Genomic DNA, 71,137 nt, shown 5'->3' on the forward strand with positions numbered 1-71,137 from the left:
TGGTTTTTCTCAGAAAATGTCCATGTCAAGATTAAGGCACAAGATTATTAAAGATGAGTTTTTAAGACAAGGAAGATTCTTGTTTCCCTAGCTGCACATGTGAAGTTGATCCTTGAATTTATACTACGCATATACACGTACGACATTTTAAATTGAATTTCTTCCATATGAAGTGAAAGATATTATATATAATCGACCAACTTTGAATGGTAACTGAAATCTTATGCATGTCTATCAAGATGAAGAGACAATACTTCAAAATCATTTTATTTGATTCTTAACCTAGAACATTTCAAAACAGGGGTTTAATCAGTTCAAGGTAAATTTACATTCTATCATTATTAAACCAAGACTAGCTCCATCATATAACAAGAAAAAAAACAGTTAACAGGTACATGCAGTATGCAATATGTACACAAAATTGATGCTCAAAGCCTACTCTATATTAGTCCGTGCTTCATCTCCTTTCTTCCTGCTGAAAACTAATGACCCAATCTGAATAAGAATTGCTAAAGCAATGTACTTAAGTGCCTCGAGAAGTAGCAAGGATTAACAAGACTAAAAACTGTAAGAACTAAACCCATTTCATCGATTACTAAAGAGAACACAACCCAACCTAATAAGATTCTTTTCAATCTTTTTCGAATCCTGACCTATATTATATTTAGTGTCTCCCAACCTAATAAGATTCAGGGGCGGAGCCACTTAGGGGCCCGTGGGGGCGCAGGCCCCCACGGCTCCGAGATAAAAATGTATTTAAGTGTGAGAATCACAGGGTCGGATTTAGGTCAATAATACAAGTGATTGTCAAAGTATGACACAAAGTCGTAGTTGGCTCGGTGGTTGAGTCTCTCCCAGCCATACCACACGTCATGGGTTCGAAACCCACTGGAGGAGTATTATTTTTAGGTGTTTCATTGTGAGACCTTTTAAGGGTGCCTGTTTTAGTGTTTAAGGCGCCTCTCTCAAGTTTGTCTTGAAGGAGGCGCCATTAATACTTATAAGGGGGCTTTCTAAAATTTTCAATTTATTTTGCCAATCTAATTGGTACCTCAAATTTTCTTTTTAACTCCTACTTTTTTTTAATCAAATTTCTTTTGTTCCAATTTCTTTGTAAATTCATCCAACTTCAGATAGAGTTATTTGCATCGCCATATTACCCTTGGGTCCTATTAATTCTTCATTTTTATGTATATATCTAAACATTATTTAATTTAACTGCAAGTGTTATTTATTTATGTTTAGATTTTAGTCAAAACATGTTACAGTTAGTTGTAGCCTAATTAGTTGATAGTATTGCTATGACATATAGAAGTCATTGGTTTGAAAAACATATGATTTTTTTTGCAATTTAGACTTATAACTAATTTCGGTAGAGGTTAGTAATGAAGTTCTGCAATTCGTCATTAGTGACGGTATTCCTTTTTTTACTGTTTAACAGTGCCCCCACAAAGAAAAGTTTCTGGCTTCGCCACTGATAAGATTCTTCTTCTTCTATCTCTCCCAATAAAACATCAAATTCATATACTCATCTCTCACCAAACTGAAAACAAACACCATTATCATTATCAATGACAATTGATTCAGGAGGATCAAGTATTGTTGGTGAGACTCTCTCTCCCCCCTCTCTCTCTCTACTGCCTTAACTTCATTCATCTTTATCCCATCTCAAGTTCAAATCTGATAATGGGTTCTATTAGTTCAACTACCATAAAATGGAATATGTCAGATGAAGTAAATAAACTTAACAACCTACAACTCTAATAATCTATTTATCTTCATCTTTTTCACCATCACAACTACTATCACCAAAATCATATAAAGATGATTAAGACCATCCTAGAGACCTGAAAGTTCGTCTATTTTATCAAAGACTGATACGGAGGTGTCCGACTACTGCACCAAAGATCTGTAAACGAAAATTGGTACTACTTAAGTGTTAACTAAATTTGTACTGACTACTGCACCAAAGTTCAGTTAACGAAAATTGGTACTACTAAAATGTTATGCTAACACAGGGAATATGTTATCATAATTCATACAGTCTATATTTTACTCAACCGAAAAAACCGGAAAGTGCAAGAATTCATTCAAAAAGTAACGCCTCCTCTTGACAACCCTCATTCATTCAAAAAGTACCAACAAACTCTCACCAACTACAAGAATTCATCATTATTCTAACAAGTGATTAACATATCAATGTAAAATAGGGAAACCCTTACCATAGAAGAAGTGAAGGAGAAGCCTGGTATGCAAGAATCCCACAACTCCAATCTGACAAACAGTACCCAAAAACCAACACAAAATGAACGTTAATTACAGATAGATGATAACCCCAAAAGTTAACCATAACAAAATGAAAACCCTAACTAATGATTGTTCTAAATCAAGATAAGTACTGAACATAGATTATACAATGAAACCAAACAAGCTACTGTCAAATTGCAACTAATTTGGCACCACAAAATTCACTCATAAAAAAGTGATAAATTGGAAGTTAAATCATTTAGGGTAGCAACAATTATTTCGTTCAAGCTGAAGTCGTCTAGGGATTCTAGATGTACTGCCTTCAGACCTAGTAATATCGATTCCAATACACCTAATTATCGATTTGGAGAAGAAGAAGTAGTCGATTAGGGCTTTTTCCTCTTTACAAAGAGAGAGGGAGCGAGAGAGTTAAATATAGGGTTTCATAACTTAAATATAGGGCTTCATAAGTTTAGATCGAGATGACTACAAATTGCAAATGAGTCTTTGTAAAGAGGGGTTTTGGGTTGAAGAAATATGGATCTAGAATAGTAAAGCTTTAGATTACCCAAACTAAACTTAAAACCCTTAATTAAATTGATACTCTAAATCCAAATATGAACAAGTATGAGTAAAATTAAATTGATAAACTCAAATCCAGTTTCAATATGCAAAAATCCAGCTTAAATCATGGATATGTAGAGAGATGTATACCTGTGAAGTTGAGGCGCGGTGGCTGTGAGCTTCCGCCACTAAACAGACTACTTGAAAAGTTGAAGATAGAGAAAGAGAGAGAAGGCGGGAGATAAAATAAAACAACAATCGAACAAATCTTCTCCTCAACAAGAAGAACAAATCTTGTTGTTTAGTTTTACTTTTTATTCTCCTCAACCAAGACTCCAAGAGAGAAAGAGAAGAAAAAATCGAACAGAGAGAAGAAGAGGCGTTTTTTTTTCTTTTTCTTTTTAAGGGATATTATCGACGAGAAGAATAAAGGTCGTCGGCCAGGGTCAACCAGGGTCAACCACTATCTACTTCTACCGACGAAAATAAAGAAAACCGTCGGCCAGGGTCAACCACTATCGACGCGGACGAAAATTCCGTCGGGATAAGATTTCGCGGGAAGAAAAAAATATGTGCGCCAAATTACCACCGACGGGTTATAGAAAACCGTCGAGCCAAATTTTGGCGGAAATTTTTTTATTTTGAGCGCCAATATAGTCCACGAAAAAATAAATATCCCGCCAAATATATGCCGACGAAAACGAAGTGCGTCGGCAAGCTAAAAAATACGGACTTTCCCTGGGACGACCTATGCCGACGTCAGTTAGTAAAACCCGTCGGCGGAAGTCCAATACGACCGACGACTCTTCCTAAAACCGTCGGTGACTATTTTATCGCGACACATTTACATTTGTCCGTCGGTAAAGGCCGTCGGCAATATTCGCGATTTTTGTAGTGTCACTAACAAATGCAGGAAATCTACTAAGGAACAAAAATGGAGACCTCCATCGACACCATATTTAAAGTTGAATGTTGACGCCTCGTTTACAAAAGCTACAGAACCGGCTGGAATAGGATGTATTATCAGAGATGAAGAGTCGAAATTCATTATAGCAGCAGCAAATTCGATGCGATGCCAAAACGCGGAAGAATGTGAAGGATTAGCTATCCTATCAAGTATGCAATGGGCATTACAATTAAAGATTACTCATGCTCATATAGAAAGCGATAACCAAGCACTTATCAAATTCATCAATGGTCATAATATTGGTCTACACTGGCAATCTTTAGAGATGATACAACAAATTCAATCCCTTATAAACAATTTCGATGGAATCATGTTCACCTATGTCTCAAGGGATTGCAATGCTCCAGCTGATGCGATTGCGAAATGGGGAAGAAGAAATGGAGAAAGGAAAGAATGGAATTCTGTACCTTCTTTTGTGTCGGCTTTAATTTAGGTGTTTTGTGTGTTTGTAGTACTCTTGTCTGTGTCGGCATTACCTTAGCCGTTTTGTGTGATTGTAGTACTTTTTTCGTCTTTAATGCAATGTTCTCTCATCAAAAAAAAAAAGGTAACTAATGTGGTTGAAATAGCGGGTCATATATATGATGGGCCTTGTTTATGAGAATATATAAGTTGGGTATCCAAACCAGATTAATGAAATACATGGCCAGTTTAAATAGTGACACATGTCCACCAAAAACCCTTTACACCCTCACGTCCCCATCTACTATCCCACTTTAAAACCATTTCTTTATCCCATTCTATTAAGGGTCCATGAGTTTTAGGCCCAAAATAAAGTTCAAAATGGGTTTAGGGTCCAGTCTTCCCAGCAAAAGGATTTTAGTCCTTCACCATTTTGGACCCTAATACCCCATTTTATATAAAACAAATTCCATCCGTATCCCACAACAATTCCGGCTCATTTTCGAAGACCAACCGGATTAGATATTTCACAGCAGCAAATTAGCGTGATTTGGGGTTTAAAATTAATAAGGTAATGTATATAACACTTTCTCTCCCTTACTTTCAGATTTAGAAACAGTATATCTTTTGCTCTCTTCTAAAGAATCCTAACGACGAAACTCTAGAAACCGAAGAGCCATAACCCCTGTAATCAAGCGTTCTTTCTCCTTTAACCGTCTCAAACAAAGCTTCAGGTGAAAAGAAAACAGCTTCATTAAATCGTCAGATCTCTTTGAAGCGTCTCATTCTAAAACCATCATCACTTTTATGTGAAAACTATTTATATTTCATCTTGCATGCTTATTTTTCGTTGTAATGAAGTTTTTCGGTATTTTGGTAAGATTTTAAAGTTATTTCAGGTTTATTTGCGGTTTTGGGGGTTTAGGGTTTATATTGGTCCACCGATTATGTGTTATTTGAAATAAAATACGAGTTATGTCTGATGAATAATACTTTTATGGTTTTGTATGTAGGATTTCTGATTTGATTTTACACATCATGTTTGTTAAATGATGTATAATCTATAATCCGTTGTAATTGAATGGTACCGAAATCTTCATCTAGTTCAGAAAATTTAAAGTCAAAATGATGAAATTAAACAGAGGTTCAATCAATCAAAATCTTAAAACTAACACTAATGAAAATAAACAAAATACATGGATATAGTGAAAACGTAATCGAAGATAATGAAAGTAACCGCGGATTTAACCATGTTGAGCTCTTTGGATGATGAATCTTAGATAGAGAAAATTTAAAATAATGAAATCATGAAGATGTTTAAAGATGAAGCCGATTAAAAAGTTAACACGAAGTTGATGAAACTGATTACAATGAAAATCATGAGATTATGATGAAGAACAATAAACAAAAAGATAAATCTTAAGATTTAACCATTACAAGCAGTTGGTGTTCTTCTAATGAAAACGAACCTGACGATTTGATGATGGACTTCCAACTATGGATAAAGGATGGTGGTTTCAGTTGATGAAATAGATTGGAAGAAGATTAAAAGCTTCAGAAATGGAGAAGGAATAATAGTTTCTAACGTTATGAAGAAGGCTTCCGGTTTTAGAGAGAGAAAATAAAGGGTTTCTGTTATTGTGAGGAGATTGAAAGAGAAATGGGAGATATAAAGGAAATAGAATTTTGGGGATTCATTTTCAAAATAGGGTATTGTCTTATATATAAAGGTTATTATGGGTATTATGATTATATATGAAACCTAGAGATTTGTGTTTTCTATAGAGATGGAACCATTTGGACTAGATTTCCATTTAAATTAATATTTTGGCTTAATGTTCTATATTAGTGTTAGGGCGGAGTAATAGTGGGTTTAGGTGTAGGTTTTTGGACTACAAACCCAAAATTTCTTCTTTTAAACCCACAGACCAGAGAGAACAAAGAGGTTGAAAATGGATTTTGGTCGTGAGCTGCTTGGTTTGGTGGTTCGACTTCTTTGCTCGATTTTTTGTACTCAGTTATCCAAATTCAATGAAATTTCTTCTAGGTAATCCTATTCGACTCGTTCTACATATTGATCAGTTTAGAATTTTCTATTTCGTCTGAATTTGTTGGTTATTTGATAGTTATATCTATAACTGTATAGTTGGGTCTAATTTCTCTTGGTTTCATAATTTGAAGTGGTTATTCTTTAGTTTCTCCGAATGCTTTATGTTCAGGATCATGTTTAGAATATTATGGACTATTTTAGAGTATCCATATATAGACAAGATGTTGTCGAATTATTTTTTAGGTCAACTTCATATTTGGACTAGTTTTGGGAATAAATTGGAATAGAGATGGTTACCCGAACTTTTCATATTTCACATGAATGGGCAGTTTGAGTTATAGATTCATGATTGGATTTGTCATATGATTTGTCAGTTTATGAAGACTCTGAAATGTAAATTAGAGGTTATAGGAAGTTGGTTGTGGGTTTGTATGCATTTCAGGTATTTGGTGGAATGTTTCAGTGAACTCTATAGTGTCAATAGGACATTCTTAGTATAGTTTCATTCATTTTATGCATTCTTGCTCCGCAAGAGGACTCTTGACAATTATGTAACTGTCAAATGACTATTTCGCCCTTTTATATTTCAGTAGTACTAGTGTACTACTTACTATAGAGAGCTCAAGGAGAGGTGGAGCTTAGTCAGGAGCACCATTGGACGCGCAAGAAGATTCAGGATCCTATGAATCTTACTTGGAGAACGGGTATTCCCCATTTCGCCACTTTATATATTTATTTATTATTATTTTTAGAGTTAATTCCTATTTAGCCCCCTACTTTGTGACCAGCTTCCTTTATGACCCCCTTATTTTCTGTAAATTCAAATTTGGCCCCCTATTTTCATGTAAATGCCATTACTACCCCTCCCATTAATACATTTTCAAAATAAATTTAATTAGTAAATATCTCTCTCCATCTCACTTCCACCTCACATCCCTCTCCACCACACATGTCTCTCCACCTCATCTCTCTCTCCACCTCACCTCTTTTTTCTTCGACGAAGGTCGCCGACCGGCAAATTTTTCGGCCGGCGACCTTCAAACATTTAAAAATGTTTTTTTTAACTCTCCTCTTTCTCTCTCTAAAAAAACCCTCCCTTCTCTCTCTAAGGTCTGGTTTCGAAATGACAATCGAGGCAGCAATCAGCATAACCTAAAAATTAAGTCAATCTCTATATAGTTGAAACTTCTGCTCTAGGCAATAATCACAGCAAGTTGTATCATTAAGCTACTAGGGCAATTCAAACTGTGGATTTAAGAGGAAGGAACATCCCAATTACCATCAAGTTATACAATCAGCTATTAAGACTCTCAGATTTATTACTACCCATTATCATTTCCTTGAAGTTCATTTCATCCTAATATCTCAAATGGAGATTCACTAATCATATTTAAAGGAAATCAATTCGAACACCCAAAACAGGAATTTTTTTGAAACCCCTAACCTTGAAGACCAGTTTCCTGAGCTTCACATACAATTAATTCCTTGCCGACGAATTACTGAATGATTCTTGAATCCAACTGATGATGTTAAAGTGCGCTTTGGAGATTGAATCTTCAACCCTTTGAATCTAGGAAAAGAACTGGTACTTTTTCTGCTACCGTAAGAAGCAGAAATCGAAGACTATGATATGATTGGTGCAGAAGAATTTGTTAAAAGGAGAGAAGAGCTAGGAACAGTGATTGATTCGATTAAAGCAGCCATATTTCTTAATCTGAACGAAAATTGGATGTGTAGAGAGTGAGAGCTGAGAAGGATTTGTGTTAGAAGATTTTGGTGAGAGACAATAGAAACCCTAATTATTGGATTTAGGAGAGAGAGGGATAATGGAACCCCTAGCAGATAGAAAAGAGATCTGATTGGTATTTGGTTGTTTTTTTCCTTGAATATTTAGAGAGAGAAGGGGGATTTTTTATTTTAGAGAGAGAAAGAGGAGAGTTAAAAAAAAAACTTTTTTTAATGTTTGAAGGTCGTCGGCCGGAAAATTTTCCGGCCGGCGACCTTCGTCGGAGAAGAAAGAGGTGGGTGGAGAAAGAGATGAGGTGGAGAGACATATGTGGTGGAGAGGGATGTGAGGTGGAAGTGAGGTAGAGAGAGATATTTACTAATTAAAATTATTTTGAAAGTATATTAATGAGAGGGGTAGTTATGGCATTTACATTAAAATAGGGGGCCAAATTTGAATTTACAGAAAATAGGGGGCCATAAAGGAAGCTGGTCACAAAGTAGGGGGCCAAATAGGAATTAACTCTTATTTTTATCATTCTCTAGTTCAAATTATGGCATGATATGATATGACCTGAATGTCTGTGGTGTGCTCTCTGTTATGGATGTTTATCTTTTAAAAAAAATTGGTTTTTCTGAAAAATAATCACATGGTGGCAGAATCACTTGAGTTGCGTGATCTTGTTTGTGAATTGTTTACACGTGGTGGCGGATTCGCATAAGCTACTTGTATAACGTGGTGGCGGAATCGCTTAAGCTACTTGTATAACATGGTGGCAGAATTGCTTGAGCTGTATTACGTGTAATGGTTGTTTTCCGACGGACATTGGTTGATCCCCTTGTTTATTTTTATGTTATGGATTAGCCACGAATTATGTCAAGGGTTACACTCGGTGCGTGCTCAGCCGTTTGATAACGACCATTCCAGTTTACCCAGAATGGGGTCAGGAGAGGATGGGAGTTGGGGTATTCCGACCCTTAGAGTGATTAGGGGATCGACCCAATGTCATGCTTGTTTATTTATTCTGTTAAGCCACTAGTGTTTGGTTTGAATTCTATGATTGATACTTACAATGTTTTTACCGGAATGAAAGAGGGTGTTTACCCGAGTTTTCTTAATAAGAAAATACTTAATCCCTGAAAGTGGACACTTGTAAAAGCTTGGCTTTAAACAGGGTTTACCCTACCTTGAGACACAAGAACGCTCTTCTCCTCTGGCTGATGGGACCTGTTAGGAGGGTTCTGTTCTTGTAGATTTGGGAGCCACTTAGATCATTTAATATTATTATAGGTTCACACATATGTTTGAAATTTTCTTCGAATGGTTAATGAATTACCTTGCGAGGAAGCGTCAAATCTGGTCGGAGATAGGACGTGCCTTAAGACGAGATATTTGTATCGCCGTGAGTATATGGCTTAGCTACACGACGATGCTCTTATAGTTGTTTGAGTAAGTCATGACATATTCTAAGTGTATCACTGTTTGGGTGGGATTTACTATTCGATGCGTATTGAGATCACAAGCCAGCTCGATGGGCGATGATGACGAAGGGAGATTTACGGAAGCTCTTACCGGGGTATTACGTGGATCCATGTGTACATTGGAGTAGCCAACTGTTCGATAAGGCGCCGCCTACCTACATACTAACAAAGGCCGACTGGTTCTTCCCAGCCGAATAATAGGTGACCCCGAGTCCCCGACTAAGGGCGTATTCAGTCGTGATCTTGGTAAGCTATAAGAATTATCTCTCTATATTGCGTTGCTTCATGTGCATAATGATATCTCTGTGTATATAATATCACTATAACTATTGATATATTAAACTGTTGATGTGTATGGTGCGGGTAGGGTCTCTAGGTCCTACTGAGCTGACCTTCGGGTTATATCATTCCTATTTGTTTTTGTTCAGTTGCAGTATTGGTGACCCGGTGCGACACAGTTTACTTCGTTGACTCACATTATGTAAGAATATAGTTTCTATTATATTTTCAACTTACGATTTTATCACGGCGTTAATATTATATATGTATCATCTAGAATAGTTAGGATTGTTCTCTCACTTGTTTGTGATTGTACACATGTAAATAGTATGCACACTATCACTTTAAATTTGATGTTATTGATATGTTGGAGTTTATGAAAACATGTATGAATGTATGAAAGATTTTTGAGGTTTGATGTGACAATTTATAGAGGAGACTCTGTCCAAATTCAGTCTCTTCTATGAATTGTTCATATACATGAATTCACTTTTCTATTAACTAAAAGTTGTCAAAATATTACGGGTAATAGTACGTAAAGTTTAAAATAATATGGGTAATTAGCAATAAGGTTATTTTCTAATTTTATAGTTCCCAAAATACCCTCCGTTATATTAAACGTTGCTCAAAATGAATGTATGGATTAACAACCGATCGATTAGCGTTTTCATGGCTGAATTGAGGATAGTTTGTTGTCTTCCACCTTCCCCACCAATCAATTCCAAATCTAAATGTTTAGCCAAATCTCCATTTATCACATCCCCACGATCATCAGCATCAAAGATCTTTTGGCACCATGATGACTCGCAAAAAGATATCCTAACATTTTTTCTTATGCAACAATGGTAAGGAATATAATCTAGAACCCGAAACCCTAATTTTGCTTGTTCTCCTCAAGTAACAATAGCAAAAACTTGCAAGCCTTAACAAGATTACAAAAGGATTCGGTAGGATGAGTTGAAACAGAGACTATTGATCCACTAAGAACAAAGTTGAAACCCAATTACCCTCTCTTATTTTTTTAAGAACTTTGTTCAGATTTAGCTATTCGTCTCTCTACTTTCCTCTCTAGATTATATAGCAACTAGTGATCTATGAACTGTCGACATGTATGGTTAGGTGGTGGATTACTTGGTTGAAGATTTTGAATACTGAGGTTATTAATGGGGATTCATATCCTTATTTGATTATGATCATCAAGTTGTTCTTCGACCCGGTCCTTTAAAGGTTTATTTTCCAAGAAAGGAGGTGACCGAGTTTTGTAAATGGATTCACATAGATTTTTTTATTTTGAGCAGTTGAGGAGTAAGAAAGAAGGGGATAATTGGGGAGAAAACTTTGGAAGTCACACAGATTCAAGGTCGTATGGTCCTCAATAAGTGTGTATGTATCAATTTATGAGTCGATTTTGTTTTTAAGTACATCCATCACTCTCCATTTGGGAAATATGGGTCGGTTTTGCTCATGCTATCTCATGGTAAAGTTAATGGTAAAGTTCATGGAACAATTGGGTTTTTGTGATTGAATGCTTCTTAGATGCAAATTGATGTTCTTGTTTCTGGTTGGGATGTTGAATCTGGGATTTCTCAAATCACATATTAAGACCAAAACAAAGATAACATATTTGATTATGATACTCTTGCTCTCGCTAAATTTAGTGTCTTTATATGAGTTTTCGGGTAATTTTTTCCTCTTTATTTTTGGGGAACACTGGATTTTTTTTAGAGACAGAACCAGAGAGAAAGAAAATCGTAGAACCAAATGAAGATGATCAAAGGTACCATCACTACTATAAGACATTCTTCTAATCTTCTTCATATTCGATTTTTCTTCTTCTTCATCTCCAAGGAAACTCTAAAACCATATCCAAAGTTTCTGGGTTTGCAAACTCAATTTGCAAAATGCATATCCAAACTGAGTTTGTAATATTGCAAATGCAGACACGGTTTGTAGATGAAATATTGCAAACTCGGTTTCCGAAAACAATATTGCAAACTCGGTTGCAAACTCTGTTTCCAGTAAAAAAAAAAATAACTTCTTTCTGAGTTTTTTTTTTTTAATGAGTTTATTTTTGAAAAAAGGGTATAGAAAGTGGATCTTCTTAGAAAGCTAAAGAAAAATCCTTTCTAAATATATAAATTTCATAAAAATCAGACATCTCAACAGAAAGTTATATAGATTTAAAGTTTAAAGAAAAATAATAAATTAATTACACAAAATGATAAAAAAGCATTTCAGTCTTTGTATGTTTTCTGACCTGAATAATAATTATGAAAACTTCTGTGTTTTTTTACTTCTTTTTTTTGAGTTGAACTATTGTGTTTTTTTACTTATTTTCAATATTGTTTTGACCTATTTGTTAAAACCTCTTTCATTAATGGAGTACATCGGCAATAGTAATAACACAGTTCTATGTGTAACTACTATTGCCAATTCACTACACTACATTTACACCTCATTAGTCTAACAACTCTCTTAGATTGAAGAGAAAAAAAATTACACTATTGTTGTACCTTGTTCTGGACAATGATCATTTCGTACATAAACAAATATGTAGCCTGTATTAGACTGACATTATATATATGATTATATTGTACAAAACTAAATGTTGGTTGAAAATTAAACTCAGAACTTTTGAAATTAATTGAAGTTCTCAGAATTTCTCTCTAAAATCTCCATTTTGTTCAAAAGAGTGGACAGATAAGATCTCACAATTATATATGCTATTGGATGCCAAGAACAAAAACTATGGCAATTAAGTATCGAATAAAAATAAAAATAAAACTCTTATCTTATGTAAAACAAAAATGTAGCTAAACCCCTTAACCTTAAATATAACTATGTAAGCAAATTATTTAGCAAGAAAACACCGCATTTGCCAACTTTATTATATATTTAGGTTGTTGTGACTCACCAACTTCAATTTTCTACGCCTAAATACACCCTCTTATATTTATGCTTTTAGTAATGCAATTTCACATGATTTTAATAAAGGATCACCAATAAAGTCAGTATCCGATATGGACTCCATCCAACACTATAGACAATGATACTCCCCACCCGACCCCACCGAAGAAAGAGTGAAAGAGGACTTCACCGGCTTATATTTATGGTGTACAATGTATACTAGGATTACCTAATTTTGGTTGTTATTCTTATTCTTTTTGTTTTATAACAAATTTAGTTTAAGATTTTCACATATGGAACAAAAGTAGCATTGTTTATTGAAAGGTTATGTTTTTTCTTTTATTTTGTACAGGAGGTTATGTTCAATTATACAAATTAAGGAAGATATTGAGAAAAAACCATCAAAACCAACAATTCACTTTACTGCCCTTCGGTAAAGTCTAGATGAACTTGGTCAGACAAACGTTGCTAAAATTTAATTAGGTAAAGATACTGCAGTCTGTTTGTAATACAGAGTCTGTTCAAATATTTCAGAAGCTTCAAACAAAGTTGAAAATTGAGGTTCTACATAATCTTTGACCTCTTGCACATGCTAAACTTTAGAATGCTAAACTACAACTTAAATCCTGTTATACTGTGTTTTGAATATAATTATTATTTTGAAAGTGACATACAATATCTAAAATATAAAACCTTAATTATGGTGGTATCTAAAGTGTGCTCATGTCAGAATAATATACTAACTTGTATAAATCTATGGATTTGAGAGTATTTTTAGTTCTGCTGTAAAAGAGAAACACTGGTCCTAGACAACCCTTAAGACATATCCACCTAGAATCAAGATAAACAATTCTTCATTTAAAACCAACATATTCATTTAAATGTTTACCTTCCAAAGTTTTAACAATTTTTAGTAACCACTTGAAGATTTTAATATTTTCATATTTGTTCAGCTGTCGTTTTGTCTGATTGGCGTGGGGTATCAAATAGATCAACAGCCAATAAGTTGGGCCGTCTATTGGACAAGCGTTGGAAGATTTTGATATTCTTTTGGAGAAAGAATTCAGAATTTAATTGAATTTGTTTAGTATTTCTTTCTCTTTAACTTTTATGTAGAAAAAGCTGGTGAGATACCCCACTAAAATACACACCTACTTCTCTTCTCAAGCATTTCTTTTCTCTTACTATTTCTACTACTTGGTACTTCCATTACTGCATCAAAATCTGAAACACCCAACTCTCCTGAAAGCCAAGAACTGCTCCTTCTTTGGTATGTGATTACCCATCTCTACTTTCTCTTGATTTTTGTTGTTTTAGTTTGTTTTTCTGTTTATGCATCATACCCATGTTTGAACGAGAGAGAAATGATATTGGTTAAAGATCTGGATGTCAATAAGAGAAAAACATTTGGAGGGATCAAGAAATTTTGTCTTTTGAGCCTTTTCCTTTTTTCTAGTTTCATTTGCTTGCATTAGATCTAGCTTAAGTATATTTAATGACTTTCTTGATGTGGGTTTAGAAATCACTAGTTCTCTCTTACTATCTGTGAATCTTTGCTTCACCAAAGTTAGATTTGTAGATTGATATTATATATCTCTCTAAACTAGTAGGGTTTCCAGTTCTTCACATTTACTTTGGAAACCTTTTTCTTGGAATGTTTTTATAAAATGCATTCTGAAAGTTATTGATGTGATATAGATCTCCCTGTATCATAAAGATGTATGAGAGTTGAGTCAAAGAGAAAGAGTATTATGTTGTTGCAAATTTGTAGTTAAAGTACCTACTACCTAGGTATTGCATTTTATTGACTATTCCCTTAAGTGCATTTGAAATTTAATATTTCTGAACAGGGTAGTTGATTCTATTGGCTGTTACAAAACTTGATTGGGTGAAATTGTTTTAATAATGTTGAACTTGATACAATTTGGTTACTTGAAACCTTAAAGATTCTTTCTTGTATTCATAGAGAAAGAGAGGACAGTAAGAAGTGATAAAGAAAGCTGATTTCCTCCAAAATAGTATAAGGTAGGCTAAGCCTGTAAAATGGATGAGAACTAAATTAAAGGAAGATGATGAGGCCTTCCCTTAACCAAGTTATAATATTGTGATTAAAATGGGTCGAACTCGTTTGTTTATACAAACACAGTAGTTTTGGAGAAAGGCTTTTCGCTGAAGAACACTTTAGATTTACGTACGAGTAATGCTACGGAACAAGAAAACCCAGGCAGACTCTGGGCAGAAATTCTATGTTGCTTGCTGTGATTCGCGCTTCAGTGGATTAGAACCATCGGAAGCGCGAATCACGGCAACCCACATAGGATTTCTGCCCAAAGTCTGCATATTTATTCTTGTTCCCTAGCATTTTTCTTCACATATTGAGAAGTTTCTGTGGAATTGCAAGTGTTCACTATCTAATTAGAGTTGTTTTTCTATCTTCTTGTATGATTGGTTTCATGAGGTCTAAAATTCACTTAACTAGAAACGATGTTTAATTAAGGTAAGATTGATGGGTTATACTTTCTTTACGAAAAAAAGAGGCTGACATAATTTAAATGCAAACATTATCATCTGGTTTCGGGACTCAAGAGACTGCTTAACCTTCCAACACATTATCATTAGGTTCGTATGTAATTTTACTTAGCTATCAAAGATACATGACATATTTGTTCTTTGATGCGTAAGAAAGGGACTACTTTTAGTCTTGTATACATGGTTATTAAACTTGTTAGTTATAAGGTTTCATATGTTATCTTTTGATTCTCAAAGGATCCCATATGTATCTGTGGTTATGAAGCTACTTGTAGCGTAATGAATACAGTTTGATGTTTTTCAGTGCTTCTCTATTGGGTCACTGTCCTTGGTTGTTTTTGACTTGGATAATTAACAAACTGTATTATAATTTTTTATTTTTTTTGAATATTGACTGCAATGGTCACTACAAAGGCATTTGATACATCGATACGATGTGAATTGTGATAAGCACGATAATGAATTATATATAATTGATTTACAAGAAAGTGTACATTTATTTCATGACGTGTATTCAGATTTGTACCTTAATCCATTTTACCGTTGCTTTTCTCGATGTTAATATTTAAAGCTTTCTTGGGTTCCTCAAGTTTTTGTCAGGTTGTTCCGAGTCATCCAACATCAAGATTAAGACGAATGGGTTCAGGGCACTGGTTTAAAACAATTATTCGCCTGAAGAAATCAAAAAAGGAGAAATCTAAACAAGCAAAGGTACATATCTACCAGGATCCTTTCAAATTTTAACATGGTTCAATTGTAGGCCCTTATTGTTTGGAAATGCATGTTTCCAAAAGGAGGTTTTCGATAAAATTTATCCTTTAATCTTCTAGACTATCGAAACTTCTCATTTATTTCCTTAGTTCGGTATATAATGCAATTTGTTCACATGCATGAGTCTATTAGTTGCATTTTGAAATTTTTGGTTGTTTTCACATGTTAACTTATGAGAAATTACACTGAGTATTTATAAAGTTAAAGATAAGGATAAGCAGTTCATTAACTACTGCCTTAGTGGTGCCTTAGTGGTGTTTATATTTTACACCATTGTTACATCATAACTAGTAAATCAGATCATCTATTACATTTGCTCTATTACACCCCCCTCAAAGTCATGGTTGGATGAAGCCATGAGTTTGCTTCTTAATGTAAGAAACTGGGCAGTGGGCAAGCCTTTTGTGAGAATGTCTGCGAGCTGAAGTTGAGAAGCTGAAGTTGAGAAGGAACAAAAAAGAGTTGCAGCTGTCCACTTGAAACTAACTCCCGCAAAAAATGATGATCAATATCAATGTGCTTCGATCGTCGATGAAACACCGGGTTTTTGGCAAGACATTGTGCACTTATATTGTCAGAGTAAAGCTTAAACGGCTGAGCAGAAATACCAAGTTCACGAAGAATGTAAGACAACCAAAGAACTTCACTCATTGCATGAGACATTGCGCGATATTCAGCCTCTTAGAGACTGTTGCTTGTTTCCTCGAATTCCAAGAGATTAAATTTGGACCAAGAAAAGTACAAAACCCGGAAGTAGATCTTCTTGTGTCAGGGCAACCAGCCCAATCAGCATCTGAGAATGCAGCTAAGGAAGAAATTTGATTCATATTACCTGCTTGAATGGTGATGCCGAGCCCTAAGGTACCTCGCAAGTACCTTAAGATGCGTTTAACAGCTTTCCAATGCAAGTCAGTGGGTGATTGCATAAATTGGCATACATAGTTCACCGCAAATGTGATGTCAGGCCGAGTTATTGTCAAATACTGTAAGGCTCCAACTGTGCTCCTATAAAGTGTAACATCTTCAAAAGGTGTACCATCATGGAGAGAAAGTCGAGGACCAGAAGCTATGGGAGTATCTATCACCTTGCATTCCTTCATATTTGTCTTGTGAAGAAGATCTACGGTATACTTATTCTGAGATAAAGTGAGGACAGACCGAGAAGAAGAAAAAGAGGCCTCAATTCCTAAGAAGTAGTGAAGATCCCCAAGATCTTTCATTGCAAACATAGTTTGTAGAGAGAGTATAAGTTGATGAATGAGGGAGGAACTTGTTCCCGTGACAATAATATCATCCACATAAAGCAACAAAACAATCAAACCATGTTGAGAGTGAGAAGTAAACATTGAATTGTCTGCCTTACTTTGAGTAAACCCTTGTTGCCGAAGGAAAGAACTAAACTTATCAAACCAAGCCCTCGGTGCTTGTTTTAACCCATAAAGTGACTTATGAAGAAGACATACATGATGGGGTTTTGATTTGTCAATAAATCCAGGGGGTTGAGCCATGAAAACAGTTTCTTTAAGGTCCCCATGCAAAAAGGCATTAGATACATCAAGTTGTTTAACAATCCATCCACAAGAAACAGCAAGAGAAAGAATGGTCCGAATGGTTGCGATCTTTACAACAGGACTAAATGTTTCAAAACAGTCGAGGGTGAGATGTGCGACAGTAGTTTCCATTGTTTCTGGATTGCTTGTATCGAAAGAAACATCGATCCCCAGTGTGGCCTGGTTTCTTGCAAATCTGACAAATTTCAGGTAGTAGTTGTAGTGGATCTTGCTGTGGTTGAAGCATGGGATCTACTGGGTGAGGTTTGAAGTTTACCTGGGAGTATTGACCAATGGGTTTTTGAGTGAAAGATTGAGTTTGTTTGGGTTTGTACTGCTTGGAGTAGGTCTGTTTGTTGCCTGTTGTGTAAAAGGCTGTATTTGAATGAAGATTGACTGGTGAGACTTCATCAAGTATTTCCTGGGCCAAATGTTGTTCAAAGTTTAAAATCTTGGATTTGATTTCTGCATAGCTCATATATTCAGTTCTGTTGTTGATAAGAATGGTGAGATACTTGTAATCTTTTCCTAGACCCCGTAAAGTGTGCATTATGAGATCTTCTTCAGAGACTTTGCAGTTTATGGCAGCAAGAGCATCGGCAAGAGACTTGACTCGTTGAAGATAGACTGCAACTGGTTCATTTCCCTTCTTGATTGTTTGAAGTTGGTCCTTGAGAAGAGTTCTTTTTGCATATGACTCCTGGAAGAAAAGAGTTTCGAGTGCTTTCCAGATTGCAGCAGCGTTTGGGAGACCTAGCACTTCAGATGCAGCAGACGGAGACAGGGTTGTTTTTAAACAACTCATAACGAAGTGATCCACCTTTCTCCATGTTATGTAGTCAGGATTGAGTTGTGCGACACCATTAATGTCGACATATTTGGTAGGTTCTGGGAGTGAGCCATCAACGTAGAAGATAAGGTCTGTAGAGATGAGAATGGATTCAAATTGATCCTTCCATAGTAGATAGTTTGAAGCATCTAACTTGTGAGAGACGTAATTTGTTATGTTGGTGATGGGTGGGGATGAGAAACTTGGGCTGTGTTGTTGCAGAACTGATTGTTGTGTAGAAGAAGATTCTGCCATTGTTGCTTCAGAGGTTCTTTAAGAGAGGAAATTCAATTCAATGGAACAGGCTCTGATACCATGAAATTTTTGGTTGTTTTCACATGTTAACTTATGAGAAATTACACTGAGTATTTATAAAGTTAAAGATAAGGATAAGCAGTTCATTAACTGAACATCAGTTAATGAACTACTGCCTTAGTGGTGCCTTAGTGGTGTTTATATTTTACACCATTGTTACATCAATAACTAGTAAATCAGATCATCTATTACATTTGCTCTATTACATTTTACTTTGTGTAGTTTACAAATTTTTTTTCTTAACTTCATTAAAATAGGGATCTACTAAGAAAGAAAATGGATTCAAGTGGAGGTATAGAAATGGGAATCTAGGAGGACTGGACTTGCCGATCGAGGATATAGCAGCAATTAGAATTCAAACAGCATTTCGAGGATATATGGTATTATGGTATCTCTTTAGTGGACTAATTAGTGAAACTCATACCATTGTTAATATTCACATCCTGATGTTCCTTCATTCATTTTTTTTTTATATTTTGTTAAAAATATTGTTCGTAACTTTTATTAATGAATAATCTTATAACATTTATCAGGCAAGAAAAACTTTACGGCAAATGAAGAAAGTAGTAAAATTCAAGGCCCTGATACAAGGTCATACTGTTAGAAAGCAAGCATCAACAACGTTGAATTATCTTCACTCATGGAGTAAACTTCAGAGTGAGATCAGAGCCCGGCGAGTCCACATGGTTACTGAAGGCCGTTTAAGGCAAAAGAAATTAGAAAATCAATTGAAACTTGATGCAAAGCTTCATGAGCTCGAGGTATGAAAATAGAGTTAGTCTGCTGGCTCTATTTGCATGAATATCTTTTAAAAAAAGTTGAACATTGTAAATCGGTTTATTTCTACTGTTGAATGTATAACTCCTTTATACTTCGTTACAGGAGGAATGGTGTGGAGGTCCAGACACTATGGAAGAAGTTCTTGCTAGGATCCAACAGAGGGAAGAAGCCGCGGTGAAACGTGAAAGGGCAATGGCATATGCATTTTCTCATCAGGTATATATAGTAATTTTTTTGTCAGTTCCCATTGTGACTGATATGATACGAAAGGCAGAAAAAAGACGTCGAGCTAGAGTATATCGATTGCTTAAACGAGAAAATTAGTATCGAACGAGTGTTCATCATTTCATCAACATTTTTGATGATCCGGGTTCAATGTTGTACCCATGATAGTAAATGAATTGCCATTGGATAGAAAGTTATCCGCTATAGAATAGTCATAGGCTCTCATATCAATCTGAATATCTGAAGACTTCACTGAATTGGTGTTCTTGTACCCAACTGAAGTAACCCGCAGAAAACAAGATTTCAAACGTAATCATAAACATGTATGACTAATTGTACCGGAGATTATCGTGTGAATTTTATCATTTGCAATTTTGCAGTGGAGAGCCAACTCTAATCCGAATCAGGGACGTATTGCCTACGAAGCTGCTTGGGGTTGGAGCTGGGTTGAACGTTGGATTGCTGCTCGGCCATGGGAAAGTAGAGTTCCTTCAAAGTCCATTACCCCAAAGAAAGTGCATGCCAAGCAAGTGAGTAAGATAGCAAAAAACAGTAACCCAGTAGCTAAAAAACTATCCTTCTCTGTTAAACCCTCTGGGCCTAATGGAAAGGGTAATATGATGGTTAAAAAACAGTCTACCGCATACACGGAAAAACCAGCAGTAAGCTTCTCTCCTTCCAAAATTCAAAAAACAAGCACCAAAGAACTCGTAAAGATTGGAAACTTGTCTCCCTCAAAGACCGAACGAACAAACATGAAAGATGAGAAAGGGGTAGAATCGTAGTGGAAAAAATTTATATATGGATAAGTAATGCTTCTTTGTTATATTGAATCCTCGTAATTTGCAGAAGTGTGATAGTGTCATTTCACTGGTATTTTCATTTTATACAGAGAAGAATTGTTTGAAGTTGATGACAAGTCGGTTATGTGAGACTAGTTTTTTAACATAATGTAAATAGAAATGCAAAATCTTTTTTGTGTGATCACTTCTACTGTCTTCGGGTTTCTTGCAGCTGATCTTTGAATGTTTTTTAATCTGCATTTCAATGTCGAAACAGAAACTTCGTCACCAATATTACTCTATTTTAACCAGTTCTCTGTCTTCGGGTTTCTTGCAGCAACTGTAATACAGAACACAAATTATGTAACAGTACATAAATATGGTATATGTTAGAAAATTTAGTAATACCACAAATTAATATAGGGATTGTAGAGACTTGAAACGTGTATTTAAATACACTTTCCAATATTTGCTCCCTCTCCACTTGAGATTACTTATAGGTTATGAGCAAATTGCCTCCCAAGATATGACAAGCCTTATGTAAATCTGCACAAAGTAATATGTGAGGATTTACTTAAGCGGCACAAGAACAATCAAGATTTGGCTTAGAGTTTATTATAGAATATAAAGATATTTCTGATTTTCTAAGTGAAGTGTTCTCTTGTTAATTCTCTTATTTATAAAGAATGAAACAACTTTTATGAAAGTTTGCAACCCTTCATAAAAGTAGTTAAAGTTGTAGAGATACATCTTCTTAATTTGAAATAAAACTTATAATTCAAATACAAAAACTAGTAGACATAAATTTAAAATTCAAATGTTATTTTCAAAATAAAGTATATTCAAATTAAATTAACTTTACATAATAAATTGTTCATTTTTTCCAACAATCCCCCACTTGAACAATTTTATTAGAAACCTACTTAGCCAAATATATTTAGGTAGTATTAATGCATAAAATATGGTATCTTTCGATTTGAACCATACCTTAGTGTAAGTGCACAAAGTTCTATCGAAATCTCAGGTAGCTTGTAACTTTGAACCAGTTATTCCTAATGATAAAACCGGTTACACCACACACACAACACATTTGTTCTTTTGCTCCACACAATTCTCGCTTAGCACTTTTATGGTCATGTGCTTCTTGATTTCATGAACTATCCTTAGACAAACTCTAATCTAATGAGAGACGGCACCACCTCTAAGTTCACATAGTTGAAGTTCTTTCAGTATCTTTGCTACTTTAGAGATACTTGTCATTATCGACTGAACTTCATTAAGAGTATTACACTCAAACTCACTTCGTAGCAACCAACACTTTTCATCTTTAATGGGGTTATATATAAATTAAAGTGTTGAACTAGTCACTTATCAATAACTTGTTGTTACCCATTGAACCTAAGACTAGTTATTTCCTAGTTGGGTTGCCATCATTGGTGACTTTTAATTTAAGAGTTTCAACCCCATCCCACTAGATGTTGATTTTACCATATCTCTTGGTAGAGGTTTGGTAAAAGGATCCGCTAGATTTTGATTTGATCTCACAAATGTAACCGAAATAATTCCATCTTGAATTAATTGTTTTACATACTCGTGTCGTAGACTAATATGTCTAGACTTGCCACTATATACTCCACTATATGCACGTGCTAATGTGGCTTGACTATCACAAAATATTGAAACGGGTGGAACTTGTTTTTTGATGAACGGAATCTCAATGAGTAGGTCTCTTAACCACTCAGCTTCTTTTCCCGTTGCCGCTAATGCTATGAATTCGGATTCCATAGTAGAATGAGTTATACAAGTTTGTTTCTTGGACAAGTTTGTTTCTTGGATCCCCAAGAAATTGCTCCACCACCAAAAGTAAATATCGAACCCGTGGTTGATTTTTTATCATCTCCACTAGATATCCAACTTGCATCTGAATATCCTTCCAAAATTTTGAATATTGTAAGTTTAAATCTTTAGTCTTTTTAAGATAACCTAAAACTCTTTTGATTGCTTTCCAATGTGCAATACTTGCAGGGCCGGCCCTGACTTTTAGGTGGCCCGAAGCGAAATCTAAAAATTAGGCCCCTTGCATTATCCGTAAATTCAATATTTACCTTAGGCCCTCACGAAACTACATCGACCCCGAGATCATCCTACAAATTCTACGTAGAAATTAAACATTTTTTTCTTCATTCAAAAACTCATACATAATATACTTTTTACCAATTTAATCTTGGTTGGAATCATGACAATGGTTAGTTAACAAATATGGGTGCAGTTTTTTGTGATGTTAAAATTGGGCCAGAAGATATTAGGAAGATTTTATCTTTGGTATTCGACACCACTTTTTTTAGGCATCACAGTCTTTTTTATTCCCCTAGAGTGACTTCTTAAAACATTGAGTTTGAGATCTCATATTAGATTAGAAGGAGATTTCTCCCAATAAAGATGGTCATTTAGATTTATCTAGGATAAAATAAAATTTATCGAACTTATTTTGTTAACTATATTACGTATAAAAACAGTTTTATGTTTTACATTATCAGAAAGAACTAGAAGACAAGAAAAAAAATTCCCATGCGACAAATTTTTCGACCTCCACGGATGAAATGAATATGATTTGCTTGTAAACAGGTGTTGTATTTGGAAGAGTTTTGTTTGACAACTCTCATTGACGTAACTTAAACAGGATAGTGATGGAAACCATCCAAAAATAATATTTAAATCAATTGTACTTTACAATTAACATATCTCGAAAAAAAAACAACAACAATATATAAGGAATACTAGTGAATAAATTTAGTGAAGTCAATTAAGAAAAAGGAAAAATGTAAAGCTACATATGTTCTAAACGTGTGCATTTTGTATTGATTTCAAATAATAACTAATATTTAATATTGTAAATAGATAACAACTTCACTAATAAGCACATACTACTAAAAATGTAGAGAGATGAACCTCGGTAAAAAATAGAGTAATGAAATTAAAGAGTAGTGAGAAGTTAAAGTGGAGATGAAACATGAAGAGCAAGGACTACCTGTTACTAGACATGTGTCAAAACTCAAGAGGTTAGAGTTAATTTGTTGAAAATGTTGTATAATTTGGTGGGGCCCATTTATTGAAAATGAACAAAAAGAAGTTACACGGTCAACACATCTTGAATGTTGGCGCTCACATGCTAGTTACGGGTTGGGCCAGGTTTAAAACATGGGTTTTCTTAAAACATTTAGTTTGTAGAAAATTTTACAGACGCCCACAAAGATGTGGCCCCCAAAATTTGGTGGCCCAAAGCGAGGCATTGCTCGCTTTGGGTCAGGGCCGACTCTGAATACTTGGGTGTCTTGTATATCTACTTAATTTACTTACTGCATATGCTATATCCAGTCTTGTGCATTGTGTCGCATACATAAGACTTCCGATAACAGTTGCATACTCAAGTTGAGCAACCGCTCTTTCACTATTTTGAATTAATTTGATACTGGGATCAAATGGGGTATTAGTCTCTTTTATATTAAGATGCCTAAATTTGTTAAGTACTTTTTCAATATAATGAGATTAACATAAAGAATAACCCCCACTATTTTCCTTAATTTTTATACCCAAAATAGTGTCAACTTCTCCAAGATCTTTCATTTTAAAGTAGAAGACAAAAATGTCTTAGTTTCTAGAATGCCTTCTAGTTTATTATCTAGAATGCCTTCTAGTTTATTACAAATTAGTAACATATCATCCACATACAAACAAATAATAATTGTATATCTATCACAAGTTTTGAAATACAAACATTTATCTGCACTATTATGTTTTTTTTTTTGATGAAAAAGCACTATTATGTTTAAAACCATTTAAAGTAATAACACTATCAAATTTATTATGCCATTGTTTAGGAGCTTGTTTTAAACCGTATAAGGATTTTTCAAGTTTGCATACTTTATTTTCATTTCCTTGAAGAATAAATCCTTCTGGTTGTTCCATATAGACCTCCTCATTAAGGTCTCCATTTAAGAATGCGGTTTTTACGTCCATTTGATGCACATGAAGGTTATGAATAGATGCAATAGCAAACATTAATCTAATAGAAGTAATTCTAGCTACGGGTGCATATGTGTCAAAATAATCTATTCCTTCTTTTTGTCGAAAACCCTTGGCTACTAATCTAGCCTTAAATGTTTGAAGTGTACCATTGGTATGGTATTTCTTTTTAAATACCCATTTAGAACCAATTGCCTTTGAACCGGGTGGTAGATCAACTAATTTCCAAGTATGGTTTGACATAATTGAATCCATCTCATCATTAATAGCTTCCTTCAAAAATGCCGAATCTCTAGAGGCCATTGCTTCTTTAAAAGATTTAGGACCATCTCCAATTTTTAAATTGATTTGACTCACATTAATCACATTTTCTCTATTTCCTTCAACTAAATTGAAAGAAATTCTTTGAGAGTCATATTGATCCAAACCTAAATCTTTTTCTTTTCTTATTCTTTGACTTTTTCGAGGTTCATGCGGAAGTTCATGAATTTTCGAAGATATCTCATTTTGAGACTTATTTTGATGAATATCTATTTGAGAATTATTATCACTAGATAACAAGATCTCAAAAAATTCTACTACTCTTGATTCAATTACAACATTGGACTCTAAATCCAAGAGTATAGGCCTTGCTATTTTTGTGAATATCCAATAAACATACACTTTATGGCCCTAGCCCCCAACTTAGTCCTTTTAGGATTAGTAGTTCTATAATAGGCAAGACACCCCCCACACTTTAAAATAGTTAATGTTTGGTTTTCTTCCTCTCCAAATTTCATATGGAGATATTTTATTTTTCTTTGAAGGAATTCTATTTAAAATATGGCAAGCCGATAAAATTGCTTCCCCCCATAATGTAAATGATGACTTAGCATTTAATAACATAGCATTTACCATTTCAACAAAAGTACGATTTTTTTCTTTCGGCTAAGCCATTTTGCTGAGGCGTAAAAGGTGTCGTGCGTTGATGTATAATTCCATGTGTCTCACAAAATTTATCAAAATCATCACTAAAATATTCACCGCCTCTATCACTCCTAATTATCTTAATTTTATTTTCTAATTGATTTTCTACTTCGGTCTTGTAAACTTTGAAAGCATCAAAAGCATCAGTTTTATTTTTTAGCAAGTAAACATAAGTATACCTAGAACAATCATCTATAAAAGTAACAAAGTATCGTTTGCCTCCTCTAGTTAAAATTCCATTTAATTCACAAATGTCGGTATGTATTAAGTCTAAAATGTTTGAAGTTCTAGTAACACTTTGAAATGGTTTCTTCACCATTTTAGACTTTATACATACTTCAAATTTATTCAAGTTGTTAGTATCACATAATAATAAACCACATTTAACCATTCTTTTAACAGTACTTACACCAATATGTGCTAATCTATTATGCCATAAATTAAAAGAATCATGCATATAAGTAGAAGATATAATATTATTATTAATTTTTTTTCCATAGTACAAAGTTTCACCATTCCATCACAAGAATAACCTTTCCCAACAAATACACTATTTTTAGACAAAATTAATTTGCCCGATTCATACACCGACTTTATTCCAAGTTTTCCCAATAAGTCACCACTTACTAGGTTTCTATTCATATCAGGAACATGAAGTACATTTGATAAAGTAATTTTCTTTCCCGATGTGAATACAAGTTTAACATTACCTTTACCAAGTACTTTAGAACGCACTTCATTTCCCATTTGAATTTCTTGACCATCATTTATTGAATCATAGGTTTTGAATATTGATCTATCATATGATACATGAACCGTGGCACATGTATCATACCACCATCCTGGAACTTTTCCATGAATCGCATTGATTTCGCTTAAAACCGCAACAATCTCTTTATTTATTGCATTTGCCTCTTGCATTTGTTCCTTACGAAATTTACAATCTCGAGCATAATGTCCCACTTTTCCACATACAAAACAACCTTTAGGTTTCTTCATGGCTTGGAAAGTCTTTTTAAATTTTCCTTGAACCTTCTTCGGACCCGAAAATTTTTCTTTATACTTCTTGAATGATTTGATTTTTTCACCATGTTGGCTTTAGATATGCCAATATCATTCTCCACCTTGTTGTCTCTTGACCTTGATTCTTCTTCTATCCGAAGATGTTTTTGGATTTCCTCAAATGTAAAATCTTCGGTTTTGTGAAGAATCTTATTCCTATAGTTTTTCCAACTTGGTGGTAATTTTGCTATAATTGCACTAACTTGAAAAGACTCAGGAATGTCAATTTTGACAACTCTCATTTTATTCACAATAATTTGTAATTCATAAATTTGGGGTAAAATAGGTTTATCATCAAACATCTTAAAATCAAAATATTTAGAAATAAGAAATTTTTTCGTACCTTCTTCTTCAGCTTTATATTTAAATTTTAGAGCATTCCAAATATCTTTGGCGTATAGAGATCATACAATCGATCAGACAAAGCATTTAAAATATGACCTCTACAAATAAGTTCATCTTCTTCTCTCTTCTTTCTTTCATCCTTTAATTCATTAATATCTTCTTCGCGTGGTTCAGGAATTGATTTCAGTGTAGGATCAAGAATATAGAACACTTTCAAAAGAAATTTCAGTTTGTCTTGCCAACGAGTAAAATTAGTACCATCAAAACGATCTAATTTCACCAAATCTTGATTCATCAATTTATCGGTCTCCATCAAGATATTGCTTTAAGATTGTTAGAAAATTTAGTAATACCACAAACTAATATAGGGATTGTAGAGACTTGAAATCTGTATTTAAATACACTTTCCTTAAAGCAATATTTGCTCCCTCTCCACTTGAGATTACTTATAGGTTATGAGCAAATTGTCTCCCAAGATATGACAAGCCTTAAGTAAATCTGCACAAAGTAATATGTGAGGATTTACTTAAGGGGCACAAGAACAATCAAGATTTGGCTAAGAGTTTATTATAGAATAAAAAGATATTTCTGATTTTCTAAGTGAAGTGTTCTCTTGTTAATTCTCTTGTTTATAAAGAATGAAACAACTTTTATGAAAGTTTGCAACCTTTCATAATAGTTAAAGTTGTAGAGATAAATCTTCTTAATTTGAAATAAAACTTATAATTCAAATACAAAAACTAGTAGACATAAATTTAAAATTCAAATGTTATTTTCAAAATAAAGTATATTCAAATTAAATTAACTTTACGTAATAAATTGTTCATTTTTTCCAACAGTATATAAATTTATATAAACCACGACACATAGATATGTAGACATGTACATAGAAGCCCTTAGCAGCAAAGTTCTTCCCGACCTGGGAAGGTCCTTACAAAATACTTAAAGCATTCGCCCGAGGATGTTCTTCCTCCAGGACGCCTCGGGAAATATCTTGCCTTGACCATGGAATGTTGAACACCTCAGGATATCGTTCACCAGAAGAGGCGACGAAAGCACATAGGTACTCCATACAACTTTGATACCTTTTCAAACTAAAGAAGGTGGGAGTAACGTATGCATATTTAAGTTCTTTTAAATTTCATAAGATATCTTGCTATACTTGGAAATATGTGTGAAAGCTAGACAGCGCAGCAAGCCACACCAGATCTTGAGGTAAGCACTACTAAGCAAGCATGCATCTTGAAGTAAGCCCTGCGAAGGCAGACCCCTGAATTGAAAAAACCCTAGTGGATCTTCACCACTCAGGCGCCCAAAAACTTTAAGCTTGGATAGCCCAAGTGAATTAAGCTAAGTTAAACCTTGAACAAACAAGCAGCAAAATAACCCTTGCTTCGCATGCATCAACCCTAATAGCCCAAGCTACGACCACGTCTAAGGAGGAATCCTATTCCAAACTCAAATTAAATTAAGGAGGAGTCCTATTCGAAACTCAAATAAATTAAGGAGAAATCCCTTTCGAAACTCAAATTAAATTAAGGAGTCTTATGTGAAACTTAATTTAAATTAAGGAGGAGTTCTATTCAAAACTCAAATTAAATTAAGGAGGAGTCCTATTCGAAACTCAAATTAAATCAAGGAGGAGTCCTATGTAAAACTCTCAAATTAAATTAAGAAGAAGTCTTATGCAAAACTCAAGCCAAATTAAGGAGTCCTATGCGAAACTCAAATTAAACTAAGGAGGGGTCTTATGCGAAACTCAAATTAAATTTAAAGAAGTGTCCTATTGAAAACTCAAATCAAATTAAATTAAGGGGTTCTATGCGAAACTCAAACCAAATTAAGGAGAAGTCCTATTCGAAATTCAAGCAAGGAGAAGTCCTGTTCGAAATTCAAGCAAGGAGAAGTTTTGTTCAAAACTTAACAGATCTCGCTCAAACTGGCGTACAACGTTAGAAGCCCTGAAAACAAGCAAAGTCCTAAGCCCTTCTCGCCAGGCACCCTACATAAATATATAAGGCAAAAAGCCTCCTAAACACAAGACGAAGTCTCGTTGGCCGAGCGTCAATAAGCCATGTGTAGCAAGCCCCCCTGAATAAGCAGACCTTGGTAGCCCAACCAATGATCAAGTTATGCAAGTAAAAAACCAGCCTTGCCTTGCAGGAAATCTGACCACCCAATAACCTGTTCGTCAAGGTAACGACCAAGGCCATCAGGAATAAGGTGAAACAAAAACCACATGTTTGAAAGGAAAACTATCTTTAGACTATTCAAACAAAGCTCTAGTAGCCCAAGCTATGACCACGCATGAAATACACAATTACTAATCAAGCCCTGCTTCGTCAGGCACTGCTATATTACATGAAACTTACAGGTTAATACGAACAGAAGAACTAACACTTTCGTTTTTGCAGGAACACATGAGGGAAGTTCTTCTGCATGTTAGTTAGTTAGCTCATATATTGTAGTAGCTTAGGGCATGCATTATTATACTAACTCATTAATGTTTTCTTTTCAAGCACGAAACAATGTGCAGGGAATAGAAGGCGGGAAGAAAGGGGAAATAACGCAAAAAAATTCTATTACCAAAAGGAAAATATCCATCACTGTAGAGTTACAACGTATAAAGATTACAGAATTTACATATCAGAGGAAAAAGAAGAAGAATGAGACGATGAAAGAGCCGGTGGAGGATCGACCAGAGTAACCGAAGCCAGAACCACCAGCACCATAAGCCTACCTTTCCCCCTCTGTCGAAGAAGATACCCCATTACCTCAAAAGTGATAAGTCTTGAGTCATCCAGAACACCCCTTACCGATTGTACGAGGGGACAAACGAGACGAGCATTAAGGATAAACTCTAAGTTGTCAAGAGGGTTAGGTGACCCAAACGAAAGATCCTGATAAGTCCTTTGCCTTTTACCTTAGCTTGAAGATCCTAAACAAACAAGTTGGGACCACTAAGGGGCATGAAGAAAGGCATGCCTATGTTTCTCAAGGGAAGAGTCATGCTTACAACTACGGAAGCCGTAGCCAGAAGGATATCCAATTTTCCATGTTCGAGTAAATTTATAAAAACAATCAGTTGGGAAAGCGAAGCCACCAGACGTCATAATCAAGAGGTATAATGACAAATTATAGACAAGAAAGCACACGGAAGCGCCGCATGGAGAAACGAAAAGACACAAGTAGAACAATCAAGACAATAAAAAGAATATTCAACTACCAGAGATAAAAAAAAGTTACTGATTAAACAGTCGGGGGAACAAAATAAACAAAGAGGAGTTTATTTACGATTCAAAGAAATCTATATAGAAGAAACTACAACTCAAGGAAGTGAAATTAGTGATCCAACATGGATCTATTATAAAATAAATTGCAGAAGCAATGGGTAGAGAACTGAAAAAAATCATAAACAAATTGTTTTGATCAACCAGATCAGCCTTACTCCTCACCCATACAGGAAGGGAAAAGGAGCGGGAACAAACCAACCATGAGAGGAGAACAACGACCCGAAGAAGGTGAAAAGGGGAAAGTCCCAAGTCCATCCCAGATCAACAAGTTTCCACAATCAACCACTAACCAGATTTCATGAGAGGATCAGACGAAGCGAAAAATTTCATTACCACCTGAATCCCGTCCTTGCCGGTGAAGTGGCCTGTTGTGGCATCCTAGGTCAATACTTCCCCTTTCAACACCACCACTATGAGAAGTATGAAGAACGAATAGTATCAAGACGAAATTCAAGAAGGGTCTCGTCTCAAAATCAGAAGCCTTGAAAAAATATCAAGGAAGAAGAACAACTTAGAAAAAGTTATCTATGAAAAAAAAGCAAACAATAAGCAAGCTACTTATAAGACGGAAGATGGAGAACAAAGACCTCGACTGGCAGAAGCATTAAAGATTAAAGAATAAAGACGCCTCGAAAATTGACTATGACATAAGTGTTCTACAATGAATCGAGGCGGATTTTGACCAAGTCAAACACAACCTTAATGTGATAATAAACGACGAAGACTTTGCACTAATAAGAAAAGACGTGTGTCTCCCGACTGACAGAGAAGGTACCGTGGTCAGTTATCCAAAAGATAAATTTCAAAAAACGAGTGATCAGAAGACCAGACATGCTCGGTAAAGAAGCTCCGGAAAGCATCCCTGAAGAACACCCATGCATTGCAGCATGACAAGCGATACTGCATAAATGTCCAATTTAACGAAGGGCTATCGGGCTTCACCGACAACCCTAGTTCACTTATGTTCAAAACCTTAAAGATTTACTTATCTAAGTTACTAGAACATTATCATAATCACATGCAGATCACTCACATAAGATTATTCCGAGGAAAGACTTCTAAATTATTGCACTACTTAGCTTTTCTACTTGCAACTAAAGAGTAACGAGGCTCGTGCTGATCTAAAAATTAGTCATCATTTGACTAAGGTCGATGAGTCAAGAAAAAACTAGAAGCCCAGAGGGTGAACCCGGATCAAGTCAACAAGGAGGTTGAATCGGAAGGAGGTTTGCCACTCAAGCCCATAACTAGGGGGTCGGTACGAATGTCCTAGGTGCCTAAAGCCCTACCCTGCCTCAAATACAACCAGGTCTGCCCTAGGATTGGAGAGGATTAGGGGTTAGTAGAGTTGATACCTCAATATCAAAATATGGGGGGTAGATGAGGGGTAAAAGAGTGTTGAATGCTTACCAACTTAATCTCGATTCCCAAATCTAATCAAAGATCCTAACGGTGAGGATCTTAAGTATTTAATAAACTAGGACCTCAAGAGTCTAAAAAGGAGGAAACATCTCCTAAAGAATCTATCAACTCTGAAACATAATCTATTGACAATCCTTGAACAAGGTAACTTCTAGATATCAAAGATACAAGATAACCGTAAAAGGAAACCCTGATATCTTTGGGTTACGAAATACCAGTTTCAATCTGACATGGTGGATCGCACCCGCCTCATCCCGCCTTTCTACAGTTGGTTAAAGTAGCCTATAAAAGGTAATTAACTCGCCTCGAAAAAGGTACGCTCAAACGCTCATACGCTCTCACATTCACACAAACACATATCGAACTCCACTGTTCACTCAATTCTCAATACTTCAAATTGCAAGGGAAATCTGGCTGTATTGAGCGTCGGAGAGGTTCCTATGTTCCTTGCAGGTTTTCCCCCAGACTAAGAGGAACAAAAGTGGGATTCGACTTAGAAGTCTCATCACTCAAAGCGGGATTCAACATCACAGTCTCACTATTCTGACTGATAGTAAAAGGACAAATTTTGACATTAGCAATACCAATATTAAATAGCTTTTAAAATAAATTCCTCTCTTCACAACTCAAACTATTAGCAATATGCATGACGAAGAAGAGTTTCAGCTAACTCTTGGATATGAATTCCAGACACAACTACCAGCTTCTGAGTATCACCTTTCCCTGGTCTTCCTTTCATATTGCATGAACAGTTTCACTTTTACGTGTTACTTTTCCTTTTTCTCGGGGTGTGGATTTGGTTTTACAGCCAAATCCTTTTTCATATGTGCCCGGTACACACCATTTCTTTCACAAATTAATTGTAATATGGGATTATTGCCACCTTTTCTAAGCTCTGGCTTGCCTATCAAAATCACAAAACTATGTCTTTTCTCAATTTCCTTATCCTATTCGACTAGCTTGTCTTGAGATTCGAACAAATCTTTAGTCACAAAATTCTCACCAACATCAATACTAGCTCTTTGCCCCTCACTTGAATCTACATTAACATTTGAAATGTTAGTTTTGTGGCTATTCTCTTCGCTACAGTGATAGGAGTCTTCGTTGAAAAAAAAGGGAATATACCATCTACTTTGCCATGCCACTCTCTTTATGGGGACCTCCAAAATCTCAAGGGTTTAAAGAAAGTGGTGAAGAAATGTACTTTCATTTAAATCAAACATCTGCAAAAACTAGGAAAAAAACATTATACAGTTCAGACGGGTTGATCCGTCAATAAAGAACAACAATCGGATCGACAACTCTGAGAGCATACGGATCATACCATCCATTAGGTTCTGGAGGAGTCCATCCGTGGTTGTTTAAAGAAAACGGATTGTCCAATCCGAACATACCTAGCTTTTTAAAAAAAAATCAAATTGATGTAAATATATACCTAAACTTTTCTAGCTTCCTTCTACATGCATGATTTTTATTTTACTCTACAGATGATCTAAGCCAATACAATGGAGGATGATGTTGGTTGTGGTCGGCGAGTATCTAATGATGGTCGTTGGTGCCGGAAGATTTCGGTGGTGGTCGGTGAGATCTATGGAGATGGATGAAAGTTTAGATATCTAGGTTTTGGATGGATGAGGGATAAGAAGATAAATATGAGTTAACAAAAGCCACAAAAGGATATTTGTACCCACTTTGACCGGGTGCCATTAGGTGTTTGTGATCAAAGGAGATTTGACTGAGGTCCATCTCTTTTTTCCTGGGCGCGAATAACAATTTCTTCGGGTGCCATTAATCGGACCCATCCGACTACTAAAGGGTATGTATACCCACTCATACCTGGTGCCATTAGGTATTTGGGGTCAAATGCGATCGACTAAGGTCATTTTTCTCTCATGAACGCGAATAGCGAATCTGTCGGGTGCCATTAGTCGGACCCATCCGACTACTAATATCTATTTTTGCTCTCTCAATCCTTTTAGTGTGAGTTGTTTGTCCCCCTAGCTAATTCATTGCGATGGGTGATTTGGGGAAATAAGAAAAGTTTCCGGGTACAAAATCTAATAGGGTTAAAAGTTATAAATTTCTACCAAACACACCTTTATCTAATATCTCTTTTTTGCCTCTCTTTCTCCGAGAAAGATCAAAGAAGTAATCAAGAGTTTGTTAGAAACCTACACTCATGCCCAAATCCATGGCTTCAGGAAGAAAATGAACAGAATCAGGTAACCTTTTGTGAATAATCTCAGCAATTCTCTAGTAATCATCAGCTTCACAACCTTATATATCAAACATTCAAACCCATTATTCTTGTGTCTGGTGCCCATAGATTTCCATTAATAAGTTCTTCAGTTAATCTGCGAAAGAGATTAATCCTACAGATAAATCAAAGAGAGTGATCTCAGAGAGATTGGACAGAGATGAATAAATGATACTTGTGGTGGTCGAAAATAGCGACCCCAAAGATAGCCGGAACTTGGGGTGGAAGACGGCACGAGGCGGATGAAGAAATTGAAAATAATAGGGGTGTGTCCTGTTTGGAAGAAACAAAAATTAGAAAATTATTTTGTTTCCACCCAAAAGTTTGTACCCTGGATAATTTCTTTATTCCTCCAAATCAGCGGCCTTTATTGCGTGGCGATGGTGGAATGATCCGAAAAATTACTAGTAATGACGAGAAAACCCTCTAGAATATCATATCGGCGATAAAAGCCACTAGAATAGAAATTACGTGGAAGGAAATAAGAAACTTAAAAATGATTTGTGAGTCCTGCCTTTAAATTACAGTTACTTCGTCTTCAACCTGAACAAGGCAATTATCTCTCTTTAGATTCTAGTGTCGGCGGACAAACTACTATTTGTTTTCATTAGTCTCCTTATATGCGTGTTGTTACTATTCAATTTTGTTTCTCTTGAACCAGGTGCCAACAGACTTTTGTAGTAAAAAAAGGTTGACTTCAAATCTCTTCATGATCGTACTGATCACATTTTCATAATGTATCAATGTCTTGTAACGATTAACGTAGATCATAATCGATCCTCAAAAAAAAAAAAATTAACGCGTGCTATTAGCAGCTTCTTTATATCAAAACTATCATCTACTTATGCAACCAAATGTTGACCTTTTAATTATTTTTCTTCAATCTTTTGGTACCACCCAAAAAGTAGGTCAAATTGATCGAGTAACTATAGGGCAACCAGTTCGTGTAGATTTTCAGAAAACATGGTGTCGTGTAAACTATCCAGCACCAAGCTTACCAAAATATCATTTTAAAGGTTGCCTTTAGATTTTACTATTCATCGTTGAAGATTGATGGCGTACGGTTAGCATCGGTGAGATAAGGGAAAAAAATTCGATACGAGAAGAACCAGAAAAAGGAAGAGAGAGAAAGTGAGAAGAAGAAGAAGAGAGAGAGAAAGAGCGATTCAGATCGGTTGTTTAGTTGGTATTAGGGTTCGAAGTTTGAAGGTAAGAAACCCTAAATTTCTCGTTCTGATGATACCCTTTACTTATCGTGTTTCCTTTGTTAATATTTTCTGAGTTTCTCATTTTCACTTCATGATATGTTCTCTAGGGTTAAACTTTGATTATTCTTGCAGCTGACCACTTCAAACTACAGAATTCGAGCGATTCTTCCTGATTTTCTTTTAGGGTTTCAGCAAAAACCCTAGTCTGAAACCGATTAGTTTCTGTACTGGAAAAATTCTAGGGTTTCGTTCACTTTTTTTGTTTTGTTCGTGAAGTAGATCGAGATTTAGGGGTTCTTGAATTTTATGTATGGCTTCTGGGCCTTCGGTTGGTGAAGGTGAAGATGGATCTCGGGAGAAAAATAGATGGAATGAGAGTAAAGTTTATACCAGAAAAGGTAGCAATAAAGGCCCTAAAGCCATCCCTCCTCAACCTTCTTCTCAAACCCTAGTTACAGAGGATGGAAATTCCTCTCAGCAACAACAACCACAACAAGAGCAAAATCAACAACAACAAGAGCCACAACAACAACAAGATCCAGAGCAACATCAACAACAACAAAAGCAACAGCAACAACAACAACAACAACAACAACAACAACAAGAGAAAGAACAACAACAACAAGAACAACGGCCAGAACAACAACAACGGCCAGACCAACAACAACAAGAACAACGGCCAGAACAACAACAAGAACTAGGTTCTCGTTTGGATGCCGCTTCTGATGATTCTTCAAGCCTTAAGAGACGACAGGCCACCGCTCCAAGTGTAAGCAACAACCATGAACTACCTAACGGAAATGGCACGGCTGTAGCGGCTCCAAGTTCAGATGAGCGAATCAGAATTAGTATTTCATCGAGATCAAAACAGGAAATTCGAGAGCTTCGGCGGAAATTCACCAGTGAACTGGAACAAGTTAGAAACCTGGCTAAGAGACTGGAAGCTAAAGAGGCTCATCTCACTGGGTTCACTGGTGGTGTTGGTCGCGGTGGTTTTGGTGCTCGTAGTTTCTCTCAGATGTCAGCTAATGACACCTTAGGTAATGGTGGTGGTGCGCAGAGAGTAATTTCCGAAGCTTCAGCAAATCCTCGCCGCAATTCGAGGCCATTAAATCAACTCAGAGTATCAGTTTTTGAGAATACCCAGACTGGTGTAGGAGATGTTGTCGAGAAAGAGAAGCGAACCCCAAAAGCAAATCAGTACTATCTAAATTCGGAGTTTCTTCTTGCAAAGGACAAATTCCCACCTGCAGAGAGCAACAAAAAGTCGAAATCTAGTGGTGGTAAGAAACACCATGGAAGTGGAGATGGGAGTTATGGATTTGGAATGGATAGATATACAAATCAGGCCTTCAAGAATTGTGGTAGTTTACTCTATAGATTGATGAAACACAAGCATGGGTGGGTGTTCAATACTCCTGTGGATGTTAAAGGGCTAGGTCTCCATGATTATTACACCATTATCAAGCATCCAATGGACTTGGGTACTGTGAAATCAAGGTTGAGCAAGAATTGGTACAAGTCTCCTATGGAATTTGCAGAAGACGTCAGATTGACGTTTCGTAACGCGATGACCTATAACCCACCTGGGCAGGATGTTCATGTAATGGCTCAGAAGTTATCAGATACATTTGAAGAGAAGTGGGCAATTATACAGAACGAATATAATCTTCATTTGAGGTATGAAGTCGACTATGATATAGGTCTCCCCACCCCACAGTCAAAGAGAATGCCTTTTCCTGGTTTTCCCTCTGGCGTGGGGAGGACTCTTGAGAGATCTGAATCTATGACACTCCCCCTCCATGATCCCAAGTCAAAGGCCTCAAATAGTGCTCCCATTGCTAGGATGCCTGCTCTGAAGAAGCCCAAGGCAAAGGATCTTGATAAGCGGGAAATGACGTATGAGGAAAAGCAGAAACTTAGCACAAACCTTCAGAGTCTACCTTCGGAAAAGCTGGATAACATTGTCCAGATTATCAAAAAGAGAAATACAAATCTTAACCAACATGATGATGAGATTGAGGTTGATATTGACAGCGTTGATACTGAAACTCTATGGGAACTTGATAGATTCGTAACAAATTACAAAAAGAGTTTGAGTAAATACAAGAGAAAAGCTGAACTTGCTATTCAAGCAAGAGAAGCACGTAATAACGCCCAAAAGATGGTGAGTTGCTGAATCATGTATATTTATTCTTTCTTGTATCCCTTTTAAATAACGAAGAGTATAATTGGCTTGGTTGCATGTTACTGAATTTCTTTGGACTCTTGTAGGATCATGGCCCAACTCCTGGCGCAACCCAAGCACCAGCCCCAGTCACAGCTCCACTCGAGGCTTCAAAGGAAACTGGAACAGGTTAATAAGATGGAGAACATAAGGATTGTTAGCATTTATGTTTACTAATTCCTTATTGGCAGCAACGACTTGGTTATTTCAATACACTTGCTGAGTTTTGCTGTTCTCTTTTTACAGAGAAAAATCCATCATCACCTGTTCAAGTGGAAAAGCAGGGTGATACCGCGAGTAGATCAAGTAGTTCGAGTAGCTCTAGCAGTGACTCGGGGTCCTCTTCTAGTGGTAAGATGATTACATAATAAATTTTAGTGATAAGAGTATATGAATATCCACACAAGTAGTTAAATTGTATTCTGTTCTGAATGTTTTTGGTTAAAGGGATGTAATAGAGTTTCTATAGTTAAGTGAATCATCTATTTTTCCTGTCGGTATTGAACAGATTCTGACAGTGAAAGCTCTTCTGGATCGGAAGCTGGACCATCACCCGGGACTTGAATGGTTGATATTCAGGTAGTGTAATTAATACTTGTATGCACATGCCCGTGTATCTCTTTTCCTGATCAGTATTAACGATAATAACAATAATAACTCACTATAGCTTAGAAATTAGTTGTGCTTCGCATATGGTTTAATCAGCCAGACATCTGGGTGTTTCTCTTTATATATTTCTCTGTGGTCAACTATTTAATGATTTCTAGAGTAACCAGGTAAACCTCAAAAGTAGGTGCTTGAGGGATATCCTTGTGCATTAATAGATACTAAGTAGTATGACTGACTGACTATCACGCAGTTGAGTTGCTTTAGTATCCGAGAACTGTGTACCATATAGTTGTTATCTATATCTGAAGATTCATGGTGTAGTTCCTTCTGTTGTCTAAATTTTGCAACATTCGTTTGTATCTGGTGGGATTTGTTGTCTGAGGTATTCTATTTTCGTCCATGTTGTTTTACGGACATAGCAATGTTCTTAGTATAGAAAAACTTAAATGCTGTCAAAAGCTCAATATATTACATGTCAAGGTTAACCAACGAATGGGCAGATAGTGGTGACGACGAGCCACAATGGTGTCATTTTGGGGGTTTGGCGTTAAGATTGTGGGTGTTGGTGGTGATGGAGGTGCAAGATGTTTGGCTGGAATGGGTGCATGGTTCATGGTTGTATACTGGTGGGGAATTAGATTGGTAGTATATTTCTGGCTGTTAAACTTATTCAGGAAGAATTGACACATACGGTTAATTTGGATGTTGGAACTGTAACAAAAAAGCGTAGAAAGTATAATTAGTTATCATCTAATGAATACTCAAATTAGGATTTCCAAAAGTTCTAATAGTCATAATGACGTTTGAATATGATACTCATCCAGGTGAAGTATTTATTACACCTGTTTGGTTTCTACTCCACCATTTTTTGTAAATGGTGCTTTGTATCCATTCTAGTTAGATCAGAATATTTGATGATTTTTTCTGTTGGTGGGAGCTAGTTTCCCTACTATCCTAGGTGTTTGATAATGTCGGTTTACTTTTCAGCAGGTGTCGGTTATAAGGAGGAAGCTGATTAAGGATTTGATGATTCTAGTGATTTTTCGAATGCTCTTGATTCTGATTCAGCAGAGGAGGAAACGGCTACGTATCTCTGTGTTAGATTAGGAAAGTTCAGCTCAGCTGCGACTTTTACGGAGACTCCTAAATTCTTGCCATCTTGTAATTTTTTAGGATGTATTGATAATCTCTGTGAGGGGATATCAAAACATGGATGGATTTTACTTGTGTAGCAAATCTGTACATTATTACTAGTGCTACTCAACTCTCAATCTTAGGTTTTATATCTTTGCCAGGTTTTCTGCCCTAAGCTTGAACATTGGTATTGTGGTTCTTGTAAAAAGCAGATCAGTTTAGGTCATGTCTATGTTTCGAGCTGTGTACTTATATTTCTTTTTTGTAATGTAATGCTGAAATACATTTAAAATGCACCAGGGATAGTGATTGTTCAGGAGAATGCTAGCTGCTACCTTAAAGTTTTTGGTTGTAAAATTTGGTTTTCTTATGCAGTGTGTTATTCAGATTGACGGTAATTCAACATGAGAGACAGTTCGAGTGTGTTCTATGGAACCATTTTTGCCGATTAACAAGTTTCATGTCGAAATGACAATGTCCACGGACTTTGGGGAAAATGAATTACAACTCTCAACTCTTGGGTTAGCTATCCTATTCTCCCCAGTCTCTAGGTCGTTTTATCATCCCCAGCATGAGCTCTTTGAAACTGAATAAACACTGAAGTGGGAGTTCTGTCCCCCTTCTCCACATTGGATGGGAGCTTTAATTCTTGTGGAAGATTTTGTAGGAGATAAGAAAATGACTTTATCGGACATTTGGTGTTCTTTTGCGGGTCCATTTCGTCCTAGTAATACATTTTTTTTTTGTTGAAAGGTCGTAGTAATACACTAATACTGGATAAATGAACAAAACTCAGATAGTAAAAAGGAAAAGGGAGATTGGAAGAAGAATTCGTAAAATGTGGCCTAAACTAATGGCTGTACAGCTTCGATGCTCGACTGTTCTTCCTTTCCGCTTTATCAGACCCAATTCATCATATTCTTCTTCTTCGTCTTCTTCGACTGTGCAATATCAACCATGGTCTGGTCTTCAAAGCTGGAGAGACAGTGACCTCAACCATAACCGTGTTTGGGGTTCCAACGGCCCTCAACCTTCACAATCACCATTATCCTCTTCAACATTAATCCAGTCTGATGATGAACAAGAAGAAGAAGATCCAACTGCTTCTGCTTCATCTCTAGCTGAACTTGGAACCCTAGTTCTCTCCACTAGTGATCCTCTCACTAAATCAAAACTTTCTCACCTTGCTTACACAAGATGGCGTCGTCACAATCTCCCTCTTGGAATATCTGTTCCTCCCCATCACCCTGCTCGTCCTCCCAAACCTATCCTGGTTCGCTCTCTCCCTCTCTCTCTATATCTACATTTGTATGCCCTTTATAAGCTTTTGTTATTCATTATATTTTGATTCGACAGTTGATTAAGATGAGTATAGTTGGTGCTTACCAATTTCAAGAAAAAAAGGGTTTTTGTTATTGTTGGGTGATTCAGCGGTGAATGTGGGTTGGCTTAGGTGAGTTAATAGCTAATTGATTTTTTTTCTTCTTTTCTTGATGGAAAATTTAGGTTTCTCCCAAGGAGATTCCAGCTCCCAAAAACTCGGGTTTGCCACTTAACGCTTATATGCTTCATAATCTTGCTCATGTTGAGCTCAATGCTATTGATCTTGCATGGGATACGGTTGTTCGATTCTCTAAGTATAGTGATGTCCTTGGAGATGGTTTCTTTGCTGATTTTGCTCATGTTGCTGATGATGAGAGTCGACATTTTAGTTGGTGTTCTCAGAGACTGGCTGAGCTTGGGTTCAAGTGAGAATACAAAAATCTTTATAAATTATGTTAGACTTATCGTCAGATAAATAAATTTTCGAAACCTGTATGGATTCCTATTAACTATTACTTACTTTAATGTATATCGGTAGATATGGAGACATGCCGGCTCATAATTTGCTTTGGAGAGAGTGCGAAAAATCATCTGGAGATGTTGCAGCTCGTCTTGCAGTAATTCCTCTAGTTCAGGTGATCGTCTAGAAGTTTTTTTTCAAATCTAGAGTAATTCCCAGTTTCTTGCAGTTGCTCGTTTTCTATTCTGTTTCATGGTTGTTTATCAAATGGTTTATCTTTTAATCATACCCAGGAGGCTAGAGGGCTTGATGCGGGGCCAAGGCTTGTGAAGAAGTTGATAGGGTTTGGAGATTCCAGGACAGCAAACATTGTTGCGAAGATTGCTGACGAGGAAGTTGCTCATGTGGCAGTAGGTGTTTTCTGGTTTATGTCGGTCTGCCAAAAAATGGGCCGAGTACCTGATTCTACCTTTGTAGGTGAGAATAACTTCTTACTTGACGTGTTATGCCCTTAAGGTCATTATGATTGGTTCGATTTATATTTATTTATTTTATGATGATACTAGTTATATGCAATATTGTGGTTTAGACTTGTTAAATGAAAACAATGTGGAGCTTAAGGGACCTTTCAATTATTCAGCTCGAGATGAAGCTGGAATTCCTCGTCACTGGTAAGAAGTCGATTTTACTATTATTAGTCACTCCGTAATAACATACTATTAGAGGAACGGGCTTTCCTGAATTTTGTTTACCATCTTTATCTAGGTATGATGGGTCATCAACAGATTTGCAAGAGAAGAGTGAGAAACTTTCTGAGGTATGCCTCCTTGTAAGTTCCAAAGAAATAAATGAATCTCCTACGTTGAGTGCCTTAGCGGAAGATCGAATTTGTAACAGGTTTATGAGAGACTTGCTTGCGTCATTTCCATGGAGAAAGAGAACTCAAGTTTAAGTAATCAACAACAATGACTTGATATTTAATCTCTTTTGCCTACCTAAACGAGGTACGTTTGTATTACAATATATTTCTAGTAATCATCAAAGGGGTTACTAGGAATAACCCTTTGATGTTTTACGATCTGACCTATTTCAGATGTATAATCTTCTAGTCCTAAATTTAATCTTATGTCATATAGAGAGATTAGTGGTTCTTATTAGGTTCCTCTCTTTCATACTTCTTTAGGTGTACCGATGTTTATAGTAAATGTGTACTACGTACTACATAGTTGTTATAGCGATGCATCGCTCATATATTCCAGCTCTATATTTAAGCTCCACTGTATCAAATTATCAATTTGCAAAAATACTACTGATATATTGCCTTTATATCCTACATATCCAACATGTACCGTGTCTCGCCCTAAGCGAGATGCAAAACCCTGATATGCATTACTTACGTTTTGCCTTTTATCCATTTTATACAAACTATATTCCAGTGTTCTACCGTAGCAGAACGTTATGGTTTATGCCTTAGTCTTTACATAGTTGCAAGACATTTTGTGATCAAATCTAAATAGTCAAATAAATCACTGAAACTCTTATGAGAAAGTAAGCTTTATTTTTGGTACTTAGATATCATATTCAGACAGAACTTAATCTGTTACAAAGGAAATGCATCGAAATGAACCTTAAATATCTTTATATCTCAACAACAAACACCAATGAGTAAAACACATCTATAGAGTAGCCAATGAAGCTGCAGATGCTTCAGATCTGCTCTTTATTTCCATCCAAAAGACTTTCGAGTTTAATTGATCCTGCAAATATATACAAAAATCGCAATGAAGAAGGGGTGCTTTAGTAATCACACAGGGTTAAACTTCTTGCATCCATGAGAAACTATGATATCTAATATGTTGAAATATTAAAATGATTGAGTATGATCCATGACTTACGTGTTGCAATCGATGTTTCTGGAGATAGCATAAGGAAGGGTAACACCACACTTGGTAGGGAGTCCGGTGGCTACTTCGTCCTTTATGTTCTGATAATGAGAAGCTGCTTCTTTAGCACAGGTGCACGCTTCACGTTTGTCAGAGGTGGTGGTAGCCATTGCTTGTAGTTGCTTAACTCCAGCGCAACATCCGGGAGCAGGCTCAGCCGCACCACCGGTTAAGTATGGCATGCATGGCACTAAGGAACGGGCAACATCGGCACAACTAATAGCCTGGCTTGGCTCTACCATAAGTTGAACCATGGCTAGAACGACAATCAAAGTAGCAAACACCTTCGACATCTTTCCTCGATGAAACAAATTTAAGAACTAGTATATAACTGTCTAATAGGTATTTGTGTTATTCTATATTGCAATGCTTAATGTAGGAGATTGAAAGGAGTATATATACTAGTAAAATGTGAATGCTTTCAATTTTTTTGAACTAATTTGGGATATCATTAACACTAGTTTGTTACAAAATTTTGGCATCTGATGTTAGCTGAAATTGGAACTTAGTTACTCGAAATAGCAAACATGGATAGGGTTTGTTCATGATCTTTGTGTAGATATTGGGTGCTTTTTAGATCAGTTAGATAAAAATGAAACTGGTTTTGGTCAGTTTTGGTTCTAGTACTTGATTTGATGGAAATAAAAACCATATTTAATATAGATATAAAGTTTCAACAAAAATAAATAAATTAATATATATATATATATATATATATATATATAGTTGCAAAGATGAAGATTCAAATAGAAGTGAATATCCGTTGTTTCTGTCGATTTTATACCGTCAGAAACTCTGTTCTGCCAATTAATGGGCGAAAATAGTGGGGTAGTGTATTTATGCAAGGAAAAAGAGATGGACCAAAATAATTTGGTCTAATTGGCAAAAAGAAAAAGCCACTAGAATATGACTATATGAGTATGGCAGCTTGGGCTGAAATATTAAATGGCAGTTTAGGCCAAAATCTTTGTCACTTAGGCGGGTCACAAAATCTCTTCTTCATAATGGTAGAAATACTCTTATCTATATGAACCGGGGAAATAACCCTAGTTCTCGTTCATCCAACGATTAGTGGATTAATCCCAGTCTCATTTGCTATTTCTCTTTTTTTGCGTTCTCATCGTCGGCGTAAGACTCATTTAATTCAAAACGTTTGAAGATTGGCTTATGATATTCACATGGAAAAAAGAAGAGTTCTGATATGTAATGAAAGGAAGACGAAAGAAGAAATATGTTAATTTTGGATCGTTGGAACATGTCGACACAAATTTGTGTGAAATTTTCTGGTTAGACTTTTTATTCTTTCAAATTTGCTTTGAAATCCGAGTTTTTTTTTCGAAGCCAAGGGAACCATATCCAAGTTGGGTTTTGTTTTGATGGTTCAATAATGTTGAAGTTTGTTTTAATATTTATTTGAAGCTTCACATCTCTAGAACAGAAACGTTGGTTATGTTTTATTGTTTTGATACGTGTTTCTTCATTTATCTCTCTAAAGATCCATTTCACCATTTATTCTTTACTAGGGTATATCCCGTGTCTCAGGGCACGATAGTTCTATGCATCAAATTTGACGACTTATCATATATTATTATTGATATATTGTGGATACCCTAACTTTTTTGTATTCTGGTTATTGTTTATGATTTTTTTTTTTAAATCAGTTATTTTATTGAGAGGGAGATAGAGATTTTCAATTTCTTTTTTTTAACTCTTACAATATCTTTTGTTTCCTGTTTTGTTAAATTAGTTATTTTATTTTTAAGAGGACAAAGTTATTCTTTTTTTAAATTAGGTTATTTTATTTATAAGGACTCTGATTTAAATTTCGAGAAGGGTTTCCCTTCTGGGGTATATGTGCCGTACGGCACGTACAATATCAATCAAATTTGACGAAATTTTATTTTATTTTTATTTTTCTTAAATTAGTTATTTTATTGAAAGAGAGAGATTGCAATTTCTTTTTTTTTTTTTAATCCTTGCAATTTATTTTGTTTCTTTTTTTCTTAAATTAGTTTTTTTATTTCTAAGAAAGACACAATCTTATTGAGAGAGAGATTTCATTTTCCTTTTTTTAACCTTTGCAATTTATTTTGTTTCTTTTTTTCTTAAATTAGGTATTTTATTTCTCAAAAGAACACGATAATTTTTTTTAAATAAATTATTTTATTTCTAAGAAAGACTATATTTTAAATTTCGATGTTTGTCCCAGTCATCGTTTTCCCTTCTGTTTTATTATATAGATTTTTCTATTCTTTCTTTTTGTTGGATTGTGAGAAAGACGACTGTTGATGTCGGAAAGTTATTTCTCAGATATCTCTAGAAAATAACCTGGTTATCGTTTTGTTCTCAACTTTGAGAGCAATTTTAGAGGAGCAATATTAGAGACAAATTAGCTTCTTGTGGGAGATTCAAAAGTTACATCGGATACAATTTTTGGAGAAAAGCGAGAGGGAGTTTACACAAACGACGGGTATGATTAACATCAATTTGGTTTTATCGTTATCTCTCTTCTCTTTTCCTTTTTTAAAATTGGATCGGATTTTGCCGTTTTTTCTTGATTACTAATGAAATCATATATTTAATTTCTATGGATTTCTAACTCTTTCATTAGAGTAGAGGATGAAACCCTAAGATGAATATTTGAATATCTTTTTGGACAAGAATATTTGAACTTAAATATAATATTTGTTTTGTTATATCTTTATTTTTTTTGAGAAATCGACTACGATTTACGTTAATTATTACAAGGCATTGATACATCAGTAAGATGGGATAAACCAAACCAATACAAACCAATAATTAAAGAGGCCTAAAGCCTGACAACATTTATTTAGTGCCTAAATTAGGTGGGATAAATCTTGGTGATAAACTGCTTCCACCGAGATTCGATCCAAAGACCTCATGGGCTTGAGAGGGATATCCAACCACTACACCAAGACCTTAATATAATATTTGTTGTTATCTCTTTTAATGTGCTTTTTTTGTTTCAAATTAACCGTATTTTCTCAGTCTAAGTAGCAAACAACTTCAGAATCGAATTGCATGATATTTTAAGTGAAGTGCGTTATAGGTTTTGTAACTATCAAGGTTGTTAATTGTTTTATCTTCAGAAAATTGGAAATTGATTTTCACCAATTTTTTAAGTTGTCAAGAGAACGACAGTAATTTGAAATTCATATTAGATTCGAGTATTATTGTTAGTGAGGAATTCCAATATGATAGCTTTACCATATCATAATTTATTTTACGATTTTATTTCGTTTTAATAGTTGTAGTTCTTATTAGTTTTTCAATATTTTCTCATGATTGATTATTCCTTTCCTTAGTGAGTAGTTTATTTTAGATTTAGATTTAATTCCGATCAAATCATCGTGGGATTGGCTTCGCAATACTTACCATATTCACATACAGTTCGTGCACTTGCGAGTTTTAATGTGAATTAGGAAACTCAGGAGCTCAATAATCAGTTTATTTCTTTTTCAGTTGTATGGATAGCTAGAAATAATAAGAATTTTTGGGTTTATAGCCCAAAAAACGGGCTCTAATAAGACATTTAGTCCTCTCTAATCCTATAAAGGGTTTCAAAACCAAAAAAATAATATAAATGGATATCTAGTCCATTTGGTGTCATCTAGAGAAAAAACACAAATCCCTATAATACCAAATAAATCATAATTCCTAATCTAACCTTCCTCATATATTATAACTGATTTATCTTCAAAATCCATAAAGATCTTCTTCCATTTTTATCTCCCACATTCTCTCTCCAATCACGTTTTTAAACAAAGAAATATATATTATAACTGATTTATCTTCAAAATCCATAAAGATCTTCTTCCATTTTTATCTCCCACATTCCCTCTCCAATCACGTTTCTAAACAAAGAAACGTGATTCATTGTTTTCAGTAACCGAAATCTCTTTATTCTCTCTCTCTAAATCCGATTCACATAACAAAACCTCCATTAAACTCAGAAATCTTGTTTCATCTTCATTAGATTGTTTTTCAAACATTCGTCTTCTAATCCAATACACAAGCTCAGAACTCCATTTCCATTTATGTCTCTTCATATCAAGTTAATCAGGTAAAACATAAACCAATATAAGTTTTTGTGATTCCATTTCAGTTTATAGTAGTTGATTCTCTCTCTCTCTACATCTTAATCTACTGAAAATCTTCCATTAAAACAAAGAAATTGTTTCATATTCATTAGAGTTTTTCAAAATCAGTTTCTTAATTGTTTTTCAGGTAAACAAAATTCTTCTTTAATGATTCTGTTTCAAATCGAGTATGTTCTTATTGTATTTCTCTCTCTAAAAGTTTCTTTAATGATTTCGATATTGATGAGATAATCCTTCATTACTAATTCCTATAAATCGAGTATACGTATTGTTGCAATCAATCATCATATCAGATATCTTTAGATATGTAGTTTAAACCTAATGATATTCGTACTTTTTCTTCAGATCTGGTTTTCAATCCGTACGGATTTATGAAACGTGGTTTTTTCGTACGGTTCCTCATAACAGAATTAACAGTACATGTACTTTATCGTACATTACCATAATTTATAGTAAATTATGCAAACATCTCCCGTACAATGTTTTTCAAAATGAGAACATGATATATGTATTTTCTGACAAATTATATATACTTTATCACGAATATCATGAATATTATATGGAACATTAATTATGCTTTAATCTCAAAAACAGTACTCGTTTCATTGTTAGAACAACTTCGCTTATATATGTAAATCCCGTGTACTTTGAAATAAATTACATATAATTTACGTAAATGTTCATGTAATTTATTGTAAATAATATACTTTTTTATATAATTTATATGTATTAATCTCTCTCCATTTGTTATCACAGATGGAGTTCCAGGCAGAATCATCAAATCAAAATAAGCAAATCAAACTTGAAATACCCTTGTTCTTGTTACTTGACTTTTTGATTGGCTCCTCGAAATATTTCATAAGAAATGCACACTTGAATGGATCTTGATCATGATTCCTTGGAAAAGCCTCATATTCGGCCCCCTCCATTAGCATTCCAAGCAATAGGGCAACATGGATGGGCACCGTTATTAAACAAGAGAAGATTTTGTACGTTTTTTTTGTAACGGAATGTAAACGATGTGTTATGTAAAAGAAATTATGTGTAATGTAAAAGAAATTATGTGTAATTTACTGAACAAGACCCAAATACATTTGATAAATTACGTTTTATACTTGACAAATGATGGTTTATTCGTCATAAATAATACATAATTTACGTATTTATTTCATAATTTGTATTCGATGAGTATTTATGTATGAGTAAAAACGAAAACAAATGCTGCTTTAATGTTCCCAGAAAAATATACTATATCCAAAACCAAAAGTTAAGTGAGAGAAAGTGACATATATGTTTTGTATATTAACCCCCAAATCACGCTAAATTGATCCTAAATTATATACTATTTCCAAATCTGAAAGTTAAGTGAGAGAAAATTGTTTTGAATCGAAAAAAAATTTACATAATAAGATAGAGAAAATTGATTTGGTTTCCAAATCTGTAAAGAAGAGAGAGAAAATTGATTTGGAAATATCCGTGGTGATGACGTATTGGTTTTGGTTAGGATTTTGGTTTCTCATTGATTCGGATAATAGGAAAGAGAAAATTTGATTTCCAAATCTGTTTAGAGGAGAGAGAAATTATGATTTGTTGCTAATAAATCTCCATATTTTTGGCTAATAAATCTCCATATTAAATTTGTAAAGAAGAGAGAGAAAATTGATTTGCAAAAGTTTGAATTTTGTTTCTAAACAGATTATAGAAGAGAGAGAAAATTTCGTGAGAATCTATCCATTTTTTCCTAAATTTATCCTAAAATCAAGGTACATTAAACCGTTTGAAAATTTTGCCCGGCCCCACATATTAAAATCCCGCGAAAAACGACTGGGACATGGAAGGAATTATGTAATATATATTAAGGGTTTTTAGTCCCAAAAACAAAAGAACTAAAAATCCATTTTTTGGGAAGATTGGATCCTAAATCCTTTTTGAACATTATTTTGGGCAATATACCCACGGACCCAAATAATAACAGGGTAGTTGATGTCTTAGTTAGATTAGCCGACCACAAAACTTATTTCAGTGTTGGGACTACAACCCGCCTTTTTTGTGTTCTTATTATGTGAACAAAACTCTTGTAAATCCTATTACTTGTTAAATGATATCCAAAGAAATCTTATAAAAGAAAAGGCATCTGGGTTGGTTCATGAAATTTTGAGTTAATCTCTCTTTTATAACGCTCAAAGTGACCCTCTGACTTCTAATTGACATTTGTGTCACAAACTCACGGTTGTTAACGACCGTCTCTAGCCAAATGGATCAAAAGTTAGTTTGTTCCATACCGTATACAGACTAACTATTGACTCAAATGTCGGTACTTTTCTTTGATTCTAATGCTAAATATCTCAATTAAATATGTTAGATGTTTGACTCTTGTGATGTTGATATCACCAAAATCCATGTTACTTGTAAAATTATACAAGTTGCTCGTTTTATTCTTATATAGAATCCTAGTGGCGATATTTGCACCCAAATAAACTTTTATTTCTAACTAACAATGAGAGAAAAAAAAATAAGACGCAGGTGTCATTGTTTTTTCATAGATGTGAATCTAAGATCTTAAGACATCTCAGAAACGTTATTGTCCTACCCCGACCTACTAGAGTCTTGGTACTGTGCACAACGGGTTAATCCGTTCATGGGCAACTTCAAATCTAGCCCATGGGATCTTTGTATTTGGCGAAAATCTATGAGTTCATTCAGAAGACATCACCACTTATTAAGTTTGTGCATTCACCTATAGTGCAGATTCTGAAAATTCTCGTGTCACGTAGGACTATCACAATTACCAATAGAGTAAGATCAATATACATTTATATTACTAGATATATTTAACACGACAGAATCTTTAATTCGATTAGGATACAACAAGAAAATCCGTCAAGACTAACGAGGTTAGTTCCAGGCAAGGTCTTTCATCTTTTTATAATGATACTATTCTATCCATGACTTTTTTTTTTTTGATAAGAAAATTATTCTATCCATGACTTGACATTGTATCCTAATTGGATTAGGACTCTCTTAGATAAATATTTACCACCTATATTTTTCTTTTCCACAATTTTTGTGGACAATTATCATACATTTTCCCATCCGGCTTCCTACGAAATATCCACTTTGGTGTTACCGTGTTAGTCAAAGATAGGGTTCTAAACCCAGATTTCTTCTTTTCCTAATCCTACCTGTATATCGCTGTCCATATTAGGTGAACTCATAACTCTCATCACCCAAAATAAGTCCAAAACAGTGTCTTTATTCTAAACTTCTTGAGAGAGAAAGAAACAGAGAAGCGGCTAGTAGAGAGAGAAAAACTCTGTATCTACATCCATTGAAACTGATCAAACAAAATTAAAGATGTGTTGTTGTGATGGTGATTGTAGACCTTTGGGTTTTCTACTAGGTCTCCCTTTTGCCTTTGTATCTCTTCTTATTTCCATTGTTGGTGTTGTTATCTGGATTGTCGGGTAAGCCTTAACAATTACTTCTCTCTTCTCTCTCTATATATATCTATCATCTTTTACTCTCTGAAGTGTTTCTGAATTTGGGGTTTTTTTTTTTATTGTTTTTACAGATTATTATTGACCTGCATATGCCCATGTTGTTTATGCGTGACAATCATAGTAGAATTGGCATTGGAATTGATTAAAGCTCCGTTTCATGTCATGGAGTGGTTCACTTCTAAAATCCCTTGTTAAAAATTCTAAATCTGTATTTACAGATTCAGAGATATATTGGGTGTTTCTTCTGTAAAAATTGAAAATTTATTTATGGGTTTGAATCTTGATTTGTGTATTTTACAATTTCATATTGTGTTTGATTAGGAGACGATCATCTCTTACTTTTTCTGTTTAAATTCAATAAATTTCAGTACTTCATGATGAAATTGTTCTTCCTCAGTTCTTGTTGATGTTTTGATTCGAATTAAAAAAAAAAACTAACATTTTTTTTTTTGTTAAAACTAGAAGTAGGAAGAATTTAGGAACAAGACTAAAAGAACAGGGAAGTTGGTTGTTGTTCTTGACCAAAAAAGAGAAATCATTAAAAATTCCTTACTCCACTTGAAGAAAGAAAGATGCCTTCCCACATACTGAATCATGATAAGAATCATAATTATGAATTATCTTCAGAATTTAGAAAGAAACTCCAGATGATTTTCCAATTATCGGGTAAAACATGGAGCAATTTACATGTAAGTAGATGGTTTGGGAACAGTGGCGGATAATTCATCTCGAGTTTCTTTCTGAATTCTGAAGATAAACTATGATTTTGCTACCTACTTTGAACAGTAACTATCTTAAAGGATGTACATGGGAGGCCAGTGGCGTGGCCGAGAAATTGGGGGCCCGCTGCGAATTTTAGTTTGGGCCCCTGTGCCTATAATGTCAAGCGTAAAATTATACGTAACGTAGTTAGCAAAATTTCAAAACGCTCAAAGTCAAAATCATTTTTATTTGTGGATGAGATGAACATTTCTGTTGTGTATTCTTTACTCCCGTTATATGCAAAATCCGCCTCGGAGTACGTTCTTTCTGTGAAAGTAATTTAAATGTTTTTCACTTTGAAAATGACTATTACTAAAACTAATAGAGAGTTCAAACGATAACTATTAAACTTTGAATTTTATAATCAATAGTATTGAATTATATAAAATAAACTAAATCTAATTTGTTATTCGTATGATTGGTAGTGACACTAATTGTGTGGGGATAATAATTAGGTGAAAAAATAAATAAAAAACTGATGATGATGAGTATCGAACTTGTGACTTGAAGGTCTGTTCCGGCCGGCGACTTCCCAAAAAAAAAAAAAAAAAGATCTGGTCTGTTCACGGCTCCGGCGAAGGGAAACCCCCTTCGCCGGATTTTTAGAGAGAGAGAGAGATGAGAGAAATTTTTTTTTTTTTTTTTTTTTTGGGAAGTCGCCGGCCGGAAAAATCTCCGGCCGGCGACTTCAATCGGAGAAGATGAAGGTGAGTTGGAGAGAGAGAGGGGTGAGTTGGAGAGAGAGAGAGGTGATGTGGAGAGAGAGAGGTGATGTGGAGAGAGAGAGTTGACATGGAGAGAGATGTGTGGTGGAGAGAAAATGAGGTGGAATTATAATTTTATTTTTATTTTTAATTTTGAAAAAAGATTTAAAGGAAGGGTAGTTAGGACAATTACATCAAAAAAGGGAGTCATATTTGAATTTACGAAAAAAATGGAGCCATAAAGGAAGCTGGTCACAAAGTAGGGGGCCATATAGGAATTAACTCTTTATTAATATTGGCTCTGCCATTGGTAGAGGTGTACTGGTGTAGTGAGGATTTGGGTCCCGGCTGAAAATTGATGTTCAAGAAAAATTACCTTTTATATTAAGAATAAATGAAAATGGTGACGCATATTGTTATAGTTCCAACGGGATTACGACATCATTCAAACTAGACAAACTAAATGAACATATTATCGTAGCTAGAATTGGAACTACATATCCGTAGTAAGAAAAAAAATTAAATTTGGTACAAGAAAATTTGAAATAAAAAAAAGAGAAAATGACTAAATGAGTTCAGAAAAATATTATAATAACTAAAAAAAACCTATATTTTTTTTCTATTGATTAAAAGTTGTCAAAATATTATGATTAATGATGTATAAAGTGCAAAATAATATGAATAATTATTGTTAAGGTCATTTTCTGTTTTTCACATTCCGAAAATGTCCTTATCTATTAAAATTCACTTTCTCAAACTAAAAGTTTTAGGGTTTTCTTCTTCTCCTCCTTTGTGTAGAGTCGAGTCCTCCATCTTGTTCGTCTGTGTTTGTGGTCTTCTCCATCTTATTCTTTATGAGTTCATGATCTTCTTCTCCCTCTTCTTCCTTATAAGTTCATGATTTTCTTTGCATCATCGTCTTCATCCAGATCTTCTTCTCCAATCATCTTCTTCGCCATCGTCTTCAATGTTCACGAATCTAGCCTTTCTGCATTTTCAATTGTATGATTCATGAAGTTTTCTACCATGATATTCAAGATGAGGACTGTACTTTAGTCCACTTTGTTCAGACTTTGTTAGATTGAAAATCTTTAAGAGTGGTGCCATCAAACAATAGATTACCATGGAAGTGATGCATAGAGTGAATGGAAGGAATGGTAACTGCTCACTTCAAATGATAATGTTAGAAAGAATGGATGAGATTTGGTTTTTCTTCACATAGATCTTTGCTTATAACTTTACATTAGTGTTATGTTGTTATGATTGGAAGGTAATGTATGTTTCAGAGATCCAGGTGAGGTGTAACACTTCGAAAGTAAATTACAAGTATAAGGAAGAAGAAACTCTTCAAAACTTGGAAAATTTTGTTCACTCCTCTAAGGTGTTTGACAAAATGCCTTAAAGACAAGCTCAAGCTGAAAAATCTACAAAATTGTTCATGTCAGACTTTGAAATTTGGATTAGATTAGAAGGAAAGTTTAGTCTTGTTCGAGCAAAGAATTCTTCTTCTTCTGTTTAGATCTTAGACAGGGAGAGAGTTCGTTGTTGTATTTGTTTGATGATGAGAGGTTTAGTTTTAGTTTATGAGGGTAAATTCGTTGTAGTTCTTTTCGGATGAGAAACCATAAAATAAATTTGTTAATGGTGATGAATCAGATATTGATGATGATGCGAAAACATATGTGAAACCCTAATTTATATGATGATGAAGAAGAAATTTTTTAGATTTGAAGAAGGAACTTCAATTTTTTTTTCCCGATTTGCAAATCGAGTTTGCAAGATAACTCAAGATTATATTCTGTAAAGCTTGCAAATCATGTTTGCAGTCTATATTTTGCAAACACATTTTGTAGTTTTACATTATGCAAACACATGTTTGCATACTAGATTGTTGTTTGCAGCTCGGGTTTTCATCTCTGTATCTCTAACACCACCACCAGATATCTAAGAGCAGCTCAGGTTTTCAAACTTATTTTGCGTTGTCGCACATGCAAACGCAGTTTGCAATATCGCAAATGCAAACACATGTTTGCAATATCGCAAATGCAAACACACGTTTGCATGACAGATTGTTGCAAACACGTTTGCATGACAGATTGTTGCAAACACGTTTGTAGAAAAACGTAAAGGAAAAAAACGCCGTTTTTTTCTGGGTTTTTTTTTTAGAAAAAAGTATTGAAAGTGGATCTTGTTAGAAAGCTAATGAAAAATCATTTCTAAATATATAATTTTTATAGAAATCCGACATCTCAAACAAAAATTATATCGATTTAAAGTTTAAAGAAAAATAAAAGAATTTAGTTACACAAAATGACAAAAATGGGTATTTTAGTATTTGCACACTTTTTGACCTGAATAATAATTTTCAAATGTTTAGTGCTTTTCTACTCATTTTCAATATTATTTTGACCTTTCTAGTAATTACCTCTAAAAAAAATTGTCTAAAACTATAAATTACGTTTGATATGTGTAAAAAGAAGAGTTACTTTAGAAAAGATTTGTGTTAGCTTAAAATAAGATTTAATTCCTAAGAAAATAGTTTTCGATTAAATCTACGGGGGATGTGTTTTAAGTCCAAAATCGCATGATCAATGAGTCTAGAGACCAAAGATAATCTGAAATAGAAAATAAATCCACTCAAATTACATTACATGTCTATCCTCTAATTCTCTTTTACTACCTAACCTATCCTAAGTAAAAAAAATAACCTAAAATAAAATATACCATAATATTTAGAGATTCATCAAATGATTTCCTCAAAAACAAACTTTCATTCCGGAAAAATAGTTGCCTTTTTCGTTTAGCAGAATAATTTGTTTTATATTTCTATTAGAATTGGGCAAAAGCAAACTGAAGAGAGAGAGAGAGAGAAAGAGAGAGAGAGCATCGTCACTTTCTAATATACGAACTAGGTTTTGATTTCATTCATCATCGACACCAAATTAAACCGAGTGAAAAAGGCAAAAGCATCGAGTGGGAGGGAGAGAGAATCGATTGTTGGTTTCATTCATCATCTACAGTAGTGAAGAGTAAGAAAAAACAAACGTTGAAATAAAATGTTAAAAATGTTGTTAGACTCGATAAGATTCTACCAGCATAGAATTTTATTAGAATCGACCTATTGTAACAAATTCATATCAGATGGTAACAGAATCAAGAAAATGCTAGTAAAATACTGAAAATGTAACAAAGACAATTTCACATAATATATTTTAATTACTAAAAAGTATTTGTTAACCTACTGTAACAAATTGATAAGATGCTAGCAAAATATTCTTGCTTTTTAAACTACTGTATTCATATTTATTCAACAGATGCTAATAGAATGTAAAAATTGCTATTAGAATCAATAAGATGCTAGCGAAATAGTACTTGCTTTTTAAACTACTTTATCAAATTCATTCATCAGAAGCTAGTAGAATGTAAAATATGTTAGTAGAATCAGTAAGATGCTAGCAAAATAGTTTGCTTTTTAACCTCACAAACGAATTTGTAGATGTCTAATTGGATCGAGGTAGAAATAAAAAGCAAATCACAAATTCATACTTTCTTGAAGTTCAAAGAACATAGAGTTACAGAGAGAGAAAATCGTTTTTGGGAGAGAGCATCTCGTTTTAGGTAAATATCCATTGAATTGGTAGGTTAATTTAGACAAATATCAGTTTTGGAAATAATATATTTTCTTGAATTCAAAGAACATATAGTTACAGAAAGAGAAACTCATTTTTGGGAGAGAGAAACTAGTTTTAGGTAAATATCCATTGATTTGGTAGGTTACTTTAGAAAAATATAAGTTTTAGAAATAAAGATTAACATTAAATATCTACTATAAATATTCTTTCATAAAATTTATGGAAAGAACAATTGTATTAACTCAACCATCATAAACCTTTGGTTTATCAATGGTTAAGAAATATCTACGAAAGGGCAAAAATGAGAGAAAATTAAAGGATTGATGCATGGGGCCCACCAAATAGTGAATTTTTGGACTTATTTTACATTCTCGGTTTATTTTGGTTTTATTTTATTTATTGATTTAGGAGTGGATATATGATTAATCACCACCCTTATTTTTGGACCTTAAACTCAAAAATCCTTAAATCTATGTATAATTTTTTTAGGACAGGGAGTGCAGAACCTATGCAGGATCAAAATGATTGGTTCTTTATTTGGAATATGAATACGATTCCTCATATAAAACTATTTTTATGGAAGTATTGTACGAACAGTCTACTAGTTAAAGACAAGATTGGAAAGTTTATCGGCAACTCTTACTCCTGTATTAACTGTAATGAACACGAAACTCTGGGTCATGTGATGTTACATTGCGAAAGCTATTTGCTTTCATTTTCAGGCCTGATCGGATCAATTAACTACGGTTCAACTTTGGATAAAATAATGGAAAAGCCTCGATGAAGAGACTAACAATTTATATGCGAAAATAATATGGTTTATCTGGAAAGCCAGATGCGAAAATTGCTTTTCTACCAATAAACAAACCCCTATACAAATGATCTCAAGGATCAACAATACTTCTACCACCCCACTCAAATTTGAGTCTATTATCACTAACAAATGAATGGCAAAACCAAAGAATCAAAAATGGAAACATCCATCGACACCATTCCTAAAGTTCAACGTCGACGCCTCTTTTTCAACCATCACTGAACCAGCAGGTATCGGATGCATCATTCACGATGCAGATGCGAACTTTATCATGATAGCAGTAGACTCAGTAAGATGTCAGAATGCGGAAGAATGCGAAAGCATCGTTGTTCATTCTAGTATGTTATGGGCTATACAACTAGGCATCAGTCATATTCATATAGAAAGCGATAATCAAGCAGTAATCTAGTACATCAACGACAACGGTGAAGGGCTTCATTGACGATCCAAAAAGATCTTGAAACAAGTGATAGCTCTAAAAGATAAAGTTCAAGGCATTATCTTTACCTATGCTCCTAAGGAAAACAACATCCAGGCCGATGCTTTAGCGAAATGGGGTAGAAGTCATGGACATAGAGTTATTTGGAAAGTTGTACCGTCTTTTGTACCCAAACTTCTGTAAAAACCTCGTACTTTTATGATTTTAATGCAATTTCCTTTCATAAAAAAGAAAAAAAAGAAAAAAGATATATCTACATATATAAAGCATCTCAAACCAAACGCACCCTTATATTCAATAAAAGAGTAAATTTCTTATTCAAAGACCAAGGATGGTTGGACTTGGACTCATGACAGCTACTAGCAATGCTAGGTTTTTTTTTTGAGAAATCGACTACGATCTGCGTTATAGTAAGTGAGAGAAGAAAAAAAAAGAAGATGAAGATTAGGAGAAGAAAGGAGAGAGAATAGGAGGAAATGGTAGTCAAAATGGTTGTAATGGAAAGTTGTGGTTGTGATGGTGATAAAGAAGATGAAGTTAGGGGGTAATGTTTAATCAAGTAAATTTTTGGGTTAAAAATAATATTCCCCCGAGAATGTACAGAAAAACATGGATTCTCTAAATAATTTATTCCCCAGAGATTATTCTTTATGCCCCAAACCCACAGGCTTTATTTGACTTAAAGTAAGAGTTCCGGTGCAATTCTTCCTAGTTGTAAATCATTTCTCTCGTTAGTGTCTACAAATTGAAAATCTTGCAAGATTCCGTTGGGGAAACTACACTTTAAATTGATATCTTGCAAGATTCCATTGGTAAAATTAATCAAAAATGATAGAAAAAACCAAAGTAAGAGTGAAATGGGAGTGAATTCTGACGTGGGTCCCCCACGTCAGAATTAGTCCCTGTGCTGGAACCTTTGAAGAATGAAAACATTATTTTTGCGTTTTGGTCCTTTAGATCTCTATGTTCAATATTTGGTCCCTCCCTTATTGTTTAATCTGGACGGTTGATTATCCTCAACAGTTCAGATCTAATCTAACCTAAATAAATTTTTCCCCATCTTGTTTCTATTAAAAACACAAAAATCAACTTCTTCATTATAGATTAACCTATCTCTCCCATCTTCATTAGCTTAACCCTAGATTCTTACTTATTTGTTGGTTTGGGTAAGTTAAAATTTCTTTACACGATCTAATCAAACAAAGAATTATAAAAAATTCATACTCAAAGAAATCAACAAAACTAATACCTTCTAATCCATGATGCAACAATTATGAGCAATATTATCTCTAGCTTTCATCGAATTCATCGATCTCAAACTATTCTCAAGCGTCATTCAATTCCAAATCCAATTCGGGATCCATTACTTCATTCATAATCTCACAAATGTGTAAAATAGAACAAGCTCCAAGAACAAGAGGTAAATCTTGAATTTCATTTATGTCCTTCTCTTTAAAAAACTACATCTTCTTCTCTATCTTGTAAATGAATATTAGTCTACAGTTTAAATCTCTAAAAAATTCTCTTTAAATGCGTGTTGTGTTCAAGTCAGATGTGTAAGGAACTAAAACACGATCCCGTTAATCAGGGCCGGCCCTGAGGGGCAAGCGAGCAAAGCCTCGCTTCGGGCCCCCAGGGCCAAAGGGCCTCACGAAAGGTAAAAAACTAAGAATCGAAGGGGCCCCGATTTTTTGTATCTTTATACAAACAATGATCAAACTTGACAAGAAATTAACATTAGTTCAATTGGTAGGAAACATTTTTAGCAGTCCAAACAACCCATGTTCGATCTCAAGCATAAGCAATTTTTTTCTTATTAATTTTTCTTTTCTACTTTAGTTGATTTCTACCACCACCACAACTACTAAACCTCCACATTGTACCTCCACTACTACACCCACGGTTAGTAAACCTCTACCACTATCTCTATCATCACCACCACCATTAACCTATAGATTTAGAAAAAAATTACTTCGGTTGACACTTCTACTACCACAACGATTGCTAAACCTCCACTGCCACCATCACAATCACTAAACCTCTACCATTGTAGCTCCACTACCACCACCATCACAACCACGACTACTACTATTACTAAACCTCAACACCACAACTACCACCATGATAAAACCTCCAGGGCCACAATCACAATCAAACCACAATCAACACTATCTCCTTAAACACAAAAAAAGAAGGTTGAAACTTATTGATTTTTTTTTTGGAGAATCATTATCTAATATATATTTTTTTTGGTTTAAAAAAATACTAAACAATATACTGATTCACCGAATTCTGAATTCGCTGAACCACTTAACTGTGAGGTCGTTCATAGACCGACAATGACTCTCCACGAACCCATGCCGAATTACGAGTAACTCAACCAAATCATTCAATTCAGAGTGCAAATTAATTGTGAACACAAGTTTCATGTTTAAATGTCACATTATGTGCAAAGAAAACACAAAAAGTTCTGATGTACAATTTTTTTTTCTTGTGAAACGCGTATAGGCCCCATTTTTAAAACTCGCTTCGGGCCTCCGAAATCTCAGGACCGGCCCTGCCGTTAATGGATACCCTCTACCTTAAACTATCCAAACTCCATTTAACATACCACCATTAGCTCTTTTATGTAAAGCTAGTTGCTCTAAAACTTGTTTGTCTAGTATTGAACTAGGCCAACCCATACAAACATCAATTAAAACCCTCTTTTATCAACTGCTCCTTGAACTGTTATTAAATATAATGTTTTTTGATTTCTATAGGTGTGTTTCTTGTTGAAATAATCTGAAACACTAATGTTAGAGCAATTATCAATATACGAGTAGTATACATTGATCCAATCACATTGAGTATTCTTGAAATTGATTCAAATTACGCCTGAATTTTTTCTAAATTTTTCCTCATTAGGCCATTGAAGATATTTAGGCATTATAACAGAAGGAGATGAGTTTTAGGTCCAAAATCACAGGGTCAATGGGTTTAGAGTCCGAAGATAATATTAATTAGAAAATAAATCCACTAGGAGTAATTTACATGTCTAACCTCTCATTTCTATAGTACTACCTAACCTATCCTAGGTTAAATAAAATTACCTAGATTAGAAGATACAAATGTCTTTTCAATTTCATGAAAATAATGGCTTAATAAGAAATTTTCATCTCTATAAAAAGTTGTCTTTTCCTTTTAAATGAATGTTTCCATAATCTTTTGATCCAAAGAAAATCTATTATAACTCTTTCTTCTTCAGTTCACCTAGAAAAAACCTAGAGAAATCGCAGAGAAAAACCATCCACGCTCTTTAGTATACACCTGGAGAAAACCTAGAAGAACATGATGGTCAATGGACTAAATTTTTTTTTTTTTTTTTACCATATTCTCATTTTTTTTCAAAGAGATATTGTTGCATCGTGCATGATTTTGTTGTTCTTATTCTTAAAGTTAGGATATCAATCTTTTTCTTAAAAAAAATCCTTAAGATATTGGCTCATTGTTTCTCTTTTTACAATCTTGTTTTCTTCGGAAAATTTACATGAAAAATAACTAGATATTTTGCAAATATTTTTTATATTCTTGTAACATTTTCTTGATTCTAACAACATATTTACGTTTTACAATCTTCTGACTTACTCAGAAAATCATTTACGCTTTGTAATTTTGAATGAACTAGTTTGTTTATGCAGTAGGCAACACCCTCAAATTTGTTGTAGCACTTCTTTGATTTTGCATAAATTGTGAAAATTTTACCAATTTTTTTTAAACTCTGACAAAACATAACATATTTTACAAGCATAACAACGTTACTCTCAAAATTACTTTATCGGTAGTACAACTGTAAAGATTTTCCATAAAGTTTTACATTTCGATTCTTTTCCCTTTTTTTTTGTTTTATCATCCCATGAACTACAAATACTTGTTTGAACAGTAATATATTTTACAGATTCACTGACGAGATTGTGGAAGATTGTAGTTTATGTGATTTTGCACGTAGATGAATTTGTGATCGAATTTAACTGTAAGCATTTTTCACACGGAATGTTAGCCAAAGATTTAACAATACAAGCGCAAAGGAAGATGGTTGAACTAACTTGGTTGTTACTAGATCAATTGAAGGATGAATAGAAAAAATCTTTAAGTTATTAGTTCTTGTAATGGATTATGTTTTAATTGATTTTGTTGTAATGAATTTCTCTTAATTTTAATTACTCTAAGTTTTAGTACAAATTTCGTGAAATACGCTAAAAATGTTGAGAGTTAATGGAAAATGCTATAATATATCATAGAATTGTTAGAAATATCACAACGATGTCGGCAATATTTTTTGATTAACTTTGAGTATATCCATATAATGCTTGGCCAAAATGGGTGAATATAGGACCAATGTAAAAGAATAAAAAATGTAAGAGGTAGTAGAATTTTGTGTTAACATCTATTCTATGATCAGGTAACATGTTGAATGATCAGAAAACATCAATGTAAAAGAATAAAAATGTAAACCTTTGCGAAAAATCTATATGCTTCTATTGTAGTTAAATCCAACTTATTTATGTTTGTAGAAATATGATGGATTCTTCATAGTTTAGAAGACGTTGGTAGAGTTGTCAACATATGTGCAAACATTAAACAAATGCTAGAAGAAAAGTTATTAAAAAAAAAAATTTAACAACGCATTTTATGCTGTTATAATCAGGAAAATGCTACAAGAATATCCAAAATGTCAGCAAATATATATATATATATATATATATATATATATATATATAAGTTTACATGCATATTTTAAACGAAAACAAGATTAAATTTGTCCATATGACTGGTGATTTTCCTATGGAGGAGGGGGAATGGACCCCTGCCGCCAGAAGGAAAAGTAAACATAGGAATGAGGGTCCTAAGGCTTCCACCATTACTGGGGACCTATGGAGGCAGGCCTCCAAGAGCAGAGGCGTGACTGAGAATTTGAGGGCCCTGGGCTAAATGTAGTTGCGGACCTTTCGTACAAAAATAAATTACGAGCAAAAAATTGAATAAAATGTAAGGTGAGGAAAATCATAGATGATTCACGTGTGTAATTATGTGTTTTAAGTTTTTTTTTTGTGAAAAAAACTTAGCTTTCTATTTCTTAAAAAACACTTAAAATTAGAAAATGGTTAAGACAAAGTGTAATGGAGCAAAAATAAAACTTGATTGAGCAATTATACTCTCATCCAAAAAATACTTCAAAATGTGGTGGCCAGGTCTCGTACCCGGGTCAATAACATGGACGCCAATCACCATTTCCAGTGGAGCTAGTAGTCATTAGATGATTACATGAGTATTGCATGTTATATAACCGTTGACAGTGGCCCTTTTATAGGAAGTGGGTCCTTTTGAGGTGGGGCCAGGACGGACGCCCTGACCCCTTCAAACACGACCCTGTCCAAGAGGATTTGTTTGGCTGGGCTGAAAGATGATGTTGATACTCATTCAGTGGAAGGGTTAGAAGGCACCATCCACTCCTTACTATTAGTGTAAGATTTTAAGCTTTTAAGTTGAAAGATGATGTTGATACTCACTCAAAAGTAAAAGTTTCAAAGACTCCATTTCTGTTATTGGTTTCCTCTCATAGCCTTCCCTGGATGTGACGACGTCTCACTTGAGCAAAAGAGAGAATATGCTCGAGTGAGACTTCGCCACGTCAACGGAGGGCTAGGAGAGGAAACCAATAGAGGGAAGAATATAATTTCTCATAAAAGTATAGGTTTTTTTTTTTTGTTATTATGAATTGTTTATTAACCCAAACAAGCATTTTCTATTAATTAACCTCCCATTGATATAATTCTAATGTCCAAACTCCAAACCATCGTTCAACAAAAAAGAAAAAAAAACTCCAAACCATCGACCAAAACCAGTTTCCATAAAATGATATTTTTATCAATGAACTTTATGAAGTGTCAAAACTACAAATGTTGTCACCTATTTTTCTCCTCTCATTGTTTTCCACCCACAATCTCGACCAATCCTAACCCGCCCATAGTTTCTCCAAATCGCTATTTGTATATATTTGTGTGAGTACTAATCTCACAAACCACCTTTCTTTCTCTCAAAGACTAAAACCCTCTCCCTCTCTAAAACTCAAAAAAAATGCAAACCCAGAATCAAATTGGCTCAACAACTCATCCTACCACCACCAATCCACCAGTTAGACCCACCACAACAACATCAACACTCGGCCGTCACTTAGCAAGACGATTAGTTCAAGTCGGTGTGAAAGATGTCTTCTCTGTTCCAGGTGATTTCAATTTAACACTACTAGACCATTTAATTGCTGAACCTGAACTCAACCTTGTTGGTTGCTGTAATGAACTTAACGCTGGTTATGCCGCCGATGGATACGCACGTGCGAAAGGTGTGGGTGCTTGTGTTGTTACCTTTACTGTCGGTGGACTTAGTGTTCTTAATGCTATTGCTGGTGCTTATAGTGAGAATTTACCTGTTATTTGTATTGTTGGTGGACCAAATTCAAATGATTATGGAACTAATCGGATTCTTCATCATACTATTGGATTACCTGATTTTAGTCAAGAACTTCGTTGCTTTCAAACTGTTACTTGTAATCAGGTCAGTTCATACTTCGTTGATTTTAGGTGCTGTTTGTTTTTTTATTTTTTCAGATCTGAAAGATGTTTGATTTTTAATTTACGAAAATCTGAAAACTTATCTGAATTAGATTTTTGTCTGAATTGGCCGAATATGAACCCACTTATTTCAGACTTGTTTTACAAGGGTCCAAGTTCTGAAAAGTTCGAAATGACCTTTTTGCCTTCTTATTTTTGTAAACATTTCTAAACTTTCATCACCTGTCCGCCACTACATACCACCGCCATCACATATCATCACTGCCACCACATATCATCACCACCACCACATACCATCGCCGCACCACCGCATACCATCGCCGCACCACCACCACCACACACACCACCTCTGATCACAAATATACCACCACCACATAACCCTAAACTTTCATCACAAAACACACTAACAACACAGAAAAACAATTAAAATAGGAAGATGTATTCTTTATATACATAAATGATGAACGATAAGCACAAAGAAAAACCCTAAAAGAACATAAACCCTAGAAGAACAGGTTATTTTTCTGACCCAAAACAAAGTATTTAGGACGAAAGATCTAAAGATCTAAATTACAAAACAAAGACTATCCATAATACCGCCTTCAAGATCCATAAGAACGACACAACGAACATCTCTACCACAACTAGCTTCATTATAATAGACGTTAATCCTCTCAAGTTGAAGTTCCAGATCTTCTTCACATCTTCCTGATCATGGTTAACTATATAATCTGGACTCTACTCGAAACCCTTGCAGGATTTGGCGAGGGTTAAACTTTCTCATTCGTCTGGAGAGAGAGAGAGAGTGGAGACGGGAGGGAGGGAAGGAGAAAGAGAAGCAGCAACTGCCGTGTAGAAAGAGAGCAAGAAAGGGGATAAGAAATTTAGAGGTTAGGGTTTCTGTGGGTTATATATATCACGAGGGTATAAATGTCAAAATTTTGTTTCAGACTTAATTATTCAGATTTGACAAACAAACATCTGACTTGTAAACAATTTAGATATTTCAGATTCAGCCAATTTCAGTTCAGCTAATTCAGATTCAGCTAATTCAGATTCAGACACACTTAAAAAAACAAACACAACCTAAGGTTGATACGTTCATTGCTTTCATTGATACGTTCTTGAGTTTTGGCGTAATTGCTTTCATTGATACGTTCTTGAGTTTTGGCGTATTAATAAGCCGCCTGCTTATAGCACAAAGGTCGAGTGGTTAGGCCGCACACCTTTTGGTTTGAAATCTGAGTCAGAATCTTAACTGACCTGAGTCAGATTACAGACTGTTTTTTGTGTTTCACTCGATTGAATCATTGATGTGGAATGATTTTTGGTCCGACTCAGAAGATTCAGATTCAAAGAAAAAACAAACACCACTCTAATCTGATTTAGATATTGCTATGAGTAATTTTAATGCTAAAAACCCTGTTATGCCAGTTGATAGTGTTTTTATTTGACCTTGAGAATTGAAGAAAGAAACTAATTATTTCTTATATCAATGTTGGTGGATATGGGAAATCACAGGCGGTAGTTAACAATTTGGATGATGCACATGAACTGATTGACACTGCGATATCAACTGCTTTGAAAGAAAGTAAGCCGGTTTATATAAGTATAAGTTGTAATTTGCCTGGAGTTCCTCACCCAACATTCGCCAGGGAGCCAGTTCCTTTTTCTCTTGCGCCAAGGTTAGTTTTCTTCTCTTCTCTATGATTCTGAACTAGGTTTTGAGGCGCAAATCCTGTTTCATGGTTCGTTTCTTTGTCCGACTTCAACCTAATATTTTTTGTCATTTCTTCTATATATATGTGTGTGCGTGTGTGTATTAAAAAGAAGAGTTAATTCCTATATGGCCCCCTACTTTGTGACCAGCTTCCTTTATGGCCCCCTTTTTTTCGTAAATTCAAATATGACCCCCTATTTTCATGGAAATGTCCTAACTACCCTTCCTTTAAATCTTTTTTCAAAATAAAATGAAAAAAACAAACATAATTCCACCTCACTTCCCTCTCCACCACTTATCTCTCTCCACCTCACCTCTCTTCCCAAATCATCTTTTTCTCTCTCTCTCTCCACCTCACTCTATCTTCTCCGATGAAGGTCGCCGGCCGGAAAATTTTCCGGCCGGCGACCTTCATCGGAGAAGATAGAGTGAGGTGGAGAGAGAGAGGTGAGGTGGAGAGAGAAAAAGGTGAGTTGGAGAGAGAGAAAAAGGTGAGTTGGAGAGAGAGAAAGATGATTTGGGAAGAGAGGTGAGGTGGAGAGAGATAAGTGGTGGAGAGGGAAGTGAGGTGGAATTATATTTGTTTTTTTGATTTTATTTTGAAAAAAGATTTAAAGGAAGGGTAGTTAGGACATTTCTATGAAAATAGGGGCCATATTTGAATTTATGAAAAAAAGGGGGCCATAAAGGAAGCTGGTCACAAAGTAGGGGGCCATATAGGAATTAACTCTAAAAAGAAAGCCTTATTTGGTTCTTCCTTTTTATGATCCGTAAACAACTACTCCTCTCAAAACTAGAGAGGGTAAAATTATAGGAGAAAATCATTTGTCGACCCTACTTTGCGAGAGTAAAATTCAAATTTTTGAGTATTGTTTGAAAATTCAATTAAAATGGCATGACGGAACTGTGAAAACTAGAAAGCGATAGTGGAGATATTGGGGGTCCCGAACCATAAGATTAATTCGACGCAGGTTCCTTTAAAAAGGGTACTCAGATGAAGAAAAAAATAATTGCGGGTAATTTCGATAAAACCCTTAAAAATCGTACCTTTAGGACAGATGGAATTATTAGGAGGACAATCGGGTTAGGTGCCGCTGCTGAAGAGAAGTTTTCGTAGAATTCTAAAGTGACTAGCTACTTATGTTTGCAGGGTTAGCAATCAAATGGGCCTCGAAGCTGCAGTGGAGGCAACAGCTGAGTTCTTAAATAAGGCTGTGAAACCCGTGATTGTCGGTGGCCCAAAACTTAGGGTATCTAAAGCCCAAGAAGCGTTTATGGAACTAGCAGATGCAAGTGGGTATCCAATAGCTGTTATGCCATCAGGCAAAGGACTGGTACCTGAGCATCACCCCCACTTCATCGGAACATACTGGGGCGCCGTCAGTTCCAGCTTCTGTGGAGAAATTGTAGAGTCTGCTGATGCCTATGTTTTTGTCGGTCCCATTTTTAACGACTATAGTTCTGTGGGGTACTCATTGCTGATAAAGAAGGAGAAAGCAATTGTTGTGCAGCCTAACCGTGTGACTGTTGGAAATGGACCTTCCTTTGGATGGGTTTTCATGGCTGACTTCTTGACCGCTTTGGCCTCAAAACTGAAAAAGAACACAACTGGTGTGGATAATTATCGTCGAATCTTCGTTCCACATGGTATTGCTCTCAAGCGTGAGATAAATGAACCTCTACGAGTTAACATCCTGTTCAAACACATTCAGGTAACCACTATCTTTGACCCCTTCTTTCCGTTGTTACTTCGATTATCATTCATTTACTCATTTTATTGTTTTGATCTCATAAACAGCACATGCTGAGTGGAGACACAGCAGTTATCGCAGAGACGGGGGACTCGTGGTTCAATTGTCAGAAATTACATCTCCCTGAAAACTGCGGGTGAGCTTTCGGAAATTCAATATTAAAAGACCATTCGCCAGACCTCCTTTATCTAATTCTTTTTCCAGAAACAACAAGATTCAAACTCTGATCTCTGTAGTGGGGAGATACTCGTGTTATCACCTAACTGAAGTAGGCTTCATACCTCTTATCTAATTTTGACATAATTTTTTCATCAATCGTAATGCAGATACGAATTCCAAATGCAGTATGGATCAATTGGATGGTCTGTCGGTGCTACTCTTGGTTATGCACAAGCGGTCAAACATAAGCGAGTCATTGCATGCATTGGTGATGGGAGTTTCCAGGTGAGTCACAAAGATGTCTTTCTTTTGTCAGACCTTGGTCATTCAAGAAGCAATCGAACGAAAATCTTATTATTTTCCTCTTCGTTTAGGTTACAGCTCAGGATGTTTCCACAATGATCCGTCACGGACAGAAGAGTATCATATTCCTCATCAACAATGGAGGATACACAATTGAAGTAGAGATCCATGATGGACCATACAATGTAATAAAGAACTGGAACTACACCAAATTTGTTGATGCCATCCACAATGGAGAAGGCAAATGTTGGACCACCAAGGTGCGTATCACAACTCAACTCCAAGTCATTTTAACTTCCGAATATATCAATAAGATGGTTCTTGCTTCCATGGGTTCCAACGCAAGAACCTGAACCTGATCCTGAACCCAATTGAATTAATTGAAATGCAGGTTAAAACTGAAGAAGAACTAGTCGAAGCAATTACCATTGCTACAGGAGAAGAAAAGGATTCCTTGTGTTTCATAGAGGTTTTGGTGCACAAAGATGATACAAGCAAAGAGCTGCTGGAATGGGGATCAAGAGTTTCTGCTGCTAATAGTCGTCCACCGAATCCTCAGTAACACTGTTGTAAGGGAAAATGTATAACTAAACCTCAGGGTTCCAATTATGTTCAGAGTTCACATGAAAAGGTGCAGGAACTAATCGAACTGATGTTTGAATGCTACTTTGTCTGTTTGTCCTCTGTCTTTTGCTAAATTATCCGCCAAGTGATCAGAAATTAGGAACTTGCGTATGAACTTAAAGCTGAATGTGGGAATTTCAAGGACTGAAGTAGAAGCTTCCGAAAATTTCAGCTTTACAACTTGAAAGGGACACACTTCATTTTTTCATGGGTTAGATCTACAGTCCTGGCTAACCATCATTTTTTTTTTCTACGTTTGAGGCACGCTAGTGGTGGCCAACGGGTCGTGTCGGCCCGGAAACAGTCTGGCACGACCCGTTCATAAGGCAACACAAAACAGCACGGAACGCTAGTGTCGTGCCGATCCGTCAGAGGTCAAGCGGGTCGTGGCGGGTCTGAGATTTTAAGTTCCCAGACTCGTCAACCACGACATGTTAGGAACGGAAACACGACCGACCACCGCCCGTGACGTTCGTAACCCGCCACGCCACGCTAACCCTTCACAAAATTGTCATTTTGTTGAAAGTAGAAACATAGATCCTAAAGTTTAAACATAGATCACAACGTCTGATTTGAAAAATATTTAGTGTTTCCTTTTGTTATTTTTTTTTGTTTACAAATAAATAAATAGATAATTTCGTAAATGAACCGGCAATAGCTGGCCCATTAGCCACGACCCGGCACAGCAACGGCCGGAACCACCACGAAAAAAGACTCGGCAACGACTGGATCGTTTATCTGCTCACACTTTGTGGTCTGGGCACGACACGGCTGAACCTAGCGTGGTCGTGGCGTGTCTAACACGCCACAACTGCCAAACGGGTGGTGTCGTGGCCGTGGCGTGTCTAACACGCCACAACTACCAAACACGACCCGTTGGCCACCACTAAGGCACGCTGCACCATTCAAAAAAAGGCGTCCCCCTTTCTAGCATCTTTTACCATAAATAGCTCAAGTCTGATCATTTTAAAAAAGTTACCTACTTGCTTAACATTTTTAAGAAGGCTGCGACTTTGGGGAATAAAAAAAATTCTCCGGGGAATAAAGACTTTTCTTAAAACTAGTCAAATAAGATTGACTTTTTATGTTTCTTTTTATTGCTAAGGGGCTTCTAATTTTAGAAGATGCTATAAAAAAAGGTTCCTCCATCTCATCACCTCTCTCTCTGCCACTTCATCTTCTCGACACCTCATAATCTTCTCCGGCGACCTTCAAACATAATTTTTATTTTTATTTTTATTTTCTCTCTCTCTAGAACAGATCTAGAGAGAGAGAAGGTCTGTTCGTGAGAACAGACCACAATGGCGCCATTCAACTCTTTCACACAGGTACTTTTACTTCCTCTCTCTCTACTTTCTCTCTCTAGTCTCTCTCATGCTTTATTCTTCAAACTAACTTTCCTCTTCTTACTCACTTTATTGATCATCACTTTTTGAAGATGAATCTATGTTTAAGTTTTAGGTTATCTCTATGAATGATCCAAACTTTCTTATATGTATTAATGCTTGAATTTGTTGATTCTGAAAGTTCATTGAAGCAAATCGGAAGTTATCTTGTTGAAATTCAACTTCTGCTTTTCATCAGCTCTAATTTGCTATTTTTGTTTCTATTACTTCAAATCAAAAGATATACAGTATAAGTTGATTATCTCCAAATTTCTTACAGTTTTAATCTTGTCGCTTTATTTTGAATTTTTTAGAACTGTTCATGGTTTTAATTTCTTATCAAATCGCCTAAAATATCTAGGTTTCTTTACTGATGTTATGTTATTTCCTTCTTGAGTTGTAGTATTCAAGTAAAGAGTAGAATTATATCTTTTTATAAGTGATTGAATGCTTTATAAGACATTTTAGGTCTAGTTAGAAGATTATAGTTTCTAGAGGCTAATCAACAACTTTTTGAACTAAAAAATATACAGTTGATTAGAGGAAAATTAGGGTTTGATAGTTGACGAATTGAAAATTAGGGTCTGTTCGTGAGAACAGACCTTCTCTCTCTCTAGATTTGTTCTAGAGAGAGAGAAAAAAGAAAAAAGAAAAAAGAAATTAAAGAGAGAGAGAGAGGAGAGAGAAAATTTATTTATTTATTTATTTATTTTTATTTTTTTATGTTTGAAGGTCGCCGGTCTGCGACTTTCGCCGGAGAAGATGATGAGGTGTCGAGAAGATGAAGTGGCAGAGAGAACATATGAGATGGAGGAGAACTTTCAAAAAAATGTATTCTGTATTTCCCAAAAAATTTATTCCCCGGAGAATTTTCAAAAAAATCTGGATTCCCTTGAGAATTTATTCCCCGGAGAATTTTCTTTATTCCCCAAGATTCTTGAATCTGGGGTATAGTGTTCGTGTGCCAAACAAAATTTCACTCCATAGTACCACTAATATTTATACATAGACCAAACTATGGCTTTACCTAATTTGGTTAGGTTCTATTACAATATAAGGATCGAGATGGACCGAGATCTGAAGATATCAAATATCAATCGTCCAAGATATACGAAGATGTAGAATATATTATTTAGTTATCTTGTACTTAGCCTAGATTGAGTTGTAGGAAACTAAGATATCTTAAGTCACTCTGTAAATACAAGTGACTTCTATGTATTTAGATTATTGAGTTACATTGAGTCACCGTGTCTATCGAGTTGTAACCAATCAATCTCACGATTGTGGAGATAGTATAATACAACCATTAATGGCTTTCTTCGTAGATGTAAGTCGTGATGCTCCAACCGAACCACGTAAATTATTGGGTTCTTGATTTTGGTTTATATCTTCTAATCTATCAACACACATGAACTTTCACAGGTTCTAACTTAATGTGTGTTGCCTGTGAGGGAAGAAAGGAATTGAAAGTAAGCGGGACACTATGGTTGATCAAAGGTTTTCTTAAAGTTTTGGCCAAACAAGTTCGGCCATGTTTAGCGTGCATGATTGGTGTGGAATGAAATGTTATTTATGAGAATTACAATCTAAATTATTGTATGACTTGGCGAAGGAGAGAATTCCCCCTAAAGAGGATAATAACAAACCTAGAGACAGGCAAGTTTGTGATTCCCGTTCTTCCGGAATGATTTATTTTAATATTTATAGACACAGTTGTATTTAATTATAATATAAGAATGACCTAATAAAAATCGTCTTTAATATAAGATCACAACTAAAAAAATTAAAAATTTAGGGTTTCAACCACCGCCGTAGCAGCTATCTTTCTCTCTCGCTCAAATGTGATTCCCTCTCTCTATTTTTTTCATTCTCTTTCTCTCATTCTTTCTTTATTCCAATCAATTTAATTCCATTTGAAAAGAAAAAAAAAAAAATT

At 35.1% G+C, this 71,137-nt stretch overlaps 5 protein-coding genes and 2 pseudogenes across 10 annotated transcripts in view; 5 read left to right on the forward strand and 2 right to left on the reverse strand.

Annotated features, from left to right (window-relative positions):
• LOC147548966 (uncharacterized) overlaps positions 1–3,193 on the reverse strand; it is an 8,837-nt pseudogene extending 5,644 nt beyond the window's left edge. Inside the window, exons 1-2 of the transcript XR_015237864.1 lie at positions 2,962–3,193; positions 2,223–2,274 (exon numbers count right to left, since the gene is read on the reverse strand). The product of XR_015237864.1 is annotated as an uncharacterized LOC147548966 (transcript). The remainder of the gene's footprint in view (positions 1–2,222; positions 2,275–2,961) is intronic.
• Positions 3,194–13,510: 10,317 nt separating this feature from the next.
• Positions 13,511–20,609, forward strand: IQD10 (IQ-domain 10). Of its 2 annotated transcripts, none has more exons than XM_086670899.1 (6): positions 13,511–13,893; positions 15,743–15,863; positions 18,875–18,997; positions 19,151–19,378; positions 19,500–19,613; positions 20,003–20,609. In XM_086670899.1, exons 2-6 carry the CDS (start codon positions 15,789–15,791, stop codon positions 20,405–20,407), a joined length of 945 nt encoding a protein of 314 aa, XP_086527025.1. In that variant the 5' UTR covers positions 13,511–13,893; positions 15,743–15,788; the 3' UTR covers positions 20,408–20,609. The 2 variants fall into 2 exon arrangements, with proteins under 2 accessions (XP_086527025.1, XP_086527026.1); XM_086670900.1 differs by having other exon boundaries at positions 15,753–15,863.
• A 13,900-nt stretch (positions 20,610–34,509) lies between these two features.
• Positions 34,510–39,266, forward strand: LOC147548968 (transcription factor GTE4-like). 4 transcript variants are annotated; one of them, XM_086666403.1, is made up of 6 exons: positions 34,510–34,981; positions 35,113–37,147; positions 37,255–37,336; positions 37,454–37,558; positions 37,716–37,786; positions 38,804–39,266. In XM_086666403.1, exons 2-5 carry the CDS (start codon positions 35,291–35,293, stop codon positions 37,769–37,771), a joined length of 2,100 nt encoding a protein of 699 aa, XP_086522529.1. In that variant the 5' UTR covers positions 34,510–34,981; positions 35,113–35,290; the 3' UTR covers positions 37,772–37,786; positions 38,804–39,266. The 4 variants fall into 4 exon arrangements, with proteins under 4 accessions (XP_086522529.1, XP_086522528.1, XP_086522530.1 ...); XM_086666402.1 differs by having other exon boundaries at positions 34,622–34,981; positions 38,807–39,266; XM_086666404.1 differs by having other exon boundaries at positions 34,629–34,981; positions 35,088–37,147; positions 38,807–39,266.
• On the forward strand, positions 38,866–43,221 carry LOC147548969 (diiron containing four-helix bundle family ferritin protein, putative (Protein of unknown function DUF455)). Its single transcript, XM_086666406.1, has 9 exons — positions 38,866–39,475; positions 39,521–40,223; positions 40,457–40,698; positions 40,812–40,908; positions 41,027–41,210; positions 41,323–41,404; positions 41,499–41,550; positions 41,631–41,737; positions 42,749–43,221. Exons 2-8 carry the CDS (start codon positions 39,732–39,734, stop codon positions 41,700–41,702), a joined length of 1,221 nt encoding a protein of 406 aa, XP_086522532.1. The 5' UTR covers positions 38,866–39,475; positions 39,521–39,731; the 3' UTR covers positions 41,703–41,737; positions 42,749–43,221.
• LOC147548970 (non-specific lipid-transfer protein 1 pseudogene) lies at positions 42,625–42,969 on the reverse strand (annotated as a pseudogene).
• Positions 43,222–50,020: 6,799 nt separating the features above from the next.
• On the forward strand, positions 50,021–50,680 carry LOC147548971 (signaling peptide TAXIMIN 1-like). Its single transcript, XM_086671782.1, has 2 exons — positions 50,021–50,261; positions 50,369–50,680. Exons 1-2 carry the CDS (start codon positions 50,152–50,154, stop codon positions 50,490–50,492), a joined length of 234 nt encoding a protein of 77 aa, XP_086527908.1. The 5' UTR covers positions 50,021–50,151; the 3' UTR covers positions 50,493–50,680.
• Positions 50,681–62,467: 11,787 nt separating this feature from the next.
• On the forward strand, positions 62,468–67,912 carry LOC147548972 (pyruvate decarboxylase 1). Its single transcript, XM_086669612.1, has 7 exons — positions 62,468–63,242; positions 64,781–64,944; positions 66,130–66,691; positions 66,778–66,866; positions 67,057–67,174; positions 67,264–67,452; positions 67,584–67,912. Exons 1-7 carry the CDS (start codon positions 62,766–62,768, stop codon positions 67,752–67,754), a joined length of 1,770 nt encoding a protein of 589 aa, XP_086525738.1. The 5' UTR covers positions 62,468–62,765; the 3' UTR covers positions 67,755–67,912.
• Positions 67,913–71,137: the final 3,225 nt, after the last annotated feature.

Source organism: Eschscholzia californica, unplaced genomic scaffold, assembly GCF_041429995.1.
Source record: "Eschscholzia californica isolate CP2 unplaced genomic scaffold, dmEscCali1.0.p SCAF_3, whole genome shotgun sequence".
NCBI classification, from domain to species: Eukaryota; Viridiplantae; Streptophyta; class Magnoliopsida; order Ranunculales; family Papaveraceae; genus Eschscholzia; species Eschscholzia californica.

Excerpts from the sequence above, each read along its gene's own strand:
- IQD10 (XM_086670899.1), top strand. The coding sequence starts at position 15,789 with ATGGGTTCAGGGCACTGGTTTAAAACAATTATTCGCCTGAAGAAATCA. Across the intron at positions 15,864-18,874 it reads AGAAATCTAAACAAGCAAAG|GGATCTACTAAGAAAGAAAA; the intron begins GTACATATCTAC and ends TCATTAAAATAG. Across the intron at positions 19,379-19,499 it reads CAAAGCTTCATGAGCTCGAG|GAGGAATGGTGTGGAGGTCC; the intron begins GTATGAAAATAG and ends ACTTCGTTACAG.
- LOC147548968 (XM_086666403.1), top strand. The coding sequence starts at position 35,291 with ATGGCTTCTGGGCCTTCGGTTGGTGAAGGTGAAGATGGATCTCGGGAG. Across the intron at positions 37,337-37,453 it reads TTCAAAGGAAACTGGAACAG|AGAAAAATCCATCATCACCT; the intron begins GTTAATAAGATG and ends CTCTTTTTACAG. Across the intron at positions 37,559-37,715 it reads CTCGGGGTCCTCTTCTAGTG|ATTCTGACAGTGAAAGCTCT; the intron begins GTAAGATGATTA and ends GGTATTGAACAG.
- LOC147548969 (XM_086666406.1), top strand. The coding sequence starts at position 39,732 with ATGAACAAAACTCAGATAGTAAAAAGGAAAAGGGAGATTGGAAGAAGA. Across the intron at positions 41,211-41,322 it reads ACCTGATTCTACCTTTGTAG|ACTTGTTAAATGAAAACAAT; the intron begins GTGAGAATAACT and ends ATTGTGGTTTAG. Across the intron at positions 41,551-41,630 it reads AGAGTGAGAAACTTTCTGAG|GTTTATGAGAGACTTGCTTG; the intron begins GTATGCCTCCTT and ends AATTTGTAACAG.
- LOC147548971 (XM_086671782.1), top strand. The coding sequence starts at position 50,152 with ATGTGTTGTTGTGATGGTGATTGTAGACCTTTGGGTTTTCTACTAGGT. Across the intron at positions 50,262-50,368 it reads GTTGTTATCTGGATTGTCGG|ATTATTATTGACCTGCATAT; the intron begins GTAAGCCTTAAC and ends TTGTTTTTACAG.
- LOC147548972 (XM_086669612.1), top strand. The coding sequence starts at position 62,766 with ATGCAAACCCAGAATCAAATTGGCTCAACAACTCATCCTACCACCACC. Across the intron at positions 64,945-66,129 it reads CCTTTTTCTCTTGCGCCAAG|GGTTAGCAATCAAATGGGCC; the intron begins GTTAGTTTTCTT and ends TTATGTTTGCAG. Across the intron at positions 66,692-66,777 it reads TCCTGTTCAAACACATTCAG|CACATGCTGAGTGGAGACAC; the intron begins GTAACCACTATC and ends TCTCATAAACAG.